Raw genomic sequence first — 62,471 nt, 5'->3', positions numbered from 1 at the left:
AGGTAGGAGAAGGGTAGACATATCAGAGACCCCTTCTCTAAGACGGCTCCTGTGTGCCGCATCTTTCTTTGCTAGACCACCGTCAGTCAAATTATTTCTTAAATTGCTTTTCTCTTAAATTAAGCATTTTATTGGTTGTGTTGGGTATCAAAGGAAATTGCTCTGATGAGGCAGGAACATGTCTCTTTAATAATGCAGCATTAAACAGAGCAAGTTGTTAATTTGTGGAGTGGGGGAAAGGTTCTGCAAGTTGCCATTGTACAAATCCATTTTTACAAATGTTTGCAGCAGATTCCACAGAACAAAGGGCCCATTCATCGGCCGAGAGCCCTGCAGAATCTCTGAGCCAAGTGGCCGTGTGTTCCGAGCCGGAGCCTGACCTGTAGACCGCCTTTAATGTCTTCTGCACCCAGTCCTTTTATGACATGGGCTTTTTTTAAACAGGGTAAAGTGACTGTGTTGCGTCGCAAACTCAGGTATTATGAGAGGAAGGTAGGAGTATAGCTAGCAGTGTGGAGACATTAGGTCAGCCACTAGATGTATTTGTGAATTCAGTTTGAAGGACACAGAGAAAGGTTGGAGGGGGGAGGTTTGGTGTGTTTGTTTTCTGCCTTTCTTCCCATAATGTTTGGTTAACAGGTAGCCTTTTTGCTAGTGGGAAAGAAAAAAGTTGTGCATGTTGTCTCTAATCCCCCTCTCTTCTGTCCTCTCTCTGTCACCAACAGCACCCACTTTGAGAATTTTTCCACCATAAAAACAAGACCCTGAAAACTGGCAAAGGAGAAGCCCCACCTCCTTGTACTATGTTGAAACATTCAAGCTTTTCCTTTTCCTTTCCTTTCCCTTTGAATGTTTTCTTGACCCAAAACAAAAGTTGGGAATCTTGGAACCTCACCCACAATTCGTGCTCTCTGGCTCCTTTGTAGACTTCTGGAGTCTTCCACAAGGCTTGATGGTCTTGCCCTCAGTCTGGAGAAGCTCCCCAGAACCTGTCTCAAAGCACTCCACCTGGCTCAGAGGATACCCAGGCCCAGTCCATGAGGTGGGCCGACCTCCAGGAATAGAAAGCAGCAGGCAGGAGCCTCTCTGTTCTGTTCCCTAGATCCAGAGGAGAAGAGGTAGAGGGAACTGACGGGTCTCCATGGCATCATGGCAGTCGCCCACTCCACACTGCCCTGCCTCTCCCCTGCCACCCCTTCTCAGGGAAGAGAGTCCTGTCATGGCCAGTGTGTCACCAGGTCCTTAATGCCCTGAGCTCTCTGAGCTAGTGACCTGGCTCTACTGCCCATTTCCTACCTTAATTTGTTCTCAATTCCCTGGGGAATGTGACAGATGGAGATAGGCAGACAAACCCAGGATGGGCAACATCTAGGCCATGTCCAAGGTTGGCCAAAGTAAAGAGACTCTGGGCCTCCCAGCAGGGCAGGAACTTGAGCAGTGGTTCCAAGTCTAGCTCTGGGCCCCTGGTCTATGTCTTTTTTTCCTTGTGGCTTTTTAAAACTTTGCAGTTGTTTCAAGAAATCCAGTCTTTTAAACCAGCCCTTTTGTTAAACTTTAAATTTTTCTTTATTGATTTGTTTAGAAGTGAAAAAACCACAACCAAAAAAAAAAAAAAAAAACCCACCAAAAAAAAAAAAAAAACAACTAAACAAAAAACCCACCACTCTTACTTGATCCATGAGAGTCCCCCCGCACTCCCCTCTGCCTTTGCAGTTGATTGTTCCTCCCCTTTTCCTCAGCTTAAAGAATCTATGTCCAGTGTCTGTGAAATGATGTTTTATCTGTGTCTCAGGATAAGAAACAGTAATCATTCTACCAGGTGCTGGAAACTGGTTAGCCCTGAAGCAAGGGTTTCTAGGGCCACAGCTCAGGGATGTGTATTTAATTACAGGGTCCCCGGAAACCCCTCTCTTGGCTACCACAAGCAACGGCCTCTTTTCTGGGCTTGGGAGCCAGACATGGACTGTTTCCTCAGAGGCAGGGCCCCACATAGCATGGTGGGGCTTCTTCTTTGGCTGGAGCTGGGCTCCTTTGAGACTTGAAGACTTCTGGCTGTCCTGCACCATGAGCCACAGTGGCCCTGCCTCTGCCAACTCAGAAGATGCCTGGTCCCTCTGCCCAATCCATTCCCCATCTGGCCTCTCTCCTCTGGGCCTGCAGCCCTAAATGGGCCACAACCTGCTTAGGACTCAGTTGCAGGCTCAAAGGGAAGCTGTGAATCAGGCCAGAGTTTGCTTCAAGCCCAAGAAAAAAGTTGTCTTACTGGTGGAGGCTGGTCTTCCAAATCCTGAAGCCAGCCCTGCCAGCCAAAGGATCATTTTTTGCCCTTTGGTAACCATTGTTTTCTTTCTCTTATAATAGGTGATAATGTTGTTGAATCAAATTTCCATGAAAAAGAAAAAAAAAAAAAAACTACCTCTTGAGTGACATCCTGGTCGATTCCTCTCTGAGGAATCTGTGGGAAAAGAATACTGTAGCTCTTGCTCTGTTTACATGTTTCTATCAGGAAAGAAACCCCGCCCGCCCTAGGGTGTTGGTGTTTTTGTCTGTGATAGGGGCCTGTGGCTGCGTTGTAATGTCTGGGCCGTGTCTGGGGACTCCTTCCCACCTGCCCAGCCAGGGTCTAGCCATCCCTGTGAAGAGGCTTCCTTTTCCTTCCTATGGCATAGGGAGCACCACCTTCGGCACATGCGTCCGTGAGCCTACCCCTGGGCTACCTGCCTTAGGCCCATCTCCACCCACAGCCCTGTATAGGAATCGTGTGAACAGGATGTCGCTGAGCCCTTGTCCCCAAAGGGCCGGCCAAGGGCTGCCTGCCAACCTGGCTCCATCAGTCCTGTATAACCAAGTGATCGTTGGCGGCTTGGCTACCCAGGCCCTCTGCTACCTCCCACCCTGCCATCGGGCAAGGGATGGGCCCTTTTCTGTGAATTGACTACCTGTGGAAATGTGACCAATTAGTGTGAAATGCATGTTTAGCAAACGTTAGGTACTGTATTTGAACCAATAAATGTGAATCCTTCTGCACATGGCATCTGTCTGTGAAGCGTGTCTGGGGTTCTGAGGAGAGACAGTGGGTTGCCCTAAGGAGCTGGCCGTGCCTTCAGACCTGTTGCTTCTGCTTGTAGCTGATACCCACCCAATTCCTATTGCTGAGAGTCTGGCAGAGGGCTAGCTCTCAAAACTGTTTAAATCAATGAGACAGTGCAGGCTGGTGACATGCCTGCCTTTGTGTGCCAGATACTGCGCTGGGACTTTGCCCAAAGCTTAACCTCCTTGAACTTCAAGAATTATTACCTCTCTTTTGTAAATGAAGAAACTAAGGTTAAGTGAGGTGCCAGAAGACACAACTGCAGGAACCGACTCTAGCAGGAGAGGCAGCACAGACCTTGGCAGCCCAGTGGGATCAGGATTGCAATTAAAGGTGCACATGGGGTTGTAAGGGCCTCGAGGAAGGAGTGATGGGCTCTGCTCAGGAAGAGCTTCACAGATGCATGTGGAAGGTGGGCCTTGAAGAAAATCACCAGGCAGAGGGCAGACCAAGCAGAGGGGTCAACAGGAGAGTTGAAGGCCCAGCTGAGAATCAGAAACATGGACTATCAGACATAACAAGAGACTGCCATGGCAAGATTGGTGGCAGATGGGAGGTTCTGGCAAGAGTTGAGGCTGGAGAAGCACTTGGGAGCCTTGAATGCTACATTCAGGAGTTTGAGGAAGGAAAGCCATCTGCTAAGTCTCAAGAAAGAGCTGAATCTCAGTGACAGCAGTGTGGTCCGACCTGGTAATACCTGTCTTTCCAGAAAATAGATGAGATTTTCTGGAGCTGAGAAAATAGAGGCTTTGAGAGGTCAAGGGATGTGCCCAGAGTCACACAAGACTGGCAGAGTCCTGATTGGAACCTAGATTGGCCCTACCGTCCTATAATCCTGCTGTTACATGGTCAGAGAAGTGGCAGAGTTTAAGTTGAGGGTTCTATGAGGACAGGTGGGAAAGGTGAAGGCTCCTCAGTTGGGAAGATAAAGGCTGAAGAGTCTGATCAAAGTCTATTAAATCCCATGTGTGAAATTAGGGGAAGCCCAGCTGCCTTCCCATAGCTCAGCCTCCTGGAGCACAAGGGACCAGAGAGCCCTTGAGGTTTGAAAGAGATGGTTTTAGAATAAAGGAAATGCTGCAGAACTAATTAGCAGGCTCTTGCTTGCCCCATAAGAGGGAACAGATAAAACTCAGAGGTGCAAGGAAGAGAAAGAACGTATTTGTTGAAAACCTAGTGAGTGCCAGACCCTGAGATTGGTGTTTTACATGCATTATCTCCTATAATCCTCATGATAATTTTGTGAGGTGTAGATCTCAGCCCCATTTTACTCATAAGCAAATTGAGGCTCACAGAAGTTAAGCCATTTGTCCAAAATGACACGAGTAAGTGACAGAATTGGTTCTCGAATCCAGGTCTATCTGATACCAAAGTTACAGCAGGCTTCCTCCCTGCTCGGCCTTAGCAACTCAAAATAGTGCTGAATATGAATGTCTGGAGTTTGTAACAAAGATCAGGAATGGCCTTTGGTTGAACTTTTTGCTATGAACAAAGCTGTTAAATTAATGAAAGATTGATTCCTATAAGAAGAGGTGAATGAACAGACCGAAATTGATCTGAAAAGCAGTGCTGACCCAAATATATGTGGAATGCTACAGACACACAATTGTGGTTTCTCAGAACATAGACAACCCACAGGTGGCTCCATGGGAAAAAAAGTAGGAGTTCTGCTGCCAAAAGTCTGGGAAATACGGCACTCACTCTGCCCTCCCCTTCTTAGTCCCCAACTTTCATGGGCATGTTAAAGGCTCTGAGAAGGCCTACCTGAAAGAAAAAAAAAAAAACTTCTCATTTTGGTTAGTGCGGGATCTACCAAAAGCATTTGAACATGGAACATTGTTTCCTCCTGTTAAAATTCTGTTGGGACATTGTTCCATGGAATAAAACTTAGGACACTGCTCTCAATTTACGAATTGCTGTGTAACTAATGCTGAGCTTTGAGTTTCTTTGAGTGCCAGGCCATAACCTGAAAGTAAATATTAATAAAGTAATTAACATATATAGAGCAAAGCTAATAAGCGTTTTACGTGCATTTGATTACTGATTCCTCAGGGCCGCGCTGTGAGGTTGATGCTATAACGATCCCACTTTACAGATGAGAAAATCAAGGTCAGAAAAGGTAAGTAATTTGCCTAAGGTTGCATAACTTTTGTGTAGCCCCAGGAATGAATATAAACTAGCCTTGATGGTCTAATCTTAGGATCTGCGGATTCCCTTATTCTCATGCAAACTCTCTAGAGGTTAGATCATCTATTTAACTAAAGAGGAAACAGGCAGGGTATGCTGGCAGTTCTGCGTGTTATGTCAGAGTCTGAAGCCAGAAACCCCCAGAAATGGTGGGCAGGGGATGGGTTTAGGATCAGGTTGGATGTGGCTACCTGGAGCTCTTTCCCAGAGACCATTTTCCTCAGGCAGCCTACATATCAACCAGGGGTCTCCCCACGTGAGTTCCAATTCCAGCCTTACCTTTACCAGTCATGTGGCATGGCCTTGACCCGGATAGATAACCTCTCTGATCCTCACTGTCCCTGTCAGATAAATGGGAGTGACAGTGCCTGTGTCTTAGGGGTTTGAGGAGGATTCATTACGGCTGGTTCAAAGTAGGGGGTCCCATGAAGTCAATCCATAAAAGGCAGCTGTGTGAGGGGAGCTGCAGACCGTCATACCCCAATCGCAGAAACCCAGAAGAGCCAGAAGCCCCCTCTCTGACTGCCTGGCCATGCTTGGCCTGGCTGTCCACTGAGATTTAGGTCCACAGCGGTAATCAGCCTCTCTGAGATCCTGTGGCAAAAGTGCCCAACTGTCAGACCCTGGGCTCTTGGAGTCTTGTTCCCTTGGCAACAAGTCTCACCATGGAGACCACAGCCCCATCCTTGCCCTCCCTGCAAGCTCCCTCTCCACAGACCTTCCCTGTTCAGCACCTAGTCCTAGGAGCAGGGTAGGAACTAAGGAAAGCTTCAAGGAGGCCCCTCCTCAGGCTGAGGAGTTTGAGGCACAGCCGGCAAGAGAGGCAAAGGGAACTCCCATTTTTTGTGTGTCTGCTGTATGCCTGGCAAGGTTCTGAGGAGTGTACAGATGTGGTCTCGTTTAGGTTGAAAGCCAGGCACTCACCCTATTTACATAGGTGGAAACAAGCTCAAAGAGACGAGGTGGACCAGCTCAAAGTCTCAGAGCTGGTCAGTGTTGGGGCTAAGACCTGAATCCAGGGATCCTGACACAGGAACCCCTGCTTTCTCCACAACACCTCCCCCACCCCCTCCCCAATCCACCCACTGTCAAGACACAGCCTCCAGCCTCAGTCTGGGGAGGGTTGGATGGCTAGGTGAATCCCCTCTGCTCTAGGCCGGGCTGGTGGCACAAGCAGCAGCCAGCAGCCCTTTGAGGTCTGAACTGGGCTCTGGAAGCAGTGGCAGTGGAGGAACTGCACTATTTTAAGCCAGGGCCGACAGGCCCCATGTGGGCACGGGGAGGGTGGCCTCGGGCCCTTGGCCAGCTTCCCGGAAGTCACCATGGCCTCCCTTTTCTCCCCTGAGCAACTTTCTGAGGCAGTCACTTCCCTACAAACAGGAAGGAGGCTCTCAGGCCGAGAGACCTCCAGCCCCAGCTTCCTCTTTCTACCCCCCACTCTCTTGTGCTGCATGGGGAGCCCACCAGCTCCGGGCCCTGATCAGTGTCCATTATCTGGGCTGTCTCTTAGCAGGTGAGTGGGAGGAGGTCTGGAGGGGGTCTGCTTGGGCTGCCCCAGTTCACCTATTACAAGTCTAAGGCCTCCACTTGCCCAGGATCTTTGCCCCCTTGCCCGCAGCCAGACTTCTATGAGCCAGAAAGAAGAGCAGAGGTGTCTCCAGACTTGGTCCCACTCAAGGACCCTAGAGAGAGAGACTAAGAGACTGAAACAGAAACTAGGACATGTTTAGAGGAAGATGGGGGTAAAAATTGATAGACACAGATTGACTGTGGCAGAGACAAAAGCAGAGAGATGCTCAGAGGCAAAAGGAGAGAGAGTAGACAGCTGCAAAGGGCTGGGGCCAAGAGAGCAGTGGGGTGTCTCTGGTTGCTCCTGACCACCCCCAAGTGCAGGCCCTGTCTCTGGGATGTGGGGGGCCCACCGGCTGCATGGCTGAAGAGGAATGTGGGGAGCAAGGCTGGGTCACCCCTTGAGGGCCAAGCGTGTGCATTGTGAGATAAACTAACCCAGGAAGGGGGCCCCAGCTGCGGCTGCACGCTCCAGAAGCATGGTGCAGAGGCCCAGACCCCAAGGCTGGAGCCCCAGCCCTGCCAGACACCCAGCTCCTGCCTCTCCTCCTGAGGGTCTCCACCAGGCTTCATAGTCTCGAAGGGCCCAGCACCCTCAGCCCAGCCCTTGAGAGCATGCAGATTTCTGCTCATAGAAGAGAGGGTGGGCCCTGGGAACCCCACCAGCCGCAGAGTCTCACTTGTCCAGCTCTGGCTGTGACCCTGGCTCAGGTGAGGGGGCTGAGGGGCGGACTCTAAGCTGACCATGCCGAGCAGGGGCTCCAGCAGAGGGTCTCTGTGGTGGACCAGCTGTGAGCAGGACTGTGAGTTGTCCCCATGTGGGTTTCCGCACTCACGTGCACAGAGTGTGGGTCTGTGTGCACGTGTCCATGTGCTTCCTGGCTTCTGGAGATGTGCAAAGACATACGTTTCCACGTGTTGCCAGGAGCCCCACTCTGCCTCCACAAGTCCTTGCTTCTCTAGAAGTAGCCCCTTGAGGCACCTGGTCTCTCCCACCCCCACCAGGTGGTCCAACCCAGAGAGCCGGGAGGCAGAGGGGGAAGCGCAAAGCAGGTCTACTGCCGGCCCCCCGCCCCCCCTCCCCACGCTGCAGCTGAGGCTCCCGCTGGCCACGGCCTTGACCCGGCACTATGGACTTCTCTGACATTGGCATCGGATCTGAACATCTGGCAGCAGGCTGATAAGGGGTGCAGCGGAAATAGCCTCTGCTGCTGCCAGCAGCCCCACCCCCTCCACTGCCCTGTAAGGGGTCTTCACAGCCCGCCTCCAGATCAGGGCCCCCGCCCCTCTCTCTCTTCTAATTCTCTGCTTCAGTCTCTCTCTCTCTCTCCAATTCCTTCTCCACCCCTATTCCCTCTCCACTCTGTCTCTTTCTTTCTCTCTGACTGTCTCTGCATCTGTTATGCTCTCATTGGGTCTCCCTTTCCTCTCTCCTCTCATTTTCTGCCTCATTCTTTGTACGGCTTCCTTCTTTTTTTTTTTTTTTTTTTTTTCCCCTGTCTTTCTACACTGTACTCCAACCCCAGCCTGATGGTTCTGTCTTTCTCTTCATTTCACTTTCTGGGGCTCCGGTTTGTTTGTTCCTTGTTCCACCTCCAGGAAATAGGCCTGGCACTTTGGGAAAGTCCCCACTTAGAGGAGAGACCCTGGGCTTTGTTTGCTTGGGGACGGAGGGAGGGAGGAGGGAGCCTGGGTCAGGACCACACCCCCTCTCCTTCCCCTCTGGGTAGGTCTCATGGCCTGGGACCACCTGGGCTGGTGCTGGAAGGACAGGACAAATAGGCCACCCAGGGGCTCTGGCAGAGTAGAGAGGACTCTGCAAAACCCAGGTTCTGACTCCCACCGTCTGGATTTGAATCCTGATTCCATCACGCCCTTTTCTGTGACTTTGAGAAGATGCCTCATCTCTCAGATGCTCTTCATGAAATATGAGAGGAAGATACCATCTACCTCCCGGCCTGGTAGAGAGGGTTCGAGACTGACTGCAGGTGTGGAATGGTCAGTAGGGAACCAAGCACATAGGAGGCACTTTTGTGTTAGGGCCTTGCCGCTCCCAGCAGGCCTCCTCCAGTAAGGGTGAGGGCAGAGGGGGTGGCATAAAGGAAGAGGATCTCAGTAAACATCCCAGGTGATTGGGACGGGGAGCACCCAGCTCAAGGGATGGAAGGTGACAGCTGACTGCGTGTAGAGAAGGCAGCAAGATTGGAGAACAGGCAGCACGTGGGTACAGCAGCCAGCAGTCATTCAACAAACCCTTGCTGATGCTGGCCTGGTGCTGGCTGCTGTGGACTCAGAAATAAATCAGCCCTGAGCCTTTCCTTGTGGGTTCCCCAGGCTGGGGTGATTCATTCTCTCACAGAAGGGCAAATAGTGTTTAGGATGATGTTGCAATTTCAGATTCAGTGAACACTGAAAGGGCCCCTAAGGACAGACCTGCCAGTCCTTCAGCTGGTTTATTTGTGTTTTGCTAACATTTACAGAGCACATATGACATGCCATGCAACCCCTGAGTATGTTATATGTGTTGTCTCATTTTTTCCTCATTTTATGAAGAGGATATGAGGCCCAGAGAGTGGAAGTGACTGGTCCCAGGTCACACAGCTAGAACATGGAAGAACTGGGATTTAATACAGAATCTGCCACTGGCCCCCCAGCAATTCTTTTTCTCCAGACTCAGGCCTCATGAGAAAACTGGCAGAGACAGGCTGGCTCTTTCCATGGTGCTGTGATGTTGAAAGATCCTGTTTGTCCTATTTAAGAAGGTGGGAAAGCACCTTTGAACCTCTTTTGATGGGTTATTTTGTCAAATAGTTTTAGAATAATTCCATATATCCATGATTTGTAAAAATAATTTTAACTTCATCTCAATAATTTCACAAAGTATCCCATCAAAAGAGGTGCAAAGGACTATGATTATTTGTTGTTTATTGTTGTTACATGTATGTGATACATTGGTAATATAGGGTATTTGCTTTTTTTGCTTGTTTGTTTTTTTAGGGCCATACCTGAGACTTTATGGAAGTTCCCAGGCTCGGGGGTAGAATAGAAGCTACAGCTGCCAGCCTACACCACATCCACAGCAATGCTGGATCTGAGCCACATCTGCGGCCTACACACTAGCTCAAGGCAACACCGGATCCTTGACCCACTGAGCCAGACCAGGGATCAAACCTGTGTACTAGTCGGATTTGTTTCCACTGCACCACGACAGGAACTCCCAGAATATTTCTTTTTTAAATTCAGAGGAATGAGTGGTATTAATCCAGAATCAAAATCATTATATTAAAATGGGGACATTGGGGAAATAACTCTTAAAAAATAATAATAAAATAAAATGGGGAGACTAGTTAGGTTCGGTCATATACACAATTTGTAAGAAATTCTGAGGATAAAAAGACATGAGATCATGCATGTTAGGGAAGAAGGTGCAAATCATGTCATAGGTAGAGTTAGAATATATTGAATCAGTAGAATCAGTTACTTATGATCGTAGTAAAATTATTGTGTATTTTTGAAAGTCTTACCTATTGTGTTAATCATAATATGTGTCAATCAAATCATCATGCTGTATGTCCTAAACTTACACAGTGATACATGTTAATTGTTTTTTCAATAAAACCAGCAAAACAGAGTTATCATTGGTGCTCAGCGGGTTAAGAACCCAGCTAGTATCCATGAGGATGCAGGTCAATCTCTGGCCTTGCTCAGTAGGATAAGGGTCCCGAGTTGCTGCGAGCTGTGGTGTAGGTCGAAAATGTGGCTCAGATCCCACATGGCTGTGGCTGTGGCATAGGCTGGCAGGTGCAGCTCCAATTTGACCCCTAGCCTGGGAACTTCCATAGGCCATGGGTTAGGCCCTTAAAAAAAGAGAAAAATCGGGGGGGATGTTTTAAATGGCACAATGGAGAAGACACATTTTTTGTTTGTTCGTTCGTTTGTTTGTTTTTAGGGACTGCAGGTGAGGTATGTGAAAGTTCCCAGACTAGGGGTCTAATCAGAGCCGTCGCTGCTGGCCTTCACCACAGAAACGCAGGATCTCAGCCGCATCTGTGACCTACACCACAGCTCACAGCAATGCTGGATCCTTAATCCACTGAGAAGGGCCAGGGATAGAACCCACATCCTCAGGGATACTAGGTGGGTTTGTTTCCACTGAGCCATGACGGGAACTCCCGACATATTAGGTTTTAGATGTAGTTGGCTTTAGTTTTCCAAAAGTCCCTCTCACCCCCGCCATATAAAGGAGGTGTTCTTTCTATGTGATTCGCCTGTTTCCACGAATGAAGGGGGTTGTGCATGGGTTCCACATGGTGTCCCTGTTCCCTTTCCACCTCCTAGAACCAAAGGCTGGGAAGTAAATCCTCCAAGAACAGAGATGTCTTTCCTTTTCTTCCCTTTTCTCCAGTGCCTGGACCAGTGCCTGGCACCTAGTGTGCCCTCAGTGAATGTGAGATGAATGAAAGAATGCACAGAAGAGTGAGCCACCCAGGGGAAGGGTGCAGAGCAGAGCATTTGGGCCCTGTGGGACCTGCACCTGTCTGGGCCTGGAGATGGGACAGGGACACCCTTAGCTGCGTGGGGAGGCCCGGCCTTCTAGACAAAACCCCCTTCCCTCTGCCCTGCCCCACCTATTCTGCTCTAGCTACCCATTCACCCCACCACCCTGGGGCCACTGTAACCAACCACCTGGCCCCAGAGACGGGTCTCAGTCCAGCCTCACCCCTCCCAGCCATTGACCAGAAACAGCAGCAGCCTGCAGTGGATGGAGACATTCAGAGAAGCCAACGTGGAATGGGTACACGGGAGGCGTTCATTTAGCTCACCTGCTTGTCTTCTGTCCCCCTCTTCCGTTCTTCACCTTCTGGAAGAGTAAAAAGACCAGGCCAAAGCAGCAGGGCCACCTGGTCAAGTCATCCATGCCTCTGCCTCCACGCCAGCCCGACCCGACTCCACTCTCATGTCTGGGCCAGGCCGGACCCCCGCTGGGCCAGGCCCCAGGGAGGTAGCCTTTCAAGGGGAGAGAGGCCCGGGCTGCAGGCCGGGTGGGGGAGCTGCCCATAAATCAGGCCCCACTCCCACCCAGTCGCTAACAAGCGGGGCTGGCTACCCGCCTACGTGGGGTCCCTGCCTCTGGGCTCCCACAGCGGCCTGGAACAGCCAGCTGGCCAAGGCCTCCAGAGTGCCTTGGCCTCCGCCCCCACCCGCGGCCCCGAGATAGATAGGGGTATTTTTTTTTTTTTTCTTTTAGGGGAAGAAAAAAAAAAATAGACCCAAATGAAGAGAAACACCAACAAAGAAGGAGAGAGGCCTGCAGAGTCACGTGGGGGCAGAGACCAATTGGGCCTCCGGTGGCCCCCCCACCCAGGGCGGGGAGGAGGAGGAGGAGGACGGACGGACAGGGCCAGCCTACTGTCCGCCCGCCGCCCGCTGTGGCGTGAAGGAGTTCTTGTGTGCCCACGGTCGCCACTGTCCCACCTGGGCTGCTGGAGCTTCCCCTTGGAGCCCCCGGTGCCCACTGTCCACCACCATCCAGCGTGAGAGCTCGCCTTCCGCTCCGTAAGTGAGGGCCTGGGCCCAGGCCTCTAATGGCCAGCCTCCCTCCTCAGTGCCTCCCTGCGGCCTGGGCCGGCCACTGCCCGCTCTGCCGAGTGACTGGTGCCCGCTGCTCTGGGCAGGGAAGGGGCCAAAGATCTCCCCAGACCTGCCCTCCCTCCATGCTTGCCCCTCTTCTCTCCTGGGTGGCTGATGGGAGGAGCTAGGCCTATGAGGACAGGCCCCACGGGGGTCTGTGGGTGTCCTGCTGTCTATGGGTGGCCTGGAGTTCACAGGGCTGTGTTGACTCAAGCCTCTTCGTCTGTGAGTGTGTCCGTGGTCCCTGGGTCTGTCTGTGGGTCCCTGGGTCTCCCTGCCTGCAGGTCTGTGCTGTCTCTGTGGATGTCTCTGAGTCTGTGTGGATTCACGCGTCTGTCTCCAGTATCCATCTGTCAGTCCAGGTCCTGTGTCTGGGCTGGGACTGTGTTTGCTTCCCTGGGTAGGTGGGTGAGGGGCTGTGAAACCCCCACATGTTGAGCTGGAACCTGGGGCTAGGGGCTGGTGCCCTGAAGCCTGGAGGATCACCCCCACGCGCTCCCAAACTGTGATGGTGGAACCTCTGGCAGAGGGGATCTAGGTGGAGAGACAAGGGGAGAACTGGCTCAGAGCCCAGCCCCCACCCCACCTAGGCCCCCAGCCCAGGCTTGGGCTTCCACTGCCTGGGTCTGCCTCAACAATGTCCAGGAGACCCCAGTGGGCTCCTCCCTAGAGAAGCTGATTGGGGATCCCCCAGCCCAGCCCCCCGCTTCCCTTCACTCTGCTGCCTGGTGGTGCTGCTCCTCTTTTCTACTTTCTGAGGGCCCCTCCCTGAGGGTTCAGAGGCAGTAGCCCCCACCCCCAGCTCAGTTGCTCTTGGGCCTCAGGGGCTTGGTGGGGGATGGGGAGGGGTCGTGCAACTAACTCTCTTTCCTCCCTCCTCACCAAGAATGGTCCCTGGACTCGCAAGGAAACTCTCACTGGAACGCTTCTGTAGGGGCTGATCTTTTCCATTTTGTATATGGAGAAACCGAGGCTCAGAGAAACGAAGTGATCTGCTAGCGCTGGCATCGAGAGTCGGCCGCAGATTCTGCCCTCCATGCCGCCGCGTGAGCGAGATGAGAGTCGGTCTGTGCCGGGTCTTGGGGCCTCAGATCGCAGGACCAAGGCACCAGCTCCTAGCAGAACTAGAGGCCCAAGGGGGAGGAAGTGGGGGTGGGCTGGGGTGGGGGCGATGCAGGGGCCCAGACGAAGCCAGCCGCAGCCAGGGTCCCAGCCTTCAGATCTGGGCCCCTCCGTCGGCTGCGTCGTTGCGAATACAAAATTGTGGTATTTCCCGGCTTGTAGATGGCTTTTTGGCTTCGCTGTTCTCAACACTCTCTAGGACCATAGATGCCCAACGGGGCAGGAGCAGGATCCGAGCATGCGACCTCCCCCACCCTAGAGCAATGGTTCAGCTCCTCCCGCTGGACCCCGGGAACCCCTTTCCCCCCCCCCGGGGGCTGCAGAGCACTCACTTTCCTGCCTCCAGCCCCGGGTAAGAGCGTAGAACAGGAGAGAGGGCTTTCTCCTGCCCCTGGGCTCTGTTCTCCCAGCTCCCGCGCCCTCCGTGGCTTCGGGTCCTCACCAAACCTCGGAAAACCCGCAGGGTGGGATTGCCACTACTCCCACTTCCAGCCAAGCAAACTGAAGCTCAAGGAGGAGAAAGAGTTTGCCCCAGCCCTCCCAAATAATTGGACGCTCTCGATCGTTCCGCCGTGCTAGGCATGTGCTCTTTCAACTCCACTTCGGTTCATCCGACCACCTTTAAAGTCCAGTCATCCATCCCACTTTACGGATGAGGACACTGAGGACGAGGAAATTTGCTTCAATTTCCAATGAGGAAATGTGCCTGGGCCAGGCGAGAACCCACTTTCTAGCCTTGAACCCGTGCCTTGGCCACGGCCACCCACGTTTGCTCTACCTACTTCCACGCTGCAAACAGACCAGCGCCCGAGCGTGGTCCCCGCCACAACTAAGCTGGATTTGCAAACAGGGACTCGCCTCCTTTCACCGCAGGCGGGTGGCCCGAGGCTCCCAGACGCCCAGAACCTGCTCGGATTCCGGGGCGCCCGGGCTCCGGGAGCTGGGCTGGGGGATGAGGGGCCGAGAGGGTGAGGGTAACGGCGCGAACCCGGCTCCGTGGCGGCGGAGGGTGCGGGCCGGGCCTCAGCCCCGGGATACCGCACGCGCCCAGATAGAGGGGCCGGCCCCTGGCCCCGGCGCAGCGGGTTCGCGCAGCACACACTGGCGGCGGAGGGGCCAGGGTCCCAGGTGCGTCTCCGAGCGGCCCTGGAGGCGGCGGGGGCGGGGAGGCGGGGTGGGGGAGCGCCGAGGCCCCGCGCCGCCAGGCCCGAGCCCCCGCCTCCCCGCCCCCGGCCCGAGCGGCCGTCATCGCGGGCGGGCGGCGCTGCGCCCGGGTGCGGCTCATCGCCGGCGGCGGCGGCGCGGCAGGGCGGTGCGGGGCTCGCGCGGGCGGGACGCGGGGCGCTGCTGCTCGCAGGAGCGGCCAGGTGGGCGCCGGGCGGGTGGCGGCCGCCGTCGCGCCCCTTCACGCTGCCCTGGCCCGGGCTCTGCGCCTTTCCCTCCTGGGGACTTCGACTCTCCGCCTGAGGTCTCTCCCCCGCATCGGGCTTGGCCTCTCTCCCGGGGCCCGCGGGGTCTCCGGCCGAGGTCTCTGCGCTTCGCGCCCGGCTCGCGACTCCACACCCAGCGCCCGCCGTCCCCCCTGCACCCTCCTCGCCGGCTCTCTCCGCCCGACGTCTCGGTCTCGGTGACACGGCCTCGGTGTCTGGCTGGGTGGCTGCTGCGGGCTTTGTCTCTCCCGGCCCCGGGGCCCAGCGGCCCCGCGCGCTTTTGGGTTTTCAGCCCGGGCGCCGTCGTTGTTCGCCTTCTCGGCTCGAGCCCCTGTCCGGGTCCGACTCTGCCGGGCCGCGCCTTTGAGCTTGGATCCCGGGTCCGGTCGCTTTCCGGGCGTCTTCCCGTCCCCGACCCCCTGGCCGGGCACCTCCATCTCTCCAGGTTTTCTCTCAGTGTCTCTGTCACCCTCTCCTTCTGTCTGGATATGTCCCAGTTTTCACTTGTCTCTCGGTGTTTCAATCTGTCTCTACCACTGTGTCGCGGCTCTACCGCTGTCTCTCCCAGGTTTTCTCTTTGGGGCCTCTGTCTCTCGGTGTCTCTGATTCATAGTCTCTCTCTCTCTCTCATATCTCTCAGCTCTCTATCCCTAGCCCCTCTCTGTCTCTGTCTCTACCTCTGTCTCTCTGTCTTTCTTGTCCCCAGCAGGATTTCCTGGCTCCGCATCAATAAGTCTCTGTCACTCTTGAATTTTCGTTGTCTCTGTTGCCCCGGGGTACTCTCTCTGATAAGGCAGCGGTGGTCGGTTTCTGCCCATCTGTCTATCTCTCTCAGACCCTGCCTCCCTCGAACCTGCCCGATCCCCCGAATACTTGGGCTCCACTCCCCCTGAGTTTCCTCGCCGGGGGAGCCCATCTCCTTTTCTCAGAATCGGGGTTTTGTTCTCAACTGAACGAATCCAGATCAAGGCGTTATCAATCAGAGAGTCCTGATCGGCGCGGCAGGCCAGCCCAGGAGGAGCCCCCCAGGAGGGTTGGAGAGAGGGAGGGGCGGGAGCACAGGGACAGAGTCAGCAAGGACCAGCATGGGAGCTGCTCTGGGCACATGTGGTGCCGGCCGGCTGCTCAGGGTGCTCTAACGGGCGCCCTTGACCACGGCGCACTGTGATGGGGGCCACAGGCCGGACCCATAAAGAGGGTGCCATGGGGCGTAGGGTGCGCCGCGTGCGCCGTGGTGCACGACCTGCCCAACCGAGGTCCCCTGTGCTGCCGGTCGCGGTCCCGGCGGCAGTGTCCCTCTCTTCCCTCCACAGGTGGACGCCGCGGGCATGGACTATTCCTACGACGAGGACCTGGACGAGCTGTGCCCCGTGTGTGGGGACAAGGTGTCTGGCTACCACTACGGGCTGCTCACATGCGAGAGCTGTAAGGTGAGCGGGCAGCTGCGGGGAAGGGGACCGGTGTGGCGGGCTGGCGAGCGGTGGGCAAGACACCACAGAAAGCCCTGCTGGGAGGTGCGGGGAGGGGGCCACCAGGCCTACCCCCTCCCGCGCCAACTCCCCTCTCCCCCAGGGCTTCTTCAAGCGCACGGTGCAGAACAACAAGCACTACACGTGCACCGAGAGTCAGAGCTGCAAGATCGACAAGACGCAGCGCAAGCGCTGTCCCTTCTGCCGCTTCCAGAAGTGCCTGACGGTGGGGATGCGCCTGGAAGGTGCGCACTGCGCCGCCCACCCCGACCTCCTCCGATGGCGAGAGGGCGCAGGGGATGGGGCGGGAGAAAGCGGTGAAGGGAAGGCGCCAGGACTCCCTTAAAGTTTCTGGGGCCGGGCGATTGGCCCCTCACGTGACATTAGGGCCCCATCTCTGTGGGAGAGGGGTGGGAACCGATGTCAGTCTGGTTGAAGGGATGCTTGCAGGGACTAGCCTGGGTCCGTTGAGAAGTATCTAAAAGTGAACCCCAGGGAGATGACCCCTTGGGGGCCGAGCAGCCCAGGGCAGAGCCCCACAGAGCTTCTGCCTCCTCCATGAGCTCTGTAACACCCCCACTGACACCTCCCACCAGCCAGGGCCAAGGTTTTCCATTCCTTTACTAGACTTCAGATCCCAATGCCACCACTTACAGGCTGGGGGACGTTGGGTGAGTCCTTTAAGCTCTCAGAGCTGCAGATGCCCCATCTGAAAGATGGGTCTCATAGTAGTATCTTCCTCCTTGAATTAGTGAGAGAATTCTCTAAAAAAAAGCTCCTAGCATGATGCCTGGCATGTAGAAAATGCTTAGTAGGTCAGCTATTATTGTTATCATCATCTATGTTAGTATCTGTCCAGCATGGCTGTGCAGCCCTCACCCACCCAGCCCGCCTATGTGTTCATCTGTCTTTCCACCCCCAAGATTCACTCAGTAAGTTCTTAGCCAGGTCCTAGAGGGATGAGGAATGGGGAACAGTGGCCCCCAGAGGACCCCAGGTCCATCCTTGTCTCCCCCACCCCTAGCTCTCCATCCAGAGGGGGCACAAATATTTCAGCAGGAAAGACTCAAGCTCTTTGAGGGTGGACCACCATCAGCTTCCACCCCACGGGCTCCAGCCGGGCTGTGTGCTGATGAGCAGGCAGCTGTCGGTTAAAGTTTTATAACAATGTAGACGGCCCCTGGTGGCTCTGAGAGCTATAGCCCACAGGTCCTGCCACCCAGACGAAGGACTCCTTCTAGATGCGAGGGGGAAATACTGTCCTGTCCTCAGAGCCCATGCCCCAGCTGCAGGTCCTGGGGGCTGCTTGTTATGAGCAGCAGAAACCCCTGGTGGGGTCTGAAGGAGTGGGCAAGGCTGCCTGGCAGGAAGATGGGCTGGGTGCCCCCACCCCACCCCGACACATCCCTTGCTGAGCACTGCCCCCTCCCTCCTCCTCCTTCCCCTTCTCCCGGAACCCAGGGTGGGGTCCTGTCTAATCAGGGGCGGGAGCCACACTCCAGCTACAGAGACACACCTGTTGGGTTCAGCTGGTGACACCTTCTTGGCCAGGCAGAGGGACATCTGGTTAGCAAGGGAGGTCCCTTCCTCCAGCTCAGAGCCTCAGCCAGCCCAAAACCTAGCCTCACACTTGAAGGCAGCAGGGGAAGCCTGGGTCACTTTGCAGTGGGGCTTCAACAGAGTCAGGCATTTTGTCAAAAGAAGTAGCTGGACACTGGGGCCCCACCTGTGAATGAGGCTGACCAGAGCCCACTTCCTGTCACCATCTCCCTGCCAGGCCCTGTGCTGGGCACCTGAGCGCATGACTGAGCCCCCAGGAGCTCTCAGCCTGGGTCCATGGCATGATAGCCCTGGGCAGGACGAGAGTGGGCCAGAGGCAGGACATCTGGGGCAAGGACGGATGCCTGGGTGAGTCCAGGAACACTTTGGGGGTTCAGTAGGCGTGAGAGAAGGAAAGGGTTTGAGGCAGAAGCCATGTCCAAGGCAGCGTGGAGGAAGTGCCGAGCAGAGGAGCAGAGAGAGTAAGGCTCTCCTGAAGGGGAGATGACCTGGAAGGTGACCAAGCAAGGGAGATGGCCTCACTCCGAGTGCCAGGTGAAGGGCACTGGAGGAGCCATGAGAGGTGCTGAGTTGGAAGGTGACCCAGGCACATCTGTTTGGGGAAGAATCGCGAGCGGGGCAGGATGGCGGGTGGCCTGGAGGGGGTGAGCCTGCCCCTCTGCCTCTGCCCACAGCCGTGCGCGCTGACCGCATGCGGGGCGGCCGGAACAAGTTTGGGCCCATGTACAAGCGGGACCGGGCCCTGAAGCAGCAGAAGAAGGCACAGATTCGAGCCAATGGCTTCAAGCTGGAGACAGGCCCCCCAATGGGGGTGGCCCCACCACCGCCTCCCCCGCCGGACTACATGCTGCCCCCTGGCCTGCATGCACCTGAGCCCAAGGGCCTGGCCGCTGGTCCACCTGCTGGGCCCCTGGGCGACTTTGGGGCTCCGACGCTGCCGATGGCTGTACCCAGCGCCCACGGGCCACTGGCTGGCTACCTCTATCCTGCCTTCCCTGGCCGCGCCATCAAGTCTGAGTACCCGGAGCCCTACGCCAGCCCCCCGCAGCCCGGGCCGCCCTACGGCTACCCAGAGCCTTTCTCCGGAGGGCCTGGTGTGCCCGAGCTCATCGTGCAGCTGCTGCAGCTGGAGCCGGACGAGGACCAGGTACGGGCACGCATCGTGGGCTGCCTGCAGGAACCAGCCAAAGGCCGCCCCGACCAGCCTGCGCCCTTCAGCCTCCTGTGCAGGATGGCCGACCAGACCTTCATCTCCATCGTGGATTGGGCGCGCAGGTGCATGGTCTTCAAGGAGCTGGAGGTGAGTCCCTGCTTCCACCAGGTCGCCCGCTGGATCTGGGGCGTCCTCTCAGCTGCCTGGGTTTTGGCCACCCTTTGGAATGGAGCTGTCCCGCCCCCTGACTTCAGGCCGTGTTTGGGGGCAGGGAGGCCACATCTGGTTTCTGGTCCAGATGGAGTGTTTCTGGTCCATCATCACCTTCGTTGCTGCTCCCCCACCTCCTCACCCACCTCTCCCCTCTTCTCCTTCTCTCTTAGCCGAGGGTCTGGCTCTCAGAGCCTCTGTGTCTTTTGTCTCTGCCTCTGTCCCCTTCTGTTGGCTGTCTCCCTGGCGTCCTGTCTTTCTGCTTCCCTGCCATTCCTAATCCCTTCCATCTCTGTCTGTTTCTCTCCCAGTCTGGGTTCCTGGAGACATCTGTCTTTCTTTCTCTGAGACCCTGGGTTCTCCCAAAGGACTAGCTGTGTCCTTGGGAGACTGTCTCCGGCTCCCCCAGCCCAGCGTTAGGAAGAGGGTTCAGTCTGTCTTGTGCACCCATTTGGAGAGGCCACCATTCCCCGCTGGCCTCGGATGCCACACAGGGGATCTTAGTATCTCAGAGTTCCGGGGTGCTTCTCCTTCCCAGCTAAGGTGAAAGGTCTTACTCTCCCGCATCTCCCATGCGTGGTGGTTAGTCCCACGTGTACATGTGTGTGTCCGGGTGCAGGAAGAGCCAGGTGGGAGGGTCACTGGGGGATTGCAGGGCCCACCTCTAATCTTCCAGATGCCTCAATGGCAAGGCCTTCCATCACCCTGGGTTGAGGTACCTGCAGCTAAAGTAAGCAGGGCACAGCAGGAGAAACTCAGGCCAGACATGGAAGAACTTCTGTCATCCCGTCTAGTGGTTTAAAGCATCCAAAGCCTGGGAGCTGCCCCTCTAGTGCCATGGCTGTCTGTGATCAAGGTGTTCAGCCAACCTCAGAGGCTCCCGCCCCAAGCCTGGCCAAGCCCATCCTCCCCAGCCCGGACGAAGACATGACAGGCCTTTAGTCCAGGCCGGTTGACATTCGCCTTTCCCAGGCTGGCCCCCCTGGCTGTTCTGGGAAGGGGTATAAACAGCAGGGCCTGTTGCCCTCCCAGCTGGGGCCACCGCAGCCTTGAGCAGCATTGTCAGTGCTGACGCCACTCAGGCCTGGGCTTCCTCTAGGGGCATGTGGCCGGATGGGCCAGGGGCACTGCCTGCCTGGGCTGGGCCAGGCACGGGGTGGAGTGGGGGGAGAAGATGAGGGCTGGACACTGTGAGCCCTTAAGGCATCATAGGGTGGGGGTGTCCTGGGTTGCTCTGGGAGTTAAGAATTGGCCATGGAGGCGTCTGCTTCTCCTGTGGAGGGCTTGTCATGGCTGAGGCCTGGGGATGTGCCACATGTCTGGCAAGGGGTGGGACCTGTCACCCCTGCCCCCTCTCTAGGCCAACCTTATGGAGACAACAAGAGACAGAGCCTCGAACAATCTCATCTGCCTTCCACTCATGGCTGGAGGCCCTGGTGGAGGATGAGGATCCTAAGACCCTGGGGTTGGTTGCCAGCTTCCCTTCCAGGCTTCCCATGAGCCCCCAGTGCAGAGGGGAGGAGCAGAGCATTCCTGGCCTTCCAGAACCCTGGATGCAGGGGGCAGGGCACTTCCTCTGGACGCCTTCCTGGTCTCTCGGGGGTTTTCACGCAGGATGGGAAGGGCTTTTGTCCCAGCTTCACTGAGTGTTTTTTCCTGCTCTGGCTTCTCTGTGGTCCAAACCTTCCTGCTTCCACTTCCCAGAGTCTCTGATTCAAGCTCAGGAATATGAACCAGGTACTACCCTCTACAAAGAAGCCTTGCAAATAAGTACCAGCCCAGCCCTTCGAAGCCTTCTCATCAGCCATGTGGACCTTCTTTCCCACTGGTCTAGCGAGCCCTGGGCTGATATCTGTTTGCAAAGCCAGAGATAGAGAAGCAGGAGAATGTGAGGGGAGCTGAGTGACTCTGTTTCCCCTTTCGACTGAACCTTCACTCCCTTACCTTCGGGCAGGACACATCTTAGGAGGCAGCAGAGGGGCCTCCCTAGTTCTGAGAGTGGGGCAGCCTGTGGCCTGGGCATAGGGACATCGAAAGGAATTAGACCCAGGAGGCTGTCAGGCTAGAGGAAGACACATAGATATGGTGTCCATGGCTGTGACCAACGCAGGGTGCCCAGGGCTCTGAAAGCGGTAGAGAGGGGCCCGGGGAGCCCAGCAGGAAAGCACATGGTTCTATCTTAGGAAGTCAGGGAAGGTTTCTTCGATCTGTACCTCTCCAGAAAGCATTCTGGGAAATGGGAAGAGCACAGACCAGGGCCCAGAGGTGTGAAAAGGCACCCTATGCCAGGGAGCCCCAAGTGGTCCCGTGAGGCAAGGCTGGAGAGGCTGGCAGGTCAGAAGCAGAGCTTGGGCCAGGAGTAAGCAGGTCCTTGGATGGTGGGTGACCGATGGCCTGCCAGGGCTGGCCAGGGCCCCACATCCTGGGGAAGGGCAGGCTCCCCCCGCACCCCCACCTCCTGCATGGAGCCTGAGCTCCCCCCAGAGGCCCACTGAGCCCTCTAGGATGCCAATGACGTCGTGCTGCTCAGGGAGGCCCCGGGTCTTTGCTGAGCCGTCATCTGGCTACAGATGCCCTCTCCAGGTTCTGCTTCTCAGTCCTCTTTCCCAGCTTGGATAGCCCTCTGCCTCTGTTTTTCCACATCAAATAGTCATGGTGTGTTAGGTCTGACATGGTATGGAGATTAATAATTAGAGATTAATTAATTAATCCCATTATTAATTAATTAATAATTGGAGGTTAATTAGACCAGAGAGGCCTGTGTTTGAGTTCCAGCCCTGCCACATAGCTGGTGTGTGACTTTGGGCAAGTGACTTTACTCCTCTGGGCCTCAGTTTTCCCTATTTGTAAAAAGGAGGAAGTTGAGGGGTTCCTGCTGTAACACAATGGGATTGGAGGCGTCTTGGGAGCCCTGGGACACAGGTTTGATCCCCAGCCTGGCCCCGGCACAGTGGGTTAAGGATCTGGTGTTGCTGAAGCTGCAGCTTAGGTTGAGACTATGGCTCGGATCTGATCCCAGGAACTCCATATGCTGCGGGGGCAGCCAAAAAAGAAAAAAAAAAAAAAAAAAGGCTGGGGGGAGGAATTTCAATAGTGGCCACCTCCCAGGGTAACTGGCTGGATTTAGTGAGCTGGGACAGGCCAAGAGTTCAGCCCGGGGTGCAGCACAGAGGAAGTGTCAGTGAGGAAGTGTCACTTCCTCTGTGCCCAGGGCTCTGAAAGCGGTAGAGAGGGGCCAAGGGAGCCCAGCAGGAGACCACATGGTTCTGTCTTAGGAAGTCAGGGAAGGTGTCTTCGATCTGTACCTCTCCAGAAAGCATTCTGGGAAATGGGAAGAGCACAGACCAGGGGAAGTGTCAGTGAGTGGAACCAGCAGCTCCCTTCCTCAGCGGGCCCCTCTGCTGCTGTGCCATTTAATGCATCCTTGCAGGTGAGAGATGGGCCTGGCCAGGAGGAGTCAGAAAGCATACCCATGTCCATGCTCCTCTGAGCTGCTAGGGCTCTGGGAGAAGTCAGGGCCCATCTTCCCCTGGGCTTCCAGTGCAGCTTGGCACCTGCGAGGTACAGGACAGGGTGTAGGCCCAGGCAGGCAGCCTCTCTGGACAGGCCTCATGAAGGACAGGCCGTGGGGAGGCAGGATAGGAATTGGCGAGGTGGAGGGGAGGGCCCGGAGCGCCTGATGACCCATCTTGATATCTGTTCACCCTTGACGTCCAGCTGCGAGGCCCCGATTAACTGCTTAGATATATGGTTTCATTTAAGTGGCAGTAACCATGTCAGTCCTGGGCTGACGAATGACAGCCCGCCAACCACTTGGCCGGGAGAGCGCCGTGGCCGGCCCGTGGCGTGTCAGCCACTGGAGAATTACAGAGCGCACTGGCCTTCGGCCGCCAGACCGATCAGACCCCAGGGGGCTCCGGAGGGGGCCCTGCTGGGAGGGAGGTCAGCTCAGCACCCATAAATACCCCATCTCCGAGGCAGGCTGCACAGTGTCAAGGCTCCAGGAAGATTTGTGGCAGACTGGGGCAGGGGAAGAATGGGGGGTGGGCCCAGCAGACAGGCCAGGCTGATGAGGGACCCCAGGGCTTGCACTGCAAACGTCCTTGTTCCCAGGCTGGCAGAGTGGCCTCAGGATGCAGGAAGAATCTTTTGCTTAGGGAGAAAGCCACGGAAGGTGAAAACCAATGCTCTTTGGTTAAGTGAGCCGCTTAGCCACCTGCTTTATGGTGGAGAGGGGCTGGCGGCCAGGATCCTGTGGTTTTCTTTTAAATAAAAAGGGGGGAGAGAGAGAGGGTAGAAGGAGACAGAGGGAGAAGGAGAGAGGAGTGTTTGTCTCTGTGGGGAGTGTTTGGAGTTTGCTGTCTTTACATGTTCATCTAGGGGACGAGCCAGTGAAGATTCTGGAAGGCACGATTGTTTGGGCAGGGCAGTGTCCTAGGATAGCCAACTGTGGGTCCGCAGAACCCTGCACAACTGACCCTGCTGCGCTCGTGTGTGTTTTCTGTAACCAAAAGGGAGAGGATTGATTTCCCCCATTTCTCAGAATAGGAAGTCGGGGCAGACGGGGGTGTGTAGCTAAGTGGGAGTCAGAGGGCCCAGGGCACCGAGGCTCAGCCGCCGCCGAGGTGCCTCCCTCCGCCCTGCCACTCTGTCAGCCCCGTGAGCAAGGCTGCCCCCACTCCCAGGGTCCGAGGTCTGGGTACAGAGTCTGCTCCCAGGGCTTGGCCAGCCAGGTCACTGTGACCCCTTCTGCGTTCTGCCCAAAGCTCAGTCAGCTTATCTCCTAATTCTCCTCCTTATCTCTTGAGCTTCCACCTCCCCACCCTCTGTTCCTTTAATTCAGGCACAAGCCTGTTTGCTGCCGAGGGCCCCAGCGAGTGGGGGGCAGAGCCCAGCCTGGCACGTCCTCCCCCTGCCCACCTCCTGGGCTGCCCAGGGTGGGCTAGTGTGACTCCTGGAGCAGGCACCTCCTGCCTGGGCTCCAGGAGTGCCCAGGGCCTCCTAGAAGACCAGCCCTGGGTTACCTCTGCTTCCTTATCTGGCACCAGCAGGGGTGAGGCGACCTGGCGTGCTGGGAATGGCCTGGTCCAGGCCCTCACTGAGACTTGCCTCCCTCCTCAGAAGCCGGGATGGGGAGGTTCGTGGGGACCCACCACTTCCGGAGGCAAGATCAGGGGACGTGTGTTTGTGATGTGCCCTGCCCAGTTCTTTTTTTTTTTTTTTTGGTCTTTTTGCCTTTTCTAGGGCTGCTCTCGCGGCATATGGAGGTTCCCAGGCTAGGGGTCTAATTGGAGCCGTAGCCACCGGCCTACGCCAGAGCCACAGCAACACGGGATCCGAGCCGCGTCTGCAACCTACACCACAGCTCACGGCAACACCGGATCGTTAACCCACTGAGCAAGGGCAGGGACTGAACCCGCAACCTCATGGTTCCTAGTCGGATTCGTTAACCACTGCGCCACGACAGGAACTCTTCCCTGCCCAGTCCTTCATCTCTCCTGGCCCCTCCAATCCAGGGCAACCTGTGGCTGAGCCTGGGTCCCCCTGGCTGGGCTTCCTGTTCTGGCGGGAAGAACTTTCTGCAATGCTCTTTGTCCACTGTTCTCTCTCCCTCTGTCTGCTGGAGGACAGGCCCTAGGGCTGCCCCAGGAGAGGAGGGGAGCGGAGGGGAGGAGGGGGCTTCCTCGCCCCCGAAGGCAGAGCTCTTGGTTGGGCCTGGGCCAGCTCGCTCAGGTTGGGGGCGCTGCCAGCTTGGGGATGGTTCCTCCGTGCTCTCCGCAGCGCCTGTCTTGGGGAGCACCTGCTTGTTCATTAAGCACTCACTGCTCCCTCTGGGGGCCCAGGGATAAGGTGGACACTGGCCGTGCCTCCCCAGACCCCACAGGGATGGAGGGAGACCGAGGCATGAGTGGTGCCATCCGATGATGCAGGTGCCATGTCCAGAGGATGGTGAGGGAATTAGGGAAGGAGGGACTGGGCGGAGGGCTTCGTGGAGGAGGTGGCGAGGGTGGGTCTTCCCTCCACATCTGGTGATTATGAGCACAGATGAGCCAGCCAGAGCTGTGTGACTTGGGCAGGTTACTTGACCTCTCTGAGCTCAGTGTCCTCTCTGCATGGATGGGGGATAATAGCGATACCAACCACAAAGGCTTGTGGAGCTGCAGTGCAGTGACCATCAGCCGCCCTGGTTTGCATTCACGGCAGGGCACGGCCCAGGACGCATCTGTGGGGTAGAAGGTGGCTGGCCAAGGAGCCCCAGATGCTGAGGGAGACTGGAGGCTGCCCAGTGCCCAGGACAGTGCTAAACACCCAGAAGGATCCAGAATTTGTCACGGTGGAGAGCTGTGGACTGAGAGTGGGTGGTGGCCTGGCCTGGCTCTGCCTCTCTGTGATCCCAGGAGAGTCCCTTGACCTCTCTGAGTGGCAGATCCTTCATCTGAAAATAGGAGTTGAGGTCAGGGGATCCCTGAGGGCCCTTCTGGCTCTGACATCCTATGGTCCTGAATCCCACTTGTCATTGTCACCAGTGTCTGCTAGAATGTGGCGATCCCGTAGCCAGGAGGACGGTCCCTGCCCTTGCCCTCAGTGGCCCTGAACGCAGCCTGGGTGTTCAGAATCGGCGCCGTGTGCCTTTCTGTTCCTGCTTCCGATGTAGACTGTTGCCAGCCCCCTGCTTACTCCCTGGTGGGATTGCCGGCCAGGCGGGCCCTCCTCTCTTCCCATGAGCCTGAAAGCTCCACATAGGACCCAGGGGAAGCCCTCTCTTTTCCCTACATGACTCCTTTTAAGTGATTGAAGCTGCTAGAGATGTGACCACAGGCTAAAAGGACACAAGGGAAAATTAACACTAATTTTTTTTTTGGCCTTTTTTGTCTTTTCAGGGCCACACCCATGGCACATGGAGGTTCCCAGGCTAGGGATCTCATTGGCGCTGTAGCCACTGGCCTATACCAGAGCCACAGCCACGTGGAATCTGAGCCACGTCTGCGACCTACACCACAGCTAACAGCAACGCCGGATCCTTAACCCACTGAGCGAGGGCAGGGATTGAACCCTCCACCTCATGGTTCCTAGTCTGATTCGTTGCCGCTGCACCACGATGGGGACTCCGAACACTAATTTTTGAATTTGAAAATTTGGATTTGAAGCAATTTCCCTTGCGTTTGGAGGGACCCTTCACAAAGCACTTCCATGGCCACTATTCACTCACATGTATGAAGTGCTTCATATGTGCCCGGCTACCTTCTGATCCTTTGCCCACTTTCCAGATAAGAAAACTGAGGCCCAGGAAGCTTACAGAACTTGTTTAAGGTCAAGCAGCTCATAAGAGGCAGAGCCGGGTCCTGAAGCCAGGCCCATCTGAGTCCCGGGGGCGCCTGTTGGACCCTTTTCTTATTCTGCTAGCCCCCTGCTACACTTCAATGAAGAAGACAGATGGGAAAATTGGATGCAGAGGTTGGGAAGCTTGCCCAGGTCACATACACAGTGGAGCCTATGAACTCAGAGCTGGGAGGTGGGGGTGGGGGCAGGGGGAAGGTCTCCAGCTGGACCCTGGATCCTCTGTGCCTCTTCCTTGCAGGTGGCCGATCAGATGACACTGTTGCAGAACTGCTGGAGCGAGCTGCTAGTGTTCGACCACATCTACCGCCAGATCCAGCATGGCAAGGAGGGCAGCATCCTGCTCGTCACTGGGCAGGAGGTGACCAGACCCTACTGTGCCCTGCCCTGCCCCCCACCATGCACTTCCAGAATTCTGGGCCCAGAAGTATTCCTATGCCTCTCCAGGGCTGGCCTTGGGTACCACTGACTATCAGCCCTTTCCCCAAGTTCATGGGATACCCACCAGCCTGACCTTTTGTGGACCAGTCCTAGCTTTGACCTGGAGAGGAGACAGCCCTTGGGAGCCCTGCTCTGGGGAAAGCAGCTCAGGGATGTAGGGCAGGTCAGAGAGGCTCTTAGAAGCGGCGATGGTGGCACTGGTGGTGAAAGACCATGTAAAGGTTGGTCATGTGGTGAGAGGTGGAGGAGGGGCAGTCCCCATGTCCACACAGGCAGAGGAGAGAACACAAGCGAGCCTCAGAGAGGAGGTTAGGACTGCCGACCTGCTGGGGGCTGCTTGTGTCCTGGGACGTGGATCTAGAGGACAGTGCCCTGGGGCCCAGGATGAGGTGAGAGATAAGGTTGGAGTGGTGGCTAGGGGCTGGGTGAGCAAGACCTTGCAGGTTCTAAATCCAGGATGGATGGATGGAAGGATGAATGGATGGATGGAAGGATGGATGGATGGATGGATGGATGGATGGATGGATGGATGGATGGATGGAAGGATGGATGGATGGATGGATGGATGGGTGGATGGATGGAAGGATGGATGGATGGATGGATGGATGGGTGGATGGATGGAAGGATGGATGGATGGATGGAAGGATGGATGGATGGATAGTTGCATGGATGGATGGATGGATGGATAGTTGCATGGATGGAAGGATAGATGGGTGGATGGATGGATGGAAGGATGGATGGATGGATGGATGGGTGGGTGGATGGATGGATGGATAGTTGCATGGATGGATGGGTGGAAGGAAGGAAGGATGGATGGATAGTTGCATGGAGGGACAAAGGGGTCTGGGCCAGAGCTCAGAGTCAGAATTTGGGCCCTCTTAGAGCAGGGGTTAGGGGCACTAGGCTGACACACCCCTGGGGGGTGGCTCCTGAAATCAGGCAGGGAGCATCGGAAGTGTTTCAAGTGGGGAAGGACAGCCAGGTTGTGTCTGAGGAAGCATGAGGAGGGGGCAAGATGGGAGCTGAGAGGGAAATGAAGGCAGCCACCTGCGGCTCAGAATGCTGGGGACCTGGGAGGGACAATCCAAGGAGGATGTGAGAGGAGGTATAGGGGAAATGGAGGGCAGGAGGAAGAAGGTGGGGGGTCTGGTCTGGTGGAGGAAGCCTCACTCCTGGGGGGACACAGGAGGAGGAGTGGTTTCACCAGGGGCTGGGATGGGGGCAGGGAGGATTGGGGTTGGAGACCCTGCTCTCCACCTCCTACCTCCAACCCAGCCCTCTGTCCTCATCCTCTGATGTCACCTGGGTGTCTCAGGCCATCCAGGGCCAGGGAAATGCTGGGTAGAGCTTTGGGGCTACCTGTGAGTGTGCATGAGGTGTGAGCGTGTGTCGGCCCCTATTGACGTGTAGGTGGAAGTCTCTGAGGCCAGGGGACCATCCTTTGCGCACGCACGCGTGTGTGTGTGTGTGTGTGTGCACGCCTATATTTTATTGTGAAAATATCTCCACAGTCCTAAGTGGGCAGGTGCTGAGATCTGCTGTGACCGCGTCAATGGGAGCATGTACGTGGTGTGTGTCTGAATTAGCCTGTGCTATGACCATACAAGGCTGAGTGTGTGTGTTCAAATCCTGATGTAGGGGGAAAACCCTCTGGATGTGTCCCTGCGTGTGCGTGCACGTGGGCTGCGTGGCCACATCCCCCATCCAGGTGTCCACGTGTGGCATGTGGGTCCTGGGCAGTCGTGTGGCCGCCTCCACGTGTATCCAGGCAGAGCTGCCCTGCCCCTGCCCCCACGCCCAGCATGATGTGGTACTCACTGCAGACGCCACACGCAACACAAAAGCGGCTTGTACCACTGGGCCTGGCGGCGGCTCTTTGTGCATGAAGGACCCTTCAGCTCTCCCTCTGCTCCCACCTGCCCGGTGTCAGCTCTGCTCTGCGGTGGCGGGGGCTGCTCGGTCTGGCTGGGCGGTGGGAGGAGAGCTGGGGGCCTGGGAGGGGTCCTGGGGCCTGCGGAGATGCCACCTCCACCTGGCTCTGCTCCAAGCCTGGGTCCCCCCCCACCACCCGGACTCTGACTCCTGCCTCCCATCCATGCCCTCCCCTTGTGTCCCAGCCACTGTCCCTGACCCCTGTTCTCTGCCGCCCAGGTGGAGCTGACCACGGTGGCTGCCCAAGCAGGCTCCCTGCTGCATGGCCTGGTGCTGCGGGCACAGGAGCTGGTGCTGCAGCTGCATGCGCTGCAGCTGGACCGCCAGGAGTTCGTCTGCCTCAAGTTCCTCATTCTCTTCAGCCTGGGTGAGTGGATGGGTGAGGCCCGGCCTGCCAGGGGTGGCCAGAGGTGTGGTGGGTGGCTGGGCTGGCAAGGAGGCTTGGAGAAGGGACTCTGCGATGGGGGGCCTCGGTGAGGCCAGGCCCCCTCCCTGAGTGACTAAGGTGGGAGGGGCCGGGCCCGGCACCTGCTTCCTCTCTGGGCCTGAGTTTCTCTGTTTGGAAGTACAGAGGGCCTTGCCCTTTAGCGGCCCAAGAGAATGCGGAAAATTCCTGGTCGAAAGGCCTAGAAAAGTGCCCATGTCACCCTAGAAAATGCCTGTGTGATTTCAGGAGCTTCTGACCCCTTTCTCCCATGCCGAGGTCCCTGTTTTTCTGAATTCCTTGCTCCAGGGGTGTCTGAATTCTGACTCTGAGATCCTTGGGGCCAGACCCCTTTGGCCATTCCTTCCTTCCTTCTTTCAGAAAAGACCCCAAATCTCTCTTCATGGAGTTGATCTTCTCTTGGAGAAAGAGACAAGCGTAAGATGATTAGTAAAATGTATAAATTAGTGAAATGATTAGTAAAATGTACATCCTGGAAGACTGTAGTAAGTGCTAAGGAGGCAAACAAAGCAGGACGGGGGCAGAGGGCAAGCCCAGCTCACTCGCTCCCCAAGTGTCTGGCGTCTCCCTCCCATTGCCCTCCTGACCCCAGCCCAGCCTCCCCCTGGGCTGTCATGTGGTCGGCCTCCTCTGTCCTCTCTCACCCAGCCAGCCGTCTCCAGTGCCCGCCCCTGTGCCCAGCGATGCTGCCATCTTAGAGGTTTTCCCTGCTCTCAGGGGGGACTGGCCTGGGCAGGGCCTCCAGCCTGTGCCATCAGGGCTGAGGCAGGGAGATGGGGAACCCAGCATGGGGAGCAAGGGATCTGCCTGGAAGGCTGCCTTCCTGGAAGGACATCTGGGCAGGGTTGTGGAGGATGAGTAGGAGTTCACTGGGAGGGATTAATCTTTCAGCAGAGGTGTAGATGGAATAGAAGTTTGGAACAGAGGACAAATGCCTTGTCACTTGGGGAGGGGGCAGGAGGGAGATGTTGTCTTTGTGGCAGATGGCATCATAGCTACCGTCTGGCAAAGGCGTGTCTGCCCAAGAGCAGTGGCAGCTGGGAGTAAGAAAACAAACTGGGAGTTCCCGTCGTGGTGCAGTGGTTAACGAATCCGACTAGGAACCATGAGGTTGCGGGTTCGGTCCCTGCCCTTGCTCAGTGGGTTAATGATCCGGCGTTGCCGTGAGCTGTGGTGTAGGTTGCAGACGCGGCTCGGATCCTGTGTTGCTGTGGCTCTGGCATAGGCTGGTGGCTACAGCTCTGATTAGACCCCTAGCCTGGGAACCTCCATGTGCCATGGGAGTGGCCCAAAGAAATAGCAAAAAGACAAAAGAAAAAAAAAAGAAAACAAACTGGGAGGGGGGTGATTAGTGAAGTATTGATCAGGGGAGTCCTGTATTCAGGCTGTGGCCATGGCTACATGGTGCCTAGGCTGGGTCTCCTGACTCTGGCACAGTAGGCTGGTAGCTGGAGGCTGTATCTGCAGGGCTGCAAGGTTGGTAGGGGGACAAGCATGGGAGAAGAAGGGCCAGAATCTTGGGCAGCTGTCTAGGAGCCTGAAGCCCTGGAGGACCCTCAGGGACTGGCGCCTGGCTGGCTCCAGCTGGGGAAGGCCCCTTCCTCCTCTGCCTCCAGTGGTACCCTCCTCCCAATTTTGTGTTTGATGAGGCTCTGAGAACTGGCTCAGGCCAGGGCCACGGATGTGTGTGGTTTGGGTGTGGAGGCTCAGGGGTGATGTGTGTGTCTGTGGCTTTGGGTTTGTGCCGTTGTTTTCATGCGGGTGCCAACTATGAACATTTGTAGCTTGTGGGTTTGTGTGTGTCACATAGTGTGAGGCACCTGGGTGGGAATGAGAGTGACGGGCAGATGTGGAAACATGAGGGACTTGGAGAGGTGACGTTTGGGAGCACATTGTCTTGGAGTGGCAGTTCGGGTGGTCTGTGAGGCGACAGTTCTTGGACCTGACTGCCATCAAGAGGTCCTGGGGAGGGTGGGGCTGCTGGCCACCAGGTTCCTTGGCCAGGGCTCCATCCATCCTTGGGCGCCCCCTGCAGAGCAGGGATTGTGCCTGGGCTCTCCAGACGATCCAGGGCCTGAGGCCCACGCCTGCAGCTCCTGCCTCTCTTCCCACCAAAACCCCGGTGCCGGGGACTGCCAGGCCCAGCGCAGCTCTGGCCTCCGCCAGGGGATCGATCCAGGCCTCTTCCTTCTGTGGGGTGTAGGGAGGACAGCAAGGTTGAGCCAGCCCTCCTGTGGGGCCAGGCAGGGGGCTGTAGGGCCCCTCCTCCCTGTCACCCTGCATCCTGTTTTACAGAAGAGGCAGTTGGGGCCCGAGGGACTAGCAGTGTCTCCAGCGCTTGGCGGCAACAGGCTGGCGAGAGTGGGCTTGACGAGCGCGAGCGGCTTGTGTGCGCATGCGCGCTCGCGCACACGCAAGGCGGGGTGGAGCAGTGGCTAGGAACCGGGACCGGGAACGGACCGCGGGGATGCTCAGTCTGGCTTCTCTCTCTGGGGGCGGGCCCTTGAGCACGGCCCTCCTCTCTCTAAGGCTCTATTTCCCTGTCTGTGAAATGAATATCATAATCGTCTTCCACTTGCTACGGGATTTAATGAGAAAATTCCCCGAAGCGTTCAGAGCGTGGCCCGTGGCCCCTGGGAACAGGCATCGGTGTCGTTTTTTATCATAAGCATCACGAAGTTCATGAGGAAATGAACAAGGTAATGAATGAAGGGAAGGAATGAACGAGTCCGTCTCCGTCTTTATCGCACACTGTGTGTCTGGCTTAGTGCCTTGTCTTCAGAAGCAGCGACACGGGTTTGGCTGAGGTTGCGGGGGGTGGGTAACGCTCAGCCCAGCAGGCCAGAAACTCTACGGAGGCCGGGGCTGTGAGGGGAGAAGAGGCCAGGGACCCAGGCCTGTCTGAGCTCATACCGCCCTGTGAGAGGAGGCCAGGGCAGCCACCGAGGCCACCGGCTCATGGGTTTCAGGTGAAGACAGGAGCCTGAACAGTCCCCTGTGATCAGGGCTGAGCCAAAGAGGAGAAACCAACTATGCCTAGGATATTAGGGACGTCTGCCTGGAGAAGGGGCCTCTGAGCTGGGCCTTGAGTGTGAGCAGGCGTGTTCTGGAGGAAACAAAGCAAGTAGGCGTGAGGGCATTCCAGACTGAAGGAACAGCTGGTGCAAAGGATGGGGGATCCTGAAAGTGGGTGTAGCTGTGGGACAGGGGGAGGGAGATGGGGAGGCTGGAGAGGTGGGCAGAGGCTGAGCTGTGCAAGACTTCGAATGCCAGGGAGCAGGGCGACCACATCTGCAGTTTAGCCAAGTCCTTCCAACTGCAGCATGGGAAAAGGATGCCAGGTGGCAGCCCAGAGCCCTGCCAGGGGCTAGACCTGCTGCGGCGGCCCCGCGGCTGGGGTGAAACTGACAAATTTGGGCAAGATGAGAGAGAAGATTTGCCCAGAGTCTAGAGGGTGGGAGGGGGCTACTTTGGGCAGGACTGGCTTACACCGCGATCCCAGCCAGACTACCAGAGCTGGGTCCCCAAGGGGACAGGGGCCCAGAGAGGGATGGCCACTTGCCCATTGTCCTCCAGCTGGCATGCTGGGCGTATCCCAGGGCAGTGCCTTTCTGGGCTGGGCAGCCTGAACCTGGGTGATGACTGTCCCCCCACCCCCGCCCTCCAGTGCCTCCTCCTCGCCTGCCTCCACAGAAGGGTGCCATTTGGCGTCTAAATAGCAGGCTCGCAGGCAGGTAAGGAGGTTTAATTAAAATTAGTGCCTCTCTCCTGGCAATCACGGTGTTTATGAAGATGGGCCCGGCTGGCATTGTTCCGCAGAGGGCTTAATCGAAGCTTAATGGATTGACCTAACATTCGATTTCCTGACTTGCATTGAGGCTGCGGCAGCAGCATTCCCTTAAGCGTTTGCAATTTACCCACTGCTCGCGCCAACAAAAGGCGGCCTGAATAGCAGCCCCACTCGAGGGGCCATTGTGCGCGGGGGCGCCTGCCTGAGTCACCGCTATTGGGACAACATTCTTTATGCCTCGCTGGAATGAAAGGATTATTCAAATATTCAATTAAACCGTGAAAAGGGGGCTTTTCTGAGAACCTGGGGGGCCCCGGCTCGGCAGAGCTAGCAGGCTGCTCTGGGAGGTGGGGGTGCTATCTCCCGGCGCACCCACCCCCTACCTCCGGGATTGCTGGGAAGACCCATCTCCAACCTGCGGCAGCTCAGGGCCCAGAGCCCCGCAGCAGATGAGGTCCAGCTCCTGGCTGCTCTGAGAGGCAGATTCATTTACCCCCGTTTTGCAGATGACAGGAAACTGAGGCTCAGATTGGGGGAGGGACCTGCCCCAGCTCACCCCACTGGTGGTGGAGCTGGGGTCTGAGCGGGAATAAAGGGGGCAGCTCCAGGTGTGTGCGACCCCTGCTGTTGTGTCTGATGGAGGAAGGGCGTGGCATTCCGAGAAACCCTGGCTCTGTCACAGAATCTTCACAAGTGTCCCTTTACAGGGAGGCTGGGAGAAGGGGCGTGACTTGACGGTGGTCCCCTTCAAGGTGGAATCCAGAGTAGCCTCCCTGGGGAAACCAAGGACCACAGGCTTGGGGCCCCTTGGACAAGACTCCTGGGTTGGATGGAATATAAAGTTATCATGTCATCTCACCCCTCAGGAATCCAGGCTTAACCGCACCCTGCTTGCCCATAGAGCTTTGGAGCCAAAGAGATCTGGGTTTGAATCCAGGCTCTGCTACCTGTTGTGTGCTAGGGGGCATGCCCCACTGTCCCTGTGTGGAGGACGTCCTTTCCAGCCTGCCTGGGTGGCTGTGGGGATTAACTGAGCAGGGTGCAGGGTGTGGCAGCTGCTGGGGGAACGGCTCTCCCACCTCACACTACATGGCTCAGACTCAGTGACCGCATTTCCCTCCCCCAAGCCTTTAGCTCACCTTGCAGGGGCAGTGGGGGTCTCCAGCCTGCTGAGAGCTGCAGGACCTATAGAGCTGCTAGAATGGGGGTGTCCCCAAAAGCCATCCTTGTTCTGCACCCCCCACCCTGTGCTCCACCCCCTTGTCCCTGGCGCGCTGCTGCTGGGAACAGTAAATCCTGGTAAAGCCAAGCTCTGGTCCTCCCCAGCCCCCTCCCACTCCTGCCTCTACTGCAGCATCTCAGCCAATCCTCTCCCGACCCTCACCTCTTTCCTCTGGGCCTCTTTACTGCTGTGTGGCCTTGAGCTGGTCCCTACCCTTCTCTGGACCCCAGCCTCCTACTGTGAGTTGTCGGCAGACAATGTCAGGAGAATTGCCCAGCCCTGGGGAAGGCTGCACTGAAGGTAGATGGGATGGGGTTGAGATGGAAGGAGACTGGGAAAAGGATGGGGCTCGTAGGCACCGCTTGCCCCCAGGAGGATTGTTAGATGAGCAGACTTCTCAAGACCTTTGGCTGTGTCAGAGAGGCAGGCCAAGGAGCAAGGCTGCTATGTACAGTTGGTCGGGTTGTTTATAGAACAAGGGCACCTAGAAGGGGGCGGGGGAAGCAGAGGCTGAAATCCAGCTTGTATGCCCCTCGCCCATCTGGCTTTCTGGGGACAAGGGAACTGTCTTTCTAATTGGCACAAAGGTGCCCTATGGGCTAATGGTGATCCTGGGGAGGCTGGGCTCACTTACTGAAGCGGGGGAGGGATCGGGGGAGGGAAGGGGGACAGATCCCGCCATACGCCCTGGGTCCAGCTCGGGTTTCCCTAAATCCGACTTTGGACAACACAGGCCTCGGTGGGCGTGCTTGGGGCGGCCAGGGATCAGGGTTGCCAGGAGCATCCAGCCCTCCTGGCGCAGTGGGTGTTAAGAGGGATTAGAAGGGCCAAGGGCTGCGCATGCTGGGCTCCAGACTCCCCCTCACGGCAGGGCTGGGAGCGCTGGGAGTGGAGGGGAAGGGGATGGACAACCCATTTTCTGAGCCACCAGTTGCCACATCCCAGGTGAGGCGGGGCTAGGATGGGGGATGGGACAAGTTCTGGGCTTTCCTGCTGCCCCTCAGCCTCTAGGCTGGAGATGTCATCCAGGAGTTGAAGGAGGCCTGCAGGCAGTGGGGAGGACTCCAGTAACAGGAAACCGGCCCCCCATGGGCCTCTGGCACTCAAGCTCCCCCCACCCCGCTGCCCCCTCAAGGTGGGCATGGCCCCTCCCACAGAGGAGGAAGGCCTTTGGGTCATGAGAGGACAGGGCACTGGCCACTGTTTCTGAATGGTGGGGCTGGGATTTGAACCACCACCCACATCACCCTCAAGACACTTTATTTTTTATTTTATTTTATTTTTTTTTTTTGGTCTTTTCTAAGGCCACACTCGGGGCATATGGAGGTTCCCAGGCTAGGGGTCTAATCTGAGCTGCAGGTGCCAGCCTGTGCCACAGCCACAGCAACCAGGATCTGAGCCGCATCTTCCACCTACACCACAGCTCATGGCGACGCCGGATCCTTAACCCACTGAGCAAGGCCAGGGATCGAACCTGCAACCTCATGGTTCCTAGTCAGATTCGTTAATCACTGAGCCACAACGGGAACTCCCAAGACACTTTATTTTTTGTCTCTTCACTGGACCTCAGGGGCAGGGGGCTGCCTTAATCACTGGTCCACATAAGAGCCACCCACCTGCCTCTCCCTCCTGTCGGCAGCCCGTCCCTTCATGGTTAACCTGGATCTTGTTTGTCCCTGTTCTTATGTAGAGTGTGTGCTTTGTGTGCCAGCGTTTGTAATTTATGTAGATGGCTTTACCTGATAGACCTCATTCTGGATGTCCTCTTTTGTTTGTTTTTTATTGTGTTTTTTTTTCCCACTCAGCCCCATGCTTTCAAAGGTCCACCCGTTTGTTCTGTGCTGGATCCACTCTGTTTCTTCTGTCCAGTGCACAGGACGCCAGGGGTGCAGCCGCCACATGGCCATCCAGGCCACCTGCCCATCACCTCTCTCACGAGAGAGAGTCCTTGGGGTAGGAGAGCCTCTCGATTGGTCAGAGAGTGGACCATGCCTTGTCACTCTCTGGAATGGGGTCACCAGTCCACGTGCCCCACAGCCGTGGGCTGGGGCCCGTCCCCACACGGTGCGCCCCTCCGGTGCTGGTGCTGGTGGGGGATAGTGATGATCGTGGCAGGGTGGTGACGCTGATGGTGACTCCCCCGGGGGACGACGGCGACAGGATGATTGTGACCCGGGGGCTGGGGATGGCGTCATTCATGGACATGGTGAGAGTCAGAGGAATGATGGCACTAACAGGCCGAGCCTTAGGACGTGCCAGACACGGCTCTTCTGAGCACTGTCTACATATCAGTCCCCTGAATTCTCACGACAGTCTTGTGCGGCAGGTGCTATTGTCACCCCCCTTTTTTTGCAGATGACGAAATTAAGAGGTTTTATTGAACATGCCCAGCAACGCACCTGCTGAGGTTGCTGATGCTCTTGGGGATGACGGTGGGGTTGATGACGGTGGCAGCAGTGGTGGTGACAGGCGATTGCGGTTGGGTGGCCGATGAGGGCCATGTTGTGATAACCCAGGGCTGTTAGTGGCAGTGACTGCTGCTGCTGGTGGTAATGGTGGTGGCAGCAATGATTGCGGTTTGGTCGTCGATGGCAGCGGCCAGCATGTTTGTGAAGACCAGGGATGTTGGTCTTGGTGACTGATGGCGGTGACCGTGTTCACCAACCACGGCGACGGCACCACGGTGGTGAGGGGGAGGTCGCCATTTGGTGTAGATGGTGGCAGTGCCCGTGCCTCTGGGGGTCGTGGGGATGCTGGCGCGGGTGATGCCAGCCGCAGCCCTGATGACGGCTGCAGCTGGCGACTGAGCTCCTCCTCCCTTTGCAGATGTGAAGTTTCTGAATAACCACAGCCTGGTCAAAGACGCTCAGGAGAAGGCGAACGCTGCCCTGCTTGATTACACCCTGTGCCACTACCCGCACTGCGGGGACAAATTCCAGCAGCTGCTGCTGTGCCTGGTGGAGGTGCGGGCGCTGAGCATGCAGGCCAAGGAATACCTGTACCACAAGCACCTGGGCAACGAGATGCCCCGAAACAACCTGCTCATTGAGATGCTGCAGGCCAAGCAGACTTGAGCTTGGGCCCGCGGTGGGGGAGGGGGGCGGGCCGGGGCTTGGGGAGGGGCCGCAGCACCCCCACGGCCTCCTCCGGGTGGTTTATTTTATTATGCGGACCCAGGACCCCACCACGGAGGCCCCTGCCCCTGAGCCCTCTGAAGCTCTGTGTTTGGGAAGGTGGGTGAAAGGTGGGCAGGGCCTGGCTGAGGTGGGGTGGTCCCCCCCACTGGCACTTGGCCGCCACTCAAAGTGGCCCAAGGAGGTGGCTGCTAACCACTCCCTCCCTCTCCCCACCCCCCCGCCCCCAGCTGTCTGTCCTGGAGACTGGAGCACAGGCCCGGGGAGGAGGTTTGGATTCTCCAGTGGGCCTCCGTGTCCCTTGAGTCAGAGGTCATCTGTCCCCTCTCTCCCGCAGACAGAAGGAGAGGGAGTTGAGCAGACAGCAGCCGGGGGGAGCAGGGAGGGCTTCCAGAATTTCCTCCCAGAAGCCAGGAGGGCCGCCCTCTGTTTTGTAAACCAGGGCTAACAAGAGTCTGCAAAATTAGACAAGGGACTGGTGGAGCCTAGAGGACACTGGGAGAACTGGTCAGGCCCCGACGACCCCCTCCCTCAACCTTCTACCCATCTGACTCCTGCAGGGGGGATCTTGGACGTGTTCTCTGAAAAGAATTTTGCTACAATCATCTTTCTAACCCTCTCCCAGCAGGGGAGAACCTGGGCACATGCCAGCCCCACCCACAGGTGGCCCATCCAGGCTGGTATTTGTCTGCAAGGCTGTAGTCAAGAAGTTGCTTGTTTGTTTGTTTCTGTCTTATTTGTCTTTTAATTCAGATACTCCTTGAAAGGTGTGTATGTGGACGGGCAGGGGGCAGATCTGAGGATCGAGGCTGGGATGTGGGGCTTAGCACCAAATACAGCCCCTGGCTCCCCCAAACACCCTCATACCAAGCACCCCACGGTTGGTGCTGGGTCGTTATTTCTGAGCCCCCACTCCAATTCAGAGAAGAACTCCCCCCTCCCGCGCCACCACTAGATGAACAGCAGGATGGCCTGTGGGGGGCTCGGAATCTCTGTGGGTGGGAATACGGTGACCTTGGGGACAGTGTCTGGATTCCAGATCAGGGACATTGCTGATGAGCCCTCTTTCACTGGCCCCATCCCATTGGGTCCCTTGCTTCAAACCCTTGATGCTGGGCCTCAACGCCTGTCCCATGTCCTGAAAGACACTCTCCGGGGCCAGGCCTAAGGGACAGTCCTCTGTCTCCAGGCCGGGCGTCTGCTGTCTGTCCTGCTTTCATGTTGCCGCTGCAGCTTGCGCTGAGCCCGCCTAGTTGGAGATGACTGGGCATTCCTGCCCCCCACCTTCCACCACCCCGTCTCAGTCCCTACTCCTCCCCCCGAAACCTGTGCCCTGGCCAGGCTGGAGACCCCCAGCCCCCAAACGAGAAGTGCCCTTAAGAACCCCCCAGCCCTCGCAGTCCTGGAATAAATTTTGCAATTAGTTTCCAGCTACCTTTGCCTATTTCCGTTCTAGGATCAAAGCAGAACCTCCTGAATGGGTTCGGGTGGCCTGGGGCGGGGCTGTGCTCCCCATGGGATGGAGACAGCCCTCCGATAACCTTAGGTTCAAAACCTGGGGGAGGCAGGCTGGGGGTGGGGCCAGGGTGGGGGATGCCAGGCACTGTTGGGGGTCTTTGGGCCCCAAATCCCCCTCTGGGAGGCCTGAGTGAGGCTTAGGGCTTCCGGCTTCTCAGCCCCAGTTCCATGCTGGCGTGCATCTCAGCTGCCATCTTGAGCAGAAGGGAACAGTCACTTAATGAGCCTCCTCTGTGTATCATCCCCCGTCTCACTGTCCCTCCAGTGGCCCTGGGTTATCATCCAGGAGAGGCACTTGGCCAGGGCCCTTAGTAGGCCCTCTGCTGGGGCAGATTCAAACCTGGGTCCACCTGACTTCAGAGCACTGGCCCTTTCCTCTCTGTCCATCTGGTGGCCACCCATGGCCCCGAGCCTGGCCCCTCCCACTGATCCCCTTGCCGCCGTGGCCCCCCCCCCACTTGGTGGCAGCAGGGAGCACGGCCACCTCCGGACCCCTTCCCAGGACTTCACCTGCCTTGTCAGTCACTTCAGTAGGTGGCAGCCCCAGACCACAAATGAGGAAACTAAAAGTGACATATCCTGCCCAAGGTCACACACTGAAAAGGGCCAACTATGATGCAAACTTCCATCACCCCGACCCACCTTCACCAGCCTGCCTAGTTTACCTCCAGGGCCCCTGCTGGTCCACCAGCAGCTCTGCGCAAATGAGAAAAAGACACCCCTTCTAGGGCAAGGCAGCCTCAGACACGTGATGTGGTGGTGGCTTTTATGCAAAGGAAAAAAACCCATCCCTTTCCCTTTTGGCACATTCAGATGCTCTGAAGTCGACACCCTGGTTCCCACTCCTGGGGAATGTCCAGTGTCTTATAGGAGGAGACGCTTAATCAGATCAAAATCTGAGGTGATACATCAAGTAATGGCACAACATAAGGAAGGGATTGATTCTGCTTCTGGGGGGAACAGGAAGTCTTCATAGCAGAGGTATCATCCAAACTGGGTTTTGAAGGATGCCCAGGAGTTCGCCAGCCAGACAAGAGTTGGGGGCAGTCAAGGCAGAAGGAACACCGTGAGCAAAGGGATGCCGGGGTGTCAACCAGCCATGTGTGAGGACCTAAGAGACGTTAGTTGGGCTCAAGAGTAAAGACAAGGTGTGGGGTTGGGGGGGAGAGTATGGAGCAGGGGGTGGGGGGACCAGAAAGGACTCCTTGGTCCTCCCCCCCCACCCAGCAGTTCCCGCTTCTTCTATGCTTCAGTTGTGGGGAGGCAGGGGCCCTCTGGAGGGGAGGGGAAGGAGTCAGAGGGCACTGCAGATGCGAGCAGCGCCCTGCCCAGTTCAGCATCACCTTCTTGCCAGCCCTCCAGGCCCCAGCCCCTCCACTGCTGCTGGGTGCCCTGGTGGTTGAACCTCAGCGGTGATGCCCAGTCTGCCACTCCCCCTGGAGCACTGCTGTGCTGTCTTCCCTGAGCAGAGGGCCCGCTGTCTTCTCTCTGCCTGGGGCCTTCCAGTCCTCAGAAATCACCTCCTCTGGCCCGCGGGCTCTGGGCCCCCACGGTCCCCCGCACATCCTTCTCCGGTGACAGCTGACTTTTCCCGAGTGCCTGTGTGTGCTGGGTGCTGGGACTGATACCCAGGACGGCCCCGTGTCATCTTCGGAGTAGGCCTGTTCTCCCCCATTCTGCCAGTGATGGACTGGGCTTCCAGAAGTTCCACAGCCCTTTATCCCCAGACCCCTGTGTTGTGTGCTGGGTCACCTACACCCCGGAGAGATTTTGTCCCAGACTCAGTGCAGGTGGGGCCCAGGGTGAAAGTGGCCCTGAGGTCGCAGAGGGAGCCGGGGGGCAGCTTGTACCTGGCTGGGTCTCTCTCAGGGTTCTTTCTCCTGCAGCCCCAGCCACCTGCCCTCACCTGCATCTGGAGTGGCTACGTCTCTCCCTACCTCCCCCAGCAGCGTGTGAGCCCTGCCGAGGTCAGCAGGACACTGCTGACAGCCTCTGCACCCCAAGTCCCAGCCCCGGGCCTCCCCTTCACCTGGCCCCTACCTGGGGCCCACCCTGGTGGCAAGCCCGAACACGTCATCAGTGCTGCTCACCTTAGCTCTGAAACCAGCTCTAGCCAAGAGGAGACCCGGACTCGGAGACAAATCTGGCCCTTGGCTACAGAATCAGTGGTGCCAAGACCTGGTCCCACAGCCGGTTGGTCTTCTCGCAGCATGGCACACCAGACCTGGAGCCGGTCCCACCCGCCCCGGTGCCTCCTCTGAGCGGTCCGCCTGGATGGCCCCCACTCACAGCGACCGCCACCCCTGACATCTTTGTTCCCCGTCCAGGAAGACCCAGGTATGAGTCATGGAGACCTTCTCTGAGCCTCAGTTTCCGTCTCTGTACAACAGGGGTGATGGGGTCTCAGGGCTGAGGCAAGGACTCGCAGCTCTAAGGCAGTAACAGGCTCGGCTACACAGGAGATGCTAAGTGTCAGCTGCCCTTATCCTGATGGTGAAACTGAATCCATCTTAGTCCCAAAACCAAAGTGTCAGCTTCCCTTATCCCTCCCTTCTCCCGGGGGGCCTGGTGTCCTGTCCCCCTCCCCAGGCCAGGATCACACCCAGAGAAGGAAAGGTTACTACAGCACCATCTTTTTTTTTTTTTTTTAGGGCTGCACCCATGGCATATGGAAGTTCCCAGGCAAGGGGTAGAATTGGAGCTGTAGCTGCCTGTCTATACCACAGCCACAGCAATGCGGGATCTGAGTCATGCCTGTGACCTACAGCACAGCTCACGGCAATGCCGAATCCTTAACCCACTGAGCAAGGCCAGGGATCCAACCCGCATCCTCATGGATACTAGTTGGGTTTGTTACCGCTGAGCCACAACAGGAACTCCCACAGTACCATTTATTAGCAGACACCACAGGGCTGTTAGAATTTCAGGGGCAGGAGGGAAGGGGCAGAGGGGCGGGACAGTCATAGACAGAAAGCTGGGGACAGAGCTGTGGGACCTGGCAGGTTAAGCTGGACCACCAGGGCCAGGGGCTCCACTGGAAGGAGGGAGAGGCTGAGGCCACTGGGAGCAGGTGGTGGTCCAGATGCTGCTGTCTCTCCTATGAGGTCCCCAGGAGGAGCTGGGAGGAAAGTTCCCATACACTCGCTCTAGAAACCTGGGAGGAAAGTGCCCTCTTTGGGCTGAGCCGGCAGAGAGCCAAGGTGCAGACCCACGCTTCCGAGATAGGGAGGGGGCTGGTTACTGAGGCTGGGAGAAGACCTGGGGTGGGATTCTGGCCTGGGCGACCCTGGAAGTCTCCCACAGCCGCTCTCTGAGCCTCAGTTTCTCCATCTGGAGAACACGTGCAACGCCGGGACGTGGGCGTGGGGCGCGGGCGCCGTGGGCTTTCAGGAGGGGCAGGCGTCGCTGGAGACACACAGCTGGGCAGCCTTCACTCCACCGCACTTCTGGCTCAGGCCACCCGAATGGGTCGCGTGGTGGGGCGGGGGGTGGGGGGGCCGGGGCATCCAGAGGGCGGGGAGAGTTGGGGGTCCCTCGGAGAGGCCGTGATGGAAGCGGCTCCGTTGCTACGAGCGGCCTTAGCAACGCACCCATTCAGCGGAGACAAAGGCGCTGTCGCTTGAGTGCAGAGGCGCCGCTGCCGCTCTCTTGTTCCCACAGACGCTGTGCGGGGGCGGGGGCGGGGGGCGCTGGGAGCCGAGGTGGGGGGTGATGGGAGGTGCCGCTCGGCCCCCTCAGAACGCCCACCAACAGCTGGGTGCTTGCGCCTTCCCCGCAGGCCTGCAGGGGGCGCCTCCAGCCCATTTTGCAGAAGGGGAAGCTGAGATGCTGAGGACCTGGGACACCTGACCGGGGGAGGGGGGGGGGTGGCCAGCTGCGAGTTTGGGGTCTTACAGACCTGGTTCAAGAGTGCCTACGCATACACCACATGACTACTGCTGCACCTCAGTTTCCGCATCTATTGGGGTGGGGCCTGACCCCAACTCTGCCACTGACCCTGGCTTGGTGACACCTTCCTCTCTGAGCCTCAGCTTCCTCATCTGCACCGCGGGAGGGTGACAGCACCCCAGGCGGCCACGTGAAAGGAGTCAGCAGATGCCCGGGTTTGCCCAGGGCCCGGCCCCAGCGAGAGCTCCACAAACAGGAGGGGAAAGAAAGATCCCCAGCTTGGAGGCCGAGCAGGGCTGAAGCCGCCCCCCCCCACCCCCCATCAGCTCCTCTCTGGTTTAAGACTGTGGGAACTCAGGCTCAGAGAGGCTGGCAGTGACCAGAGTCCCCACAGCTCCCTTTGGGCCCGGCTGAACCCTCCTTGAGCAAAGCTTGGATGGCCCCAGCCTTGCCCCACTACCCACAGGTCCCCTTCTTGCCATCATCAGCTGTCCAGTTGGGGAAACGGAGGCCTTGGGGTAAAGCCCCTGCTCCTCTCCAGGTTTGGGAGGCGTCTCAGACCACAGGGCCACAAGATGGGGGCCCTGCCAGGGCGTGAGGCGAAGAGGCTGGGTGTTGGGGTGCGTGGAGGGAGGCAGGCTCCTCGCTTGCTGCCTCTCTGGCAGCACTGGCCTGGGAGGGGGTCCCAGACTTCCTCCCTCACTAAGCCTCTCCCCCTGATCCCTGCATTTTCACTGTCAGCGCCCACAGGGTGCTGATGGGGGATTTTCAGGCACCAACAAGGAGCTGAGTGATAGGAAGACCCCTCAAATTGTGGCAGGTTGGGTGCGGTTTTTTTCTCAAATCATTTCCATTTTGGGACAGTGGGGCTGAGGGGGTATCCGGGCGCCGAGAGGAACAGAGGGAGCCCCTGGGGTGAGAGCTGTACCTGAAGGCTTGAATGCTGTCAGCTCCACAGCCTGAGGACAGACGGGGGGTCCATCAGTGGGGTGGCCGCCACGCCTTCCGCGCCCCTGGCCCTGGGACCCCTTGGCTGTCTTGGGGACGACTCCTCCACCTCAGGGGCCTTGGGACTCGGGGTCTGCCAGCACGGGGTCAGCTCTTCCCGGCTGTTCCCACACCCTTCTGCCTGGTAACTGAGAAACGAGGCCACCTGGGCCCCCAGGGGAAGCCCCCAGCCCAGCTCCACCCTGGTCCCTGTGGTTTCCCCAACGCTGCTGGTCACACTTCCTAGCCCCTTGGCAGAGCCTTGCCCTTCCCCGGCCTCACCGGTCTCTCGGGTTCTGCGATGGAGGAGAAGGTTGTGGGGTTTCTGGGGCTGTGAGTTCCTAGTGGAGGGAAGACACACGAGCAGGTGAACTTGCAGGAAGCTGAGGCAGGAAGCTCTCTCTGTGCTCCCTAACCCTGGACAGGGACCTCACTAACACAGACCCTAAGAATCCACTCAAAATTTCCCTTATAGGTTAGTGATGAAGAAACTAGGGCCCAGAGAGGGAAAGTAACTGGCCCAAGGGCACACAGCAGGTGAAGTAGGAGCTGGGATTCAAATCCCTGGCTTGACCCTAAGTCATTCATCCCATGTCTCGTCTCAAGGCCCTGAACCTCATCCATCTACCTGCCTTTGGGCACCTCCCCACACCGTTTCTGCATGGAGACCCAGGGAAGGGGACCCTGGACAAGCTCTGCCTCTAGGCCGGGCACCAGGGAGCCCGGTGGTGGGGGTGGTGGAAGGAAAGGAGCCTTTTCTAAGCCATCCCCCAGGCCTTAGTCTCCTCGTCTTTCAGATGGGCTAACAGGATCTGCCATTGCCCTCCTAGCTCCCCCTGAGCACTGGGGAGACTGGGCACGGGGTGGACTCGGAACGGAGGGTGGTGTGGCCTTACCTCTAAGAGCCAGGTGTCTTCGGGGGGGAGCCAAGACCACAGGGTTGTCCCGGGCCATCTCCCAGGGGCCTGAGGGCCCAGGGTGGAATCCTGGGCCCACGGGACTGGAGCAAGCCTGAAAGGAAAGAGAATCAGTGCCAGGACCCCGACTATGGGGAGGGCCCCCCGCCCCTCCACCCGCGCCTGCCCACCGGGAAGGCCTCTGCTGCCTTCTTCTCAGCCATCCTCTGCAGGGCGCTCCGGACCTGGAGGATGGGGCCAGCGTCAGGCCTGGGACTCTCCCTTGACCTGCAGGGGCCAGGCACAGAACCCCCCTGCACGTAAGCCCTGCCTGCCCCACCCCTGTCCCATCCCCCAGCAGCCGGTGTCCCTGGACTTACCTCCCCATTGTAGGCGGCATAGACCAGGAAGATGTACGGCCCCTGGGGACAGACCCAGGGTGAGGGTGGGTGTCACTGCCTGGGGGCCCCTACCCCCCACTACCTGGCCTGGCATTGCCATGGAGACACCCTCAGAGACATTTAGAGACATGAGCTGATATCCACAAATCTTGCCCTGCCCCTCAACCCACAATGGGGAGGGGGCAGGTGTGGCATTTTATGGCAAAGAGAACCAGGAGGGGCCTTGTCCTCTGGACACCAAGCCTTCGGTCTCTGGCCATCAGGCAGGCCCCCTGCCCTCTGTCCCTCCACGCTCCACCCCTGTCCCTGACCTGGCTCATCCTCTAGCCTCACTATGCTGCAAGGGTGGCAAATGGGAGAGGGGACACCTTCCTGGGGCTCCAAGGCTAAATCGGGTCTGGAGACAGAAGACTGCATTCTGACCGTGTCTCTAGCGGAAGGTCTCTCTGAGCCTCTGTCTCTTCATCTAGAAAGTGGGGATGAGGCCCGGACTTGCCTCCTGCTGACTGTGAAGGACCCAGCACAGTGGCCGGGTTGGAGCAGCCTCCTCCTCCCCACGTGTGTCAGGACCACAAGCCTGGCCACTCACAAGGCACCATCACACTTGGGTGACACTTGACCCCCACAGGAGCTCCATGGTTGGGGGTTGGGTGGGGAGAGGGACCCTGGGGCCCAGCGTAGGGGACAGAGCTCTGTGTCCCAGGCTGATGTGTGGCTCAGCAGGTGGGATTTGGAGCCCAGGGCTTGCTGAGTGTCCATCCCGCCAACGCGAAGGGCAGCAGTTCCTCCCCTGAGATGCAAACTGGCTCCCAGCCTGACTCGGGGACCTGCCCCGAGACAGTGGCAGGAACATCAGAGCAGGCCCACATCTGAGGCCTTCTGACCACCCCTCCCCCCCCGCCATAAGACAGCCTCTCCCCTCCTTTCACCAGACCCGAAGGAGAGGTGGGACGGGGTCCGAGCTCAGCAGAAGGGGAGAGGTAGAGAAGCCTGGGAAAAGCCAGGTGGTCCATCCCAGAGAAGGGGACAGGGAGAGGAGACTATGACAGAGACAGAGCCTGAGAGACAGAGGAAGAATCTCAGGGAAAGCTCAGAGACAGAGACAAAGTGTGAGACCCCAAGAGAGGAAAGGATGGCCTTGGGAGGGAGGCAGAGGGAGCGGTGATGGGGGCTCTGGCTTTGTGGCTGCAGCTCTGCCCACCTGAGGGTCACAGGCAGGGATGGAGCTGCAGTAGTTGCCATAGCAACAGGATGCTGCTGCTGCCCTCATCAATCTGAGGCAGGGTGGAGAGACCTGAGCAGGGTCTCTCTGCTAAGTGGGCCGAGCTGGAATCCCAGCCCCTGGGGCTCTGGGGGTGGGGTGGGGGGCTTAGAAGAAGGGCTTCTCTGTCCCCGGGTGCCCAGGCCCCATCAGGTCTCTGGGAGTCATGCTTCTTTGGGAAGAACATTGAACCCCAGTTTTGATTCCTTCCTTTTTTTTTTTCTTTTTTGCTTGTTCCATGGCATGTGGCGTTCTCGAGCCAGGGATGAGATCCAAGCCGCAGTTGCCACCTAAGCCTCAGTTGTGGCAACGCCGGACCATTAACCCACTGTGCCCGGCCAGGGATTGAATCCATGTCCCAGTGCTCCAAAGATGCTGTGCCACAGCGGGAACTCCTGGAACCCCAGTTTTTCTTAATTCTCCAGTCCCCCCCTTGGGGAATGAACTCCATCCTCCCCCGGCTGTCCACCCAACCCCACCCTGCCTCCTTTCCTCTCTCCATCCCCATGCCTGCCTGACAGACCCCCAGAATCCAGGCAGAGAAGACAGTATGGCCAGGACCCTGGAGACAGACTCCCTTTGCACCCCTTCCCCTCTCTCTGCCTCTTCCCTTCTTAACCCTTCACTCCCTGGCCTGGGGCCTGGTCTGCTCCCCCCACTCTGTCAGCTCTGCAAGAACAGGGCATTTTGTGGCCTCCTCTGCTACTGTGTCCCCAGTGTCTAGAACAGTGCCTGGCACCTGATATTCCAAAAACATCATAGAGACTGGATGAGGGTGCCCTTTCCCACCCCAGCTCCCCAACCCCACCCCCAGGCCTGGCAGTTCTTCCGGGAACAGGCCAGACCCATCTGCAGGCAAAGCTGAACACCTGATGGCCGAGAACACAAACTTGACCTTGGACCCCAGCACCGCTCCTTTCTACCATGAGGCCTTGGGCAAGTGACGTCACGGGGCCTCAGGTACCCCATCTGTAAGGTCTGTCTGGAGATACAAATGCGAGCCTGGCCCAGGACTCAGCACCCAGGTGTTCTCAGCCCACCTTTGAGGAGAGGACGGGAGGTGCCCAGGACGCCCAGCTCTGGGGACACGTGGCTCCTGGACAGAATTGGCACCTGATTTCCTGAGCTTGTCTTTGCCCATCTGTGCCCCACCCTCCAACTCTGAGGAGGGACCTGGGCTGGGCGGAGCCAGGAGGGGTGGTGGGTATAGATAACAGATGCTGGGGACACAAGGGAGGCGGCAGGATGGGTGGGGGGAGAGGCAGGGCAGGGTGGGGAGGGCCCTCCTTGGACTGATGCCCACCCAGCCCTCTGACCCATCTCTGTGGCTCCCAGACGCAGGACCAAAAGGCACACAGAAGGGCTCCTGTGGTCACAGGTTCCTGCTTCATTTACTGGGCTCATGTCCTTCCAAGCCAAATCTTGGCTACACCGCCATCCTCGGCAATGAAGCAGCTCATGCTGCACCACAGGAGGCCACCTGCAGACCCCAGAGAGAGGCCCCCGGTGTCCTGCACCCCCATCCTTGGCCTCCTGCCGGGGCCTGAAGGGGCTGGAGCACAGCATCTCAGGCTGCTGGGCCTCAGCTCCCTCGGCTGCCAAACAGGTGCAGAATCCTCCCTGAAGCACTGCTCTTGGATTAGAGGTTTGCTCCCACTCTCCTTTCCCACTCCCTCCCCGTGACCATGTCCCCCGTTGCTGTTGGGACATCTCTTCTCAGTCCCCTGACAAACCAGGCCCTCTGAGCTCCAGTGTGTGGCCTGGAAGTACCTGGAAGGAGTTGAGGCCCACGGCGGCGTAGGCCCAGGCCGGGCTGAGGTGCACCAGCACGCCGACCAGCCAGGTCAGGCCCAGGACGGGCAGCAGGACCAACACCGGCTTCACCGTGGCCCTGCGGGACAGCAGGTAGGGCTGAAGGAGGCCAGGGGGCCGGCTCCCTACCGGGTTCTCGGGAGGGCAGCCCCTGGAAAGCGCCTGGAGACAGGCCCGAGCTGCAGACCGGGGACCACAGCTCAGGATTGAGGTGTAGCTGGTAACTTCTGCTGGACTTGACGGCCCCTTCTCAGATGCCCCGAGTGGCATCAAGTAGGGGTGGTGGCACTGGAGAGATGGGGTCCTAGTCCCAAGCCTGGCTCAGAGGAAGGGAGTGGCAGTTGTCCAGGTGGAGGGCTGAGGCTTGGACGGTGGATCCAGGACACGTGGGGGCTGGAAGGGCTTCCTCTTTCCCCTCCTCGAGGCTCCCCTGGGCCACCTGGCTTTTCTGTGTCTTTTTCTGCTTTTTAGGGCCACACCCATGGCATATGGAGGTTCCTAGGGTAGGGGTCAAATCAGAGCTACAGCTGCCAGCCTATGCCACAGCCATGGCCACATGGATCCGAGCCGCATCTGTGACCTACACCACAGTTCACGGTAATGCCGGATCCTAAACCCACTGAGCCAGGTCATGGATGGAACCTGAGTCCTCGTGGATACTAGTCAGGTTTGTAACCCACTGAGCCACAACGGGAACTCCCTGCCAGGCTTTTCAGGGTCCCCACTGGCTCCGGCTTCCCTGTTCTTGGCAGAGGGTGGGTAGGGGAGAGGAAGGCCAGAGGGTACCCCTTCCATCAGGATATGGTCCTGGAGAGTGACTGAGGTTCTTGGATGGAATAGAGACCTAGATTCTCACCCTGAACCTGAACTTTGGGGACTGATCTGGGGGTCTCCTCTATCTTGTCCCCACCAGGCCATCAGTGCCTTCTGCAGATGGTGAGTCCCCAGGACGGTGGCTGGTGGCATCCCCCTCATAGACACACAGGCTCAATTACCATCCCCGCAGGCCAAGTGCATGAGCACCTGCTTCCACACAGCCACATTCTCGAGCAAGTGTGCACACACCGCAGGGGCACGTCACACACCAATGCTCACCCATAGCCTTGCACGCATGAGCACACGTGGCCACATGCACACACACGCTGGACTCACACATGCTCACACATGGCTCCCCCAGTCTGGGGCCTCACCACATCTGGATCCTGAGCTGCTGCTGCACGCAGGGCTGCGGGCTCAGCATGCGGGCCCGGCGGCGGGCACTGGACACGGTGACTATCACGACACGGACCAGGATGCAGGTGTTGGCCTGGAGATCTGGGGTCAGTGGGCGAAAGGGCCTGCCCTCCCCTGCCGCATCCCTCCCCTGCAGGCCCCCCACCTCCCTGCTCACGGTCAGCACGAAGAGCACGGGCCCCACGAAGGCCCAGATGGTGTCTGTTTGCACATTGAGCCAGCAGTGCCCGGTGGCCACATAGTCTCGGGGGGACGTGGCCAGGGTGATGGCCACAATGACCACAGGCACACCTAGGGGAAGAATAAAGGACCTCAGGACCATGCCACTCATTCTGGCCTCTCTGGGATCCAGTGCCTGTCCAGAACTGCCACGCCCAGCTGTCCCCGTGGCAGGTGTCCTGGTGGCCTTGGGAGATCCGGAGAGTGGGCTCAGTGGGCCTGATCCTTTTGGGTGGTGTTGGAGCCCTCAGCAGATGGGGAGTGGAGGAGCTGAGATTCAGTTGAGGCCTTAGGGCTGGGAATCAACAGAGAGGGCGGCTGGCGATTGCCATGGGGGTCAGCAGGTCACAGGTTAGGGAGGCAGCGTCAGAGGCCGGGAGTGGAGGTAGTTGAAGTGGAAGGGGTTCCAGAATTGGAGGTGGGTAGAGTCGGAGGTTGATGGAGCTGAGCAGCTGAGTTTGTGTCGGAGACGGCTGCTGAGCGGGGTGCTGGGGGCCGGTGGAGGTGGGTGTGGGGCGGTGGCGGGTGTGGGGCAGTCTGTGTTGGACATAAAAGAGGCCATGCGAGGCAGAGTCGAGGAGACCAGAGCAAGGGTGGGGGCAGAGGGGCCTCACCCCAGCCCGTGGCGTAGTAGAGCCTCATCCGGGGGCCCGGGCGCATGCTCACAGCCACCACCCTGCTCCACAGCAGCAGCCCCTCCACCAGCATCCAGGAGAAGGCGACCAAAAAGAGCAGGTGCATCACAGCTGTGACGGCCACACATGCCACCTGGTGGGAGGGTGGGGGATCCCCACATGGCCCGTCACGGGTGCGGCCCCTCCCTGGGTCCCCTGCCATTGCCTGGCATTGCCCAGCCAAAGTGGACGAGTGGGTGGGGGCTCCAGGCAGCACCCTGGGCCCAGCCCAGTCATTCAGAACCTTTCCTCCCAGGGAATGGAGCTGAGGGATGATGGGGGTGGGGGACCCAGAAAAGGCAGAAGGTGCTTTCCCAGGCCCCCAGAGGTCACCAGCCCATCGGCTGCCACCCACCTCATTGTCCTTTGCCCACTCACTGGCCATCAGGAAGCCCTCGGCGGAGGCCAGGGAGAAGGTGAGGTTTTTGTGGACAGTGGCTCGCTCTGACTTGGGGACCCTGGGGCAGGCAGAGGAGTTGCTTAATCAGGACACCATCCCAGCCCCCCAGCCCCCCCTGCCCCTAGCAGCCCCAGCCCCACTGAGCCCTGGGGAGACAGGCTAATGAAGGCAGAGAGGGGAGCTCGCCTCACCCAGCTGCCAGGAAGAGCAGGAAGGTGGTGGCGAGGGCGCAGAAGGACACACCGCAGCCCACAAACGAGAGTGTCCTCAGCAGTGACTCATCCTCAGGGCTTCTCTGCAGGAGGGACAGGGACCCTGGAGCCTGGGAGCCTGGCCACCACCCTGATCTGAAGGGACCAGGCCTCACCTGCCCCCGCCTGGCAACTCCCAGGTTCCTCAGGCCACCTCTTCCTCTGCCAGGCCTGCACACAGCAGGCACTTAATAATGAGCATCTGTACAGCCTCTCCTGCTGGCTCTCCCTCAGCTGGGGCCCAGCTCTCACTGACTCCGCAGCTACTAAGAGCATTAGGTTGAAGCAACCAACACACTCAGGCGGTGGGGAGGGGCTGGCAGGGGGACAGCCACCCACCCAGCGGGTCATGAGGAGCTGGCACGGATTATTCATGATGTGCCACATGTCCACGCTGTGTTTTTACAGGAAAAATGTGTTGGATAGCGCATTCCTCTAGTGTGTGCCCCCAACACGCAGAGTGCCCCCAGGGTTCCTGGGCTCAGACCCCATCTCACTCATCCTCTTGGCAAGTGCCCCTCAGAGGCCCTTTCTGGCTCCGGTGAGCCCGCCTCTCTTGGCTTCCTTCTGGAATCTGGCTCCCCCTCCGCCCCAGCTCTCTCCCCACTGCCTGAGTCTTTACATGCTGGTACCTCTCAGGAGCCTGTCTTGGTCAGGACTCCTTTTATCTTTTTTTTTTTTTTTTTTTAATTCTTTTAGGGCTGCACCCACCCTGCAGGTATATGGAAGTTTCTGGAGCTAGGGGTCAAATTCGAGCTGCAGCTGCTGGCCTGTGCCACAGCCATAGCAACACCAGATCCAAGCCATATCTGCGACTTTAACCCACTGAGCGAGGCCAGGGATCGAACCCACATCCTCATGGATACTAGTTGGGTCCTTAACCAGCTGAGCCGCAACGGGAACTCCTCTTTTTATTCTGACCTCATCTCAGCCATGACTTTACCTCCTGGCTCTTCAACTCCAGCTGAGACCCCTCTCGCCCTGAGCACCAGACCACAGACCTCACAGCCCCTCAGGCCCACGGCCTGCCCAGAGCTGCTGCCCACCTGCGCCTCCTCATCCCCCAGCGGCCCACCCACCTGGTCTCCCCCCTGCTCCCTGGTCCAGGGTCCCTCCCTTCTCTTAGGCCAGGCCCGCTGCTTCCTCCTCTCCCCGCCCCAGCCTCACTGCTGGCACCAGCAGGCTGCCTGGTGCAAATCTAAAGCTTGCTTCACACTCTTCCACACCCGCCCTCTGCAATAGGACCACATCCAAGCATGTGAGCCTGGCATTCCAGGCCCGTGGGATCTGACCCATGCCCACCTTGCCCACTTCCACCGGTCCCCCCCCCCCCCACTCCTGGGCATCGCACTGGAAGCTCCAGACACAATGCAGGTCTAGAACGTAACAGGTCAGCCCTCTCTGGCCCCATTGCCTTTGCTCAGATGGCCCTTTGCTGGGGATGCCTTCGTGCTCAACTCCTGTTCATCCTTTAAAACTTGGCTCTGAGATCACCTGCCCTTGTTCCCTTGCCCCCTCCCCAGCCCTCACCTGGACGTCATACACCTGCAACAGGATGGCAAAGTTGGTGCTGTGGTTGCAGAAGCAGGCAGTCGAGTCCCGGTACAAGGCGGTCACAGAGCAGCCACTGGTGGCCCAGGAGCCCCCTAAGTCTGGGCTTGGGTTGAGTAGGGAACAGAGGGCTCTAGAGATGCGCTGACATGGGGATAGGGGCAGGTAGCAAGCAGGGCAAAGCCTCTGCCAGAGCCAGGGGTCCCTCGGTGCCCTCCCTCTAGCCAGCTGTGTGACCTTGGACAAGTCACTGCCCCTCCCTGGGTCTCGGTTTCCCATCTGTAAAATGGACTTCACATTCTCAGGAATGTAGGATGATGGGACTGATACCAGTAATTACCATTGATTAACTGCATTAATTACTAAGCAACAGTGATTGATATTCATTCCCTGGCCTTGGATACGTCATTGACTCTAACACCCATACGACAGATGAGTCTCTTCCTAGGTACCCGACAGAGTAGGCTTGCATACCTCCTATGACAGGGAACTCACTACCGCCGAGATAATAGGCTCTCCTGCCCCAGCTTGTCTCCAGCTGAGTAGGGCCAGGAGCCACCCCCACAAAGAAGTTGGTGAATAGAGGCCAAAACCATGCTTGGGTCCTGCCTCGTCCTTAAGCAGAATGCATTTTTTTTTTTAAGTGCCTCGTTTAAAGACCTTGGAAACTCACCTGATGCTGAAGTTCCAGAAAGCACAGACAGGCTCCACCAGCTTCTGAGGGAAGGCCTAAGGGCAGCCAACAGGGACAGGGCAGGTGCGTGAGCGCATGTGGGCAAGGAGAGGCAGAGATGCAGGGGGACGTGGAGGCCTCCTTGTGTTGGAGGAACCAGGGGTTTGCACGGGGTGGGTCATTGATGCAGGAGCTGGAGAAAAATACTGGTGGAGAGGCAGAAGGAAGGTGAAGGGAGCAGACTTTCAGGCTGGCATTATGGTTGATACTGAAATCCTAGGAACAAGCTAAGCATGACTCTTCCCTCCAGGACGCTCTGTTTGGTAAGAACACACAAGGCTCTACTGATGCGGGGAGAGCTCGTCATGTGTTTTTTCCAAAAGGTGCACAGTAGGAGCCCATTTATGGTTAAAAAAATAAGGTTCTATGTAACTGAGAAAACACATGCACAAAAGATCTGGAAGCAAACACACAGGGAACAGTAGTTAAGTCTCGGTGTTCCCTTTCTGGCTCAGCAGTTCATGAATCTGACTAGGATCTATGAGGATGCGGATTCCATCTCTGGCCTCGCTCAGTGGGTTAAGGATCTGGTGTTGCTGTGAGCTGTGGTGCAGGTCACAGATGTGGCTTGGATCCCATGTTGCTGTGGCTGTGGCTGTGCCTGGCAGCTGTAGCTCCGATTTGCCTATTTGACCCCTAGTCTGGGAACTTCCATATGTCTCGAGTTTGGCCTTAAAAGGAAAAAAAAAAAAAATCCCCCACCAAAAAACAGAGAAACAAACAAAAAAACAGTGGTTAGGTCTCTGTCTTCATAGGGGTCCCACCGGTGCTACAGCAGTAATCGGAGCCATGGCAGTGACAATGCTGGATCCTTAACCCACTGAGCCGCCAGGGAACTCCTCAACACTCCTTTTTAATGCTGAACTACAGGTCCTATCAACTGTGCCAAGGAAAGAAAAAAAAAAAAAAAGACAAGGATGAGAAAGGAGAAAACAACTGTCTTCATTTGCAGACAGCATGATCAGGATGGAGAAAATCCCGACTCTGTAAGAAACGACCACGATTTCTATATCTCGATCAAACTGATGTTTCTGAAGTCTTGAGATGAAACGCAAAAGACTGATAAGCTGTGGTGTGTGTGTGTGTGTATGTGTCCAGGATTAGTCGTTTTGAGAAAAAGAGACTTTAGCTTCCTCTGAAATGCTCTACACATTCAAAGTCAAAAAGGAATTTGTGTGTTACACATAATGAATTAAATGACATATCTTGGTGATCTTTCCATGTCAGTTTATAACAAAATACTTCGTTCCTTTCATAACCTCAGCTGATGGTCCCCTGTGTAGCTTCATAAGACTTTTTAAATTGTCCCTATTGGGAGTTCCCTTTGCCGCTCTGCAGGTTACGAGCCTGACTAGTATCCATGAGGATATGGGTTCGATCTCTGGCCTCGATCTTGAGTTAAGGATCCTTCATGGCTGTGAGCTGTGGGGTAGGTTGCCGATGCGGCTTGGATCCTGTGTGGCTGTGGCTGTGGCCTTGGCCGGCAGCTGCAGCTCTGACTCGACCCCTAACCTGGGAACTCCCATATGCAACAGGTACGGCCCTAAAAAAGCAAAAAAAAAAAAAAAAGTCCCTATTGATGGATGTTTTGGTTATTTTCATGCGTATGAAGCGCAGTGCAGGGCAGGCCCCACATCTTTCTGGATCATCCCGTGGGAACCATCAGTCTTGCAGGTTACACTGACTATAATGAAATCCCAGCTCTGCCACTTACAAGCTGGGACCAAGCACAGCAGCTCCCCTGAGCTTCCTGCCATGGAATGGGCAGTGGGAAGATTAAATGAATGCTGCTTATTCAAGGCACCTGCCGTAAGTAAGTGCGCCATGCGTGACTTCCCTGCCCTCTCTCTTGAGGACAGTGGGACGGCTTTGAGCATTTTTCTTGAGCATTTTTAGACCTTGGTTGTCCCGTGAACAAATATTGGGATGTGGTGGCAGTGGGGTAGGGGGTGGGGCACCAAACCAGGATAACGGGACCCGGTGGCTGTTTCCCAAAAGCACCACCCAGTACCTGGACCTGGTGTTGCAGATGAAAGGTCACAGCTGTGTTGACCTCCCCGGCTTCATCCCACACCTCAGAGGAGATGATGGCTGACCCCACCTGGGTGCTTAGGAACCTGTGGGGAGAAAGGGAGCTTTTAAGGGCACCGGCTGTCTGGGGAGAGAGGTCATGCATGGATGGGGTCATCTCATCCAGGCCCCTGTGGAGGAAGTGACACCTTCTGTATTCAAAGAAACATCAGGAAAAGTCCTGTGCTGGGAATTGGGGCACTCGGTTTCCTTATTTATTTATTTATTTTTTGGTCTTTTCTAGGGCTGCTCCCATGACATATGGAGATTCCCAGGCTAGGGGTCGAATCAGAGCTGTAGCTGCTGGCCACAGCCACAGCCACAGCAACTCGGGATCCCAGCCACATCTGTGACCTACACCACAGCTCACGGCAATGCCGGATCCTTAACCCACCGAGCGAGGCCAGGGATCGAACCCGCAACCTCATGGTTCCTAGTCGGATTCGTTCACCACTGAGCCATGACGGGAACTCCCCCTGAGTTCCATTCTTGCTGGTTACTTGAGTAAGTCCTGTTCCCTCCCTGAGACTCAACACAGAAGCCAGGACTCCAGACAGGAGCTGAGCCACTCTCCCACCCGCATGTCTCTGGCAGGCCCAGAAGTGTGTGTGTCAGGGGTGAGCGGGTTTGGCCCTGGGCTGCATTTGACCACCACAGGGGGGTGCTCTGGGAGGAGGCGGAGGCCTGGCCCTCCCTGCGGAGGGGATCCAGGCCCTCACTGGTCTGCTGGGTGGGACCCACTCACCTCTGCATTCTGCTTGTCTCTTCAGAGCTGTCAGGGGCTGGGGGCCCTTGGCCGGGGGCCCCTGGCATGTGCTTGAAGACACTTGAGCTGAACCAGCTCTGGATCACGGTGACTCCAGAGAGGCCTGGATGAATGCGAGGAGGCCCAAGACCCACCCGAGGACTGAGCAAGCACCCCAGGTTGGTCTGGAGGGTAAGGCTCTGCTCACCTTACGGACAGGGACACTGAGGCACAGAGGTTAAAGGACTTCCCGAAGATCACATGTTAATAAGTGGCGGGGCCAGAATTTCCACCAGCCATTGTTCATGTGGTTAACCTGGCAGCTCCAAAGCCCTTTGCTCCTCATCCTAATCTCCCACCCCGGGTGGCAGCAAGGGATTCTGCGCAGGATTCAGGGGAGGCGACTAAGTGAACACCTACTATGTGCCATTAGCCTCGTAACAACCCAACAACGCAAATACGAATAGGACAATCTCACAGATGAGGGAACGGTTCTGAAAGGTGAGGGGACTTCAGAGTTTCAGAGCTAGCCACTCTGAGGGCTGAGGTTTGACCCAGACCCCAAGAGGGCTCCCCCTCCCCTCCCCTTCACCCACCTTTCCCGAGGAGCCGCCTTACTTCACCAGCAGGGATGCAGATGTGGCCAGGCCCCTCTGGGTGCCCACCGGGCATCGTGAATATGGAACCCTCCGGGCCCGCCTCCCTCAGGTGCAGCCGCTGCAGCTCCAGGCCTGGGATCAAATGGGGCCGAGTGGCTGGACCTCAGGAGGGAGGTCTTTCTGCTGAGCTGGCCCAGTTGGCAGGGTCCACGTCCTCTCTCCCGGCCCCATATCTAGGAGGCTAGTCCTGCTCAGAGAGGTTTGGCACCTTGCCCAGCATAAACCGGACCTCTCCAAATCAGAGGGAGGGGGTCCCTGATGAGGGGGAGCCACTGGGGGGTATGGATGAGCCACCAGAAACCCCTGGGTGCCTGAAGGGCCCAATGTTTGCCCGCGGTCCCACTGTTAGTGCTCCCCCACTCAGTCTACAAACATTCACTGAGCAGGCACTTGGGCTTGGCCCTGAGATGCAGAAATGACTCAGAAATAACCCTGGCACGCAGGGAGCTTCAGGGTGGAATTACGTACTGACCCCAAATACAGCAAAAGTTATGTTCAAGATACTGGGGTAACAGAGGAGAGAGGAACTGACTGTCAGGAGAGACCTAAAACCAGGGAGGGCTCCCTAGCAGAGTTGCTGCTCAAGCAGGGTTCTGAAGGATATATAGGAGTTCGCTAGGAGGTCAAGACAGAAAGAACCTTCTGGAGGGAGGGTACAACATGGGCAAAGGCAGGAAACAGAATGGAGTTTCTGCGGGAGTCAGAGAGCTCCCAGGGACCAGGGCTGAGGAGGATGTCTGAGCCCAGGCCCCACTCAGAGCCCAATTGTGTGGGACAGGTGGGGGCAGCCTCACCAGCCTGGCGGTGCTGGAGGTGCATTCGGGGCCGCTCAGAGGTCAGCACGCTGCTTAGCAGGGGTGCCAGGCGCTGCACACTCGCCACCAGGGCCATGGGTCCACCTACCACCTGGGGGGAGGTGGCATCTCAGCCCCTCTCACACTCCACACCCCACCGCCTCCCACCGTGACGGCTATTCTCCGTGATCGATGAGGGGCCTGCCTCTCCAGACCCTCAACATCTCCAGAGGGCCTCCGGGACCAAGTCCGGTCTCCTCAGACTGCAGGTGAGCCCTGCCTTCTCCGGCCTCGCCAACACTCTCCTGCTGACGGCCTCGCAGGGCTCTGCCTGCTGGTAGGTTGTTTGTCAGCCGGGCACATGCTGAAGGCAGGGCCATGCCTTCTGCTCCTTGGGTCTGACTCAGTGTTAGGCCTATAATAGGTGCTCCGGTTTTAGGTTCCAAAAGGAAAGCCATGGGGGGGTGGGGACAGGGCAGGGAGGGGAAACACGCCCTCATGGGACACCTGCTCTGCTGGGAAAGTCGCCTGACTCACATCGACTCCTCTCCATTACCTAAGCAAGGCAGGTCTGAGCGTTCCCATTTTCCAGGGAAGAAGACTGAGGTTCAGAGTCTGCCATGGTGCCTCCGGTCCCCAGTCAAATGTGGGCTAACACTCTTCCCAGGATGGGGGGCACCACTTGAACACTCCACGGGACCAGCCTCCTGTGTGGTGCCATCCCCACTCCATCCGCAGGTTTCAGCTCTGTCCTCTGAGATCACAGGGGACCATGTCTGCCTCTAAAGCCCCAGAGCTTTTCGGGCAATGTTCATGACCCCTTGTTTTCTCCCGTCTCTGGGCTGATCACTCCCAGACCCACGGGCACTTCTGTCAGGATGAGATTTCCAACAACACCCTCACCGCCCATCTCTTCTGTTCTCCACGGCTGAACACCCAGCAGAGAGGACCTCCCAGTTCAGGTGGTCAGGGGACTGTCGGATGTGGGTGGCCCTTACTGACGAGTGGCTCTTAATTGTTAACTGTTGTTCAAAGGCAGTCGTATGTGGAAGTTCAGCCTATCAGACAAAGAGGAGCTTCTCCTGATGGATGGAGAGAGGGAGCCCACCCCAGGTGGGTGCTGGCTCGCCCACGGCTACATGAACTGGTGACAAGGGAGGAACCAGAGCCCAGATCACACCCAGCCCTGCCAGCCTCACCTCGCCGACTTTCAGCCATGCACTGGCCAGTGGCTCCTCCAGGACCAGGCTGGCCACAGACACAACGGCCTGGCCCAGCTGCTCCCACGGCCCTGTCCCAGGCTCTGGCTCCCAGGCCCCGAGGGCTGCCACTCTTTTCAGGAAGTGCACGACAGCCAGCAGTGCGGCGGGCCCCAGGGGAGCTGCCTCCTTGGCCAGGACTCTCTCCAGGATACCCAGGAAGCTGGAGGCCTCGGCTGGGGACAGGTCCCCATACCCTTCGGAGAGAGGGTCCGGGAAGAGCTGCGGGGCACAGGAGCCGCTGACTGCTGGTCAGGCTGTCACAAGGGGCCCCTCCTTTTACAGGTAAGGACACTGAGGGGCAGGGAGGCCACCCATAGCACCCCCAGACTCTCCAGCCCCTTGGATGGGGGCTCACCACAATGGCATTGGCCAAGGCGTTGACTTGACTGATAACATCCTGGCCAGGCCATGACTGGGCTTCCTGCAGCCGCAGGTAGTTCTCTGCAAAGAAGCAGATTCCAGACTGAGCCCTGGGCAACCTCCTCCCCAGCGGCGCCCCATCCACCACGTGTGGCTCTGGGAGGAAGAACACACCGATGGCTGTGTGTCTGGAGACGGAAGTGTCTTCGATGGGGAAACCGAAGCCCGGAACAGCAAAATCACCTGCTCTGGGTTACACAGCTGGGATTCACCCCAGGTTGGTACAGCCCCATTATCTGTGGTCTAGGCTTTGTGGGGGCCCTGAGATTCTGAGAAGATTCTGAATTCCCAGGCTTTGCTACCTGCTCCCCCTCAGCCTGCAGCAGTCCATACCCAGTGTCCCCATTAGCACAGCCCAAGGCACAGCTGGATGGGGATTTACCTGTCCCATAGCAGCAGAGAAAGGGCAGCTGCTGCAGGCAGAGCAAAGGGCTCTCGGTGCGGGGTCCTGGGTCCCACGTAGGGCACTCCTCTGAGGGCACTGGCCAGGGTGGGAGAGCTGTCAGGGATGCATCCTGGCTTCCCATCGGCCCTATGATCCACCTCCAGTGTGCCTGGAAGGCGCCTGCACACCAGAGGGGCCCCCAGGATGCACGGTCCCGGATGGAGTTAGGGGGCGACATGGGAACTTGGAGGCCTGGAGAGGGCGTGGCCAGAGTTGGGCGTGGCTCGGTTTGCAAGAGGTGGGCTGGGTCCCCCAGACTGAAGGGAAGCCGATGCAAGCCAGGGAATTGGAGCTGGAGCCAAAAGGTGGGCGGGGGCTGGCAGCCGGGAGGCTGGGCAGCCGTACCTGGACAGAAAAGCCGCACCCACACCAGCGGCAGCAGCGAAGGTGTGACGTCCAGGGCGTCCAGATCCCAGCGGAAGAGCAAGCCGCCAAGAGGCGGCGCGCAGGACCGTGCCCTGTTCAACTGCGCGGGGCTCAGGGTCCGGGCCCATAGGTGGAAGTCAGTAAGGTTGCCGCTGAAGGCGTCACGCGCAGAGAAGCCGCCGCCCAGAGAATCCTGGTCCTGGCCCAGCACGAGGATGCCGCCAGGTGGCAGCGGGTGGCCGGCGCCCAGACCCCGCGCCCCGGCGCGCCGCCGCCCGTCGGCGAACAGCGCCCAGCGCCCGCCCAGCTGCTCCCACGTGGCGCACACGTGGTGCCAGTGGCCATCCGCGCGGAAGGCAGCGCGGAAGGGCGCGTGGTGCCCGCGTACCACGAGCGCCAAGTGCACAGCGCCGCCCGGCTCGGCGAAGGCGCGCAGCTGCAGCGCGTTGGCCAGCGCTGGCACCGCGAGGGAGAAGAGCGCGGCCGTGTCAGGCGAGGCGGCGTCCCACTGCACGTGGGCGCACGCCGTCAGCGCCCCGAGTGCAGGCAGGGGCTTCCGAAGCCGCGCTGCCCTGTCCGCCGTCCTCTCACCGAACCTCAGCACCGCAGTGGTGTGCGCGCCTGCGGGGACACGCGGGCCGCGACCTCAGTTTACCCAGCTGCACACACCGTCCTGCAGGTGATGACCCTTTGCGCAGCTGTAGGACCCCTCCTGGGCCTTGGGTGCCTCCCTCTCTCGGGAAGGGAGAAATGGGGGCTCCAGTGCCCTGCCCAGGGGTCAGCCCTCTACTTTCAGCCCAGGACAAGAGAACCCGAGATGCAATGCCGACTTCCGCCGGGCTCAATCCGCAAGGACTGTCACAGTGGGGTGCTGTCTCATGGTCACCAAAGCCTCCCCTACCCAACTCCCATCTCCCAAACCCTGGCCCCACTCACGCCTCTGCGGGGGTCTTCGCAGAGGGCTCTCTCTTTGGCCCACCCAGATGGGGTTGGGCAGCCGTGGAGCAAGGACCCCATCTGGAGGTGGCAGTACCAGGTGGCCAAACCGCTGCTCACAGGACTCCTGGGCCTGCCACCAGTTCAGCCGCTGCCCAGAGAACTTGCACACCTTGTCGGCAGTCTCCACTACTTCTCCGGGGGCCAGTGGAGCTGCAGGGTGAGAGGAGGGCCGGTGTGGGAGAACGGTGTGTGGGCATCTGACCCTTGTGGGATGGGTGGGATGGGTGGAATGGGCAGGGTCAAGGACACTGGGCTTGGAGTCATTTGGGGCTAAAAGGGTCTGAACCCTGTCTGTGCTGTATGACCCAGCAAGTTTTGTTCCCTTGCTGAATCTATTCTGTCATCTGTATAGGGACAGGGATGAGATGGACATGAGAGATGCTTTCAGCCCAGGGTCTGGTATGGTGGGGCTGAATGAACTAAAAGGCATGTCCTCCTTTCCTTTGTATTTTGGGGGCCGATGTAGCATGAGGACCACGGGCTGGCTGAGCTGGGGGAAGGGGAGCCTTCCTGGGGTGTTCCTCATACCAACCTGTAACCCAAGGGTTCCTTGATTCACCTGGGGAGTTGGAAGGGGTCCCAAAGAGACTCGTTATCTGAGGGAGAAGAAGACAGGTGGGGTCTGAGTCACATCCCCATGTCATATGTGCAGTTATTGAATGTCTACTATGTGCTCCGGCAGGGGACAGCGGAAGCTGTAGGTGCTGCAGATTCACCCAGCATATGAGCTTGGGCAGGTCACTTCATCGCCCTGAGCCTGTTTCCTAGCATCCAGTGGGTGTTTTTGTTTTATCTCTACACCAGGGACTTAGCTTGTGTAACTTGCAGTTACCTTGTGATATGAGGTGGCCCCTTGGAGCCCTAGCCTTGAGTGCCCTCCTCCCCCGCACCCCTGCTTCCCAGAAGTTCAGGTACCAGGAGAGTGAGGAGGAGACAGTAGCACCAGGGGGCCATTCTGGATCCAGCAGGGGCAGGCGAGGAACAGCAGGGATCACGCGCGTGGCCAGTGTGGACTGAGGGAGGAAAAACAGCACAGGAAAGCTGCTCAGGGTCCTGCCTCACTATGCTAGCTGCTCTGTCATCTTGCTCCTTGTTTGGCTCCCAGACCCCGCTGGGCTGGAAGCCCAGGACGGGATGGCCCACCCAGTGGAGATGACATTTGC

At 57.8% G+C, this 62,471-nt stretch overlaps 2 protein-coding genes across 3 annotated transcripts; one reads left to right on the top strand and one right to left on the bottom strand.

The window, feature by feature from the left end:
• The first annotated feature begins 12,172 nt into the window (after positions 1-12,172).
• On the top strand, positions 12,173-39,158 carry NR5A1 (nuclear receptor subfamily 5 group A member 1). Of its 2 annotated transcripts, none has more exons than XM_047768372.1 (7): positions 12,173-12,403; positions 16,344-16,460; positions 16,603-16,744; positions 18,734-19,359; positions 27,002-27,121; positions 29,353-29,500; positions 37,417-39,158. In XM_047768372.1, the coding sequence occupies exons 2-7, from the start codon at positions 16,359-16,361 to the stop codon at positions 37,662-37,664; spliced, it is 1,386 nt and encodes a 461-aa protein (XP_047624328.1). In that variant the 5' UTR covers positions 12,173-12,403; positions 16,344-16,358; the 3' UTR covers positions 37,665-39,158. The 2 variants fall into 2 exon arrangements, with proteins under 2 accessions (XP_047624328.1, XP_047624329.1); XM_047768373.1 differs by lacking the exon at positions 12,173-12,403 and adding an exon at positions 13,661-13,952.
• Positions 39,159-42,693: 3,535 nt separating this feature from the next.
• ADGRD2 (adhesion G protein-coupled receptor D2) lies at positions 42,694-62,262 on the bottom strand. The gene is given in 25 exon segments (XM_047769295.1): positions 42,694-43,087; positions 44,102-44,283; positions 44,400-44,458; positions 45,014-45,128; positions 45,205-45,258; positions 45,394-45,435; positions 48,446-48,566; positions 49,678-49,793; positions 49,878-50,011; positions 50,554-50,707; positions 50,969-51,071; positions 51,205-51,308; positions 52,795-52,927; positions 52,929-52,948; positions 55,560-55,665; positions 56,364-56,487; positions 56,960-57,094; positions 57,817-57,928; positions 59,016-59,297; positions 59,434-59,519; positions 59,881-59,979; positions 60,289-60,930; positions 61,246-61,458; positions 61,841-61,904; positions 62,224-62,262. Coding segments are annotated over 25 exon segments (3,633 nt in total).
• Between the last annotated feature and the right edge of the window lie 209 nt (positions 62,263-62,471).

Source organism: Phacochoerus africanus, chromosome 2 (genome assembly GCF_016906955.1).
Source record: "Phacochoerus africanus isolate WHEZ1 chromosome 2, ROS_Pafr_v1, whole genome shotgun sequence".
NCBI classification, from domain to species: domain Eukaryota; kingdom Metazoa; phylum Chordata; class Mammalia; order Artiodactyla; family Suidae; genus Phacochoerus; species Phacochoerus africanus.
The sequence above is the reverse complement of the archived record's forward strand: the minus strand, read 5'-3'. Positions and strand labels throughout refer to the sequence as shown.

What these genes read in the sequence shown, in the direction of transcription:
- NR5A1 (XM_047768372.1), top strand. Translation starts at nt 16,359, where the DNA reads ATGGACTATTCCTACGACGAGGACCTGGACGAGCTGTGCCCCGTGTGT. An exon ending in TCACATGCGAGAGCTGTAAG is followed by an intron (nt 16,461 to 16,602) that starts GTGAGCGGGCAG and finishes CCTCTCCCCCAG; the next exon opens with GGCTTCTTCAAGCGCACGGT. An exon ending in CCTCATTCTCTTCAGCCTGG is followed by an intron (nt 29,501 to 37,416) that starts GTGAGTGGATGG and finishes CTCCCTTTGCAG; the next exon opens with ATGTGAAGTTTCTGAATAAC.